General features: G+C 42.8%; 5 protein-coding genes across 5 annotated transcripts; 3 read left to right on the forward strand and 2 right to left on the reverse strand.

Annotated features, from left to right (window-relative positions):
- Positions 1-1,456: 1,456 nt before the first annotated feature.
- LOC311121922 (collagen alpha-1(VI) chain-like) lies at positions 1,457-13,579 on the reverse strand (the record flags this gene model as incomplete). The annotated part of the gene is made up of 13 exons (XM_084196353.1): positions 1,457-1,525; positions 1,724-1,792; positions 1,894-1,962; positions 7,321-7,374; positions 7,573-7,617; positions 8,225-8,269; positions 8,360-8,386; positions 8,572-8,616; positions 8,705-8,758; positions 9,493-9,552; positions 9,683-9,703; positions 12,057-12,631; positions 13,429-13,579. Coding segments are annotated over 13 exons (1,284 nt in total), but the record flags the coding sequence as incomplete, so codon positions are not given.
- A 3,971-nt stretch (positions 13,580-17,550) lies between these two features.
- On the forward strand, positions 17,551-23,847 carry atp5f1b (ATP synthase F1 subunit beta). Its single transcript, XM_084196357.1, has 9 exons — positions 17,551-17,718; positions 18,569-18,742; positions 18,952-19,126; positions 19,317-19,438; positions 19,530-19,714; positions 20,766-21,047; positions 21,180-21,392; positions 22,988-23,189; positions 23,593-23,847. The coding sequence occupies exons 1-9, from the start codon at positions 17,616-17,618 to the stop codon at positions 23,688-23,690; spliced, it is 1,554 nt and encodes a 517-aa protein (XP_084052483.1). The 5' UTR covers positions 17,551-17,615; the 3' UTR covers positions 23,691-23,847.
- Positions 23,848-27,166: 3,319 nt separating this feature from the next.
- On the reverse strand, positions 27,167-30,564 carry LOC311121923 (retinol dehydrogenase 7-like). Its single transcript, XM_084196354.1, has 5 exons — positions 30,364-30,564; positions 28,675-28,989; positions 28,209-28,467; positions 27,847-28,010; positions 27,167-27,610 (listed from the first exon to the last, which is right to left on the reverse strand). The coding sequence occupies exons 1-5, from the start codon at positions 30,407-30,409 to the stop codon at positions 27,387-27,389; spliced, it is 1,008 nt and encodes a 335-aa protein (XP_084052480.1). The 5' UTR covers positions 30,410-30,564; the 3' UTR covers positions 27,167-27,386.
- A 1,841-nt stretch (positions 30,565-32,405) lies between these two features.
- Positions 32,406-44,784, forward strand: abcb11b (ATP-binding cassette, sub-family B (MDR/TAP), member 11b). The gene is made up of 29 exons (XM_084196355.1): positions 32,406-32,742; positions 32,844-32,926; positions 33,038-33,056; positions 33,235-33,264; positions 33,343-33,394; positions 33,862-34,124; positions 34,632-34,719; positions 34,816-34,949; positions 35,395-35,566; positions 35,888-36,012; positions 36,510-36,684; positions 36,861-36,974; positions 37,096-37,206; positions 37,328-37,453; positions 37,631-37,834; positions 38,055-38,225; positions 38,461-38,662; positions 38,838-38,904; positions 39,096-39,183; positions 39,381-39,554; positions 39,648-39,752; positions 40,012-40,173; positions 40,366-40,569; positions 40,998-41,239; positions 41,381-41,537; positions 41,611-41,808; positions 41,950-42,156; positions 43,722-43,868; positions 44,138-44,784. Exons 2-29 carry the CDS (start codon positions 32,854-32,856, stop codon positions 44,336-44,338), a joined length of 4,011 nt encoding a protein of 1,336 aa, XP_084052481.1. The 5' UTR covers positions 32,406-32,742; positions 32,844-32,853; the 3' UTR covers positions 44,339-44,784.
- A 3,997-nt stretch (positions 44,785-48,781) lies between these two features.
- LOC311121925 (cystein proteinase inhibitor protein salarin-like) lies at positions 48,782-58,640 on the forward strand. Its single transcript, XM_084196356.1, has 15 exons — positions 48,782-48,854; positions 48,982-49,106; positions 49,765-49,907; positions 50,120-50,155; positions 50,242-50,299; positions 50,942-51,084; positions 51,226-51,334; positions 51,449-51,591; positions 53,626-53,734; positions 53,875-54,017; positions 54,141-54,167; positions 54,274-54,334; positions 54,426-54,568; positions 54,723-54,758; positions 58,566-58,640. The coding sequence occupies exons 2-15, from the start codon at positions 48,983-48,985 to the stop codon at positions 58,569-58,571; spliced, it is 1,281 nt and encodes a 426-aa protein (XP_084052482.1). The 5' UTR covers positions 48,782-48,854; position 48,982; the 3' UTR covers positions 58,572-58,640.
- The last annotated feature ends 11,873 nt before the right edge of the window (positions 58,641-70,513 follow it).

Here is a 70,513-nt window from a genome sequence, read left to right on the forward strand (position 1 = left end):
ATTAGAAATGCCTAAGGACAAACCAGCAACAGAACATAATATAATAATAATAATATGCCATTTAGCAGACGCTTTTATCCAAAGCGACTTACAGTCATGTGCGCATACATTTTTACGTATGGGTGGTCCCGGGGATCGAACCCACTACCTGGCGTTACAAGCGCCATGCTCTACCAATTGAGCTACAGAGGACCATAACTGCAACGGAGCTTAGATATAATTGACGCATGAATCCCCCATAATCCTAAATTCTTCACCCCAGCAGGTGTTGATGACAAGGGTAGTAGTAAAAAGCTTTTCAGCTCTCCTGGATCTGGAGCTTGTCAGAACTTGTGACTAGCAATGGAGCACTGCTGCTCATAACCAGATCTGTGTGTCTAGGGGTCCATCTCAATGCAGGAAAGTAAAAGCCTTGAGGCCATCTCTAACAGTAGAAGCTTCTAGATGACTGATGAAAACTCACACCATCAATCTCTCCAGGGTAAACTGCCAGATAAATATCTCTAATGATATGATCTTTGAGGAGACTGAGGTTTCAATTAAATAATGCAATAAAGGATGTATTTCTTCAGTCAGTAGACTAGAATATTATGAGTCGAAGTTGCAACTTTGCCAAACAGAGATTACATTTGGCATGGTGTTACTTAAGTGCATTCGCAAAACGTAATAATGCGTTGTTTACCCAGACCGTTCAGGAAAGATCAAAACAATGGTTGATCATGTTACCTCACCTGCCACTAGAAGCAAAATGTTTTCCTTGTCGCTAAGTAGGCAAGCTCTATATAAAACTGTCAATTCCGTAACACAGCTCTCTCTGTATAGGAATGGCGTGTTTGCATTGTCACAATTACGACCATTCTCTCACAAGTCACAACAAGAGCGTAGGCTACAATTTAACATTCTATCTTTATGAAGGCAAGACACGCACGGAAATGCAAATAGCATGGCCGTATCCTGGTAACACTTGATTTCAGAGGATGTGTTAGAGCAGGGAGAAAGAGAGAGGTCTGGTTTGGGCAGATGTAGCCCATGTGTGCCTGAGCAACCGAGTGAAAAGCAGATGGACTCATTCTTTCTTTCTGGTCTCAGCTGAGTGACTCACTCCTTTCATGTTCTACAGGGGTTCTGGATAGCTTCTGGGGGTTTCCCAGCCCAGGGCCCAAGGGCTGTATTGGTTCACATGATGTCCATTTGAACTCTGAACTTCGCCTTCCTGCATGCTGGAAGTTACTCCGTTGTAGAATAAGAATAAGAAATCACTGATTGATCGTTCCATTGCGTGTGACACTGTGATACCAAATAGAGGTGTAATTCAGATGGACTTTTATGGCGCTGTGTTTTCTCCTGTAAGCATCATCCATGTGATGTTCCTGGTTTTGTAGCCACAGATCTGGAGCCCAGACCGAGACTTTAAATACAATTCATGAATTACACATCTGCAGACCCTCAGTCATACCTTTGGTCCGTCAAAGCCTTCTCCTATAGGACCCTTCTCTCCTTGGACGCCCTGTGGCCCTTGAGGCCCCTGTGAAACACAAACAAAGAAATCAACCAATGGTGAACAGACTTGAATAGGCACAGACTCCATAGACAGCTACATGAAAACACATTTCACTGAGTCATTTATGAGTATTCATACAGATTTTACCCATATTCAATGGTGCAATTGGCATCGTAAACATCCTAAACGGAGTATGCGTACATTGTGGCCGTGCTAACTCACCGGTAGTCCAGGTTCCCCTAAGCCAGGTGGTCCCGGAGGCCCCAGTCGCCCCTGGAACCCCACATCACCCTGCAGAGAGAGTGGAACACCCGCAAGGTGAGATACAACAGGTGGTTGGGGGGAAATGTAATTACCTAATTTTCCAAAACAATGGGATGATGGAGGGATACCTTGGGTCCAGGAAGCCCGATCCCAGTTTCTCCTTGGATTCCAGGTGGCCCAGAAAGTCCCCTCTCACCCTATAAAACACACACAAGCACACACACGTAACCATGCAGGAACAGACACACACACACTTCAGTATCCAGGAAAATCATATCAAAAAGTGTTTGGCGCAACAGCACTTCATACATCTGTGTCTCTCCCTCCTTCTCCTCCACTATGTGCCAATAAGAGCAGAACTGTTTTAATGAGGTGACATCATTTCCTTTGAATTCCTCATATCTCTAACCTCACACCACCTCCATCCCTAACCCAGTCATTACCTCACCACCACGCACACCACATACACCAATACACACACACCACACAAAATCACGCACACCACCACACACACTGACCTCACACCTTTACTTTTCCCCCCTCACACATCTTCCATCAATCAAATTCCACCGGCTAGCACTAGGTGTTCTGAAACTCCTTGAAAATTCCCTCATAGTCAAATCACTATTGTTAAAAGCCATTATTCAAATAGAGTGCCCTCTGTAATTATTGGGACAGTGAATCATTTCTTCCTCTTTTAGGTCTATCCTCCAAAAGTTTGGATCTGAAATCAAACAATGACTATGAGGTTAAAGTGCAGACTGTCAGCTTTAGTTTGAGGGTATTATCATCCATATCAGGTGAACCGTTTAGAAACAACAGTACTTTTTGTACATAGTCCCCCCATGAGAAAGTTACATATGATCAAATATCATACCTCCCAAAAATGCTAACCTTCCCTATTATTGTAATGGTGAGAGGTTAGCATGTCTTGGGGTTATGATATTTGTGCCTCTGTAACTTTGTCACTCATCATTATTCATGATTCATTCAGGATGATCCGTAATCATGGTAGCATCCACATGAATGTAGAAGTGTTTAGAAACATATTCTATTCTTATTTACAATAAAAGTGACTCCAAAATTACACAATACATTATTTACCATTCATTTCTATTGGGCACAAAATAATCTGAAACACAACCAAAACAAAGAGCAAATGCATCCAACAAAATTTGTAGAGTTATAAGCTTGATGTAGTCATTACGTGCTATGAATATGGGACCAAATACTAAACTTTTTAGTCCCAATACTTTTGGTCTCCTAAAATGGGGGGACTATGTGCAAAAAGTGCTGTAGTTTCTAAACGGTTCACCCGATATGAGTGAAAATACCCTCAATTTAAAGCTGACTGTCTGCACTTTAACCTCATCGTCACCGTTCGATTTCAAATCCAAACTATTGAAGTATAGATCCACAAGAAGAAAAAATGCTTCACTGTCCCAATAATTATGGATGGTTTCGTAATAGCTGTAAATCAACGGGCTGTTCTACGATAATGAAGATAGTGCTAGAAGGGGAGAGTGATATCTCAGTGCGTAGGCTAGTGTACATACCACACATTTTTTCTCTGCCCTTTCTAACATGTCGGGGGAAGCTAAATGTCAGACATTAGTCTGGCATTCATTTGATCTTGGATGACAGTCAAACAAGCAACATGAACATTCTTTCAAAACAATTAAGCCTCAGAACACTTGACTGGGAGTATGGCCCATGTCAGACTTAGCAGTAGAGTTGCTGGGAGAAATTTGAAAAACAAACTGACAAGATAATAACATGATTATAATCCCTCGAAGGGTCTGTGGCGTTCGTGCAATGACGGATGATACTTAGCAAATAATGTAACCATTCAAAACATTAATACCAGGCACACTTGGTCAATCGTCTGGCGTCTGCTTTTGGGCCCCACTTGAATCTGTCTGTCTGTAGCTCTGGTCCAGGGCGTGACGTGCATCTTGCTGAAGGCTCAGCATCAGCAAGCCGCACGGAACACCCTGGACCAGAGCTAGTCAGTCTACTCAGTGAGACTGATACCAGTGTAGTAGTCCTTGAGACCGGTCTTGGTCTCGAGTCTGGTCTCGAGACCACATATTGAGTGTCTCGGTCTTGTCTCGGTGTTGGATACATTTGTACTCCATCTTGACTCAGAGTAAAAAAACTTATATTTAACAGCTTCCATTCAGTCAGCCATAAAACCCCTTCGCCAGACCAAATACACTGCTCAAAAAAATTAAGGGAACACTTAAACAACACAATGTAACTCCAAGTCAATGTCACTCCATCCACCAACGCCACGTTGCACCACAGACTGTCCAGGAGTTGGCGGATGCTTTAGTCCAGGTCTGGGAGGAGATCCCATGGAGACCATCCACCACCTCATCAGGAGCATGCCCAGGCGTTGTAGGGAGGTCATACAGGCACGTGGAGGCCACACACACTACTGAGCCTCATTTTGACTTGTTTTAAGGACATTACATCAAAGTTGGATCAGCCTGTAGTGTGGTTTTCCACTTTAATTTTGAGTGTGACTCCAAATCCAGACCTCCATGGGTTGATAAATTTGATTTCCATTGATAATTTTTGTGTGATTTTGTTGTCAGCACATTCAACTATGTAAAGAAAAGAGTATTTAATAACATTATTTCATTCATTCAGATCTAGGATGTGTTATTTTAGTGTTCCCTTTATTTTTTTTAGCAGTGTATATACAGTCCTTTCTTGAAACATTAATATCTTAATAGTCTATTTGCGCAGTGGCAAACCTATTGGACCTAGGGCAGTGTGTGACATGCTCGTGATTCTGAAAAGACAACAACCATAATTCCAGCGTACTCATATAGCAGAGTGCACTTTTTGTAAAACACAACGGGCCAGTGGTGTAGTGGAGGCTATAGGCAGGTACTGTATAATCTGAACCCACGTTCTTTTCGGTGGGCACTGCGTATACTCACTTCTTAATCTAAATCCCCATTGATGCGTATCAAAGTAGTGTAGTAGAGGTATACGACTTATCAATTATGTAGTACAATAGAGAAATCCTACACAAAGTAGTCTACACAATCGCAAAGCATGTGAAATATACTCACATACGCGCCGCACACATAGCCTAGTTTCAGCGGAATATCATCTACATGCAGCAAGAGTGTGCAGCTCTCAACTGGTTGGCAAATGGAGCAGCTCACAGAAGAATGATATCGGTAGCCGGTAGGGTAGGAAAGACGTTTCAATTTATGGTATCTTGCAGTAAATTGTAACTAAGGCAACGTTGGGTATGCAAACCAGGTATTGAAAAAGTTTGGTCCGAAGTGTTGGTTAGTAGGCTATTTGTGATGCGCAATTGGCATCATGTGCTGTTTGCATCAGGGGCATAGGCATGAGTACAGGTCCACCCACTGAGGAGCCAGGCCCTTCCAGGCCCAGTGCCATGTATTCATGGATGCCAAGGGAAGCCAGGCTTCCTCAAATATTTGACCAATATATATTTTTTTAATGATAAAATCATGTATCTTTCGTCTCTCTCTGTGTTTTCATAATTTTCCGTCAATTCACAAGTGGCTGAATCTCACCGGAGAAATCATACGAGGGAGGGAAACAGCGCCCCTCTGTCTCAGTATGTGTAGCCCATGAATCTAATTCTGTCTGGACCAAAAGAGTATAACATTTTGCCGCTGTACCATTTCAATGATAGATGCCAGCAAGCGTTTGGCCTCCCTTGATAAAAAAATTAGCTGAGCTCAACTGTGGGTTGTCCAGGTGCAGCAAAACGCCCCCCAAAGGAGGCCATTTTGGATTTGGCTTCAGACCAATCAAATCAATTCCTTTGCAAAACGTCATTTTCAGAAAAACTGTTTCTGGTTTGCTTGTGTTGATGTCCTGCAGAAGCTAGATTGCTATATCGGCCCTTTCGTAAGCCATGGATGGAGATGGGGATTTGGACTTATGGTTTTGACTTAATTCTCTGCACAGGCCAATTCTGATCTAACCATAAATTAATATGTTGTGCCACTGGCCTGAGACGATTTAAGTTCAATATGTAGACTAGATTTAGCCTAGTAGGCTCACGTTAACTAGCTAGCTAACTTAGCTGGTTCATTGTTGTCCATGCAAGGAGGTCAGGCTAGCAAGCATTTTAGCTAGGTAGCATATGACAACAAAAGCTAAAAGTGTACTGTATGACAGAGCCATAGACTGTTTTGCTAACATGGAAGAGAGGAAGATGGCATTGGCGTTCAACTAGTCTACAAGTTGTGTGAGTCAAAAAACATTTTTACTTGCACACACACACACACACACACACACACACACACACACACAGAGAAATCAGAACCATGGACCGCCACATGATATTATCTTTCTATGAAATTGCGGTTCCGTTTTTAATATGAGTGCTGGACCAAGCAGCAAGAAACAGAAAATCTACCACTTTCACAGTGAGTGGGAGGAAGATAATTTTTTCCCCACAACAAATTCAAAATGTGTGTGTCTGATCTGCCATTCAAACATAGCTCTTGCTAAGAAGGGAAATGTCGAGAGGCATTTCAAAACTGTTCACAATAAATATGAAAGTGACTTTCCAGCTAAAAGTGAACTACGTAATAGAAAACTGTTGGAACCTTATCGTGGAGGAAAAATATCCAAACATGAGAAAAGTTGCCATGTCTTACCTACCTTTGCGAGTCAGCATTTTCAGACATGAAGATCATCAAGTCAAAATACCGGTCCACTCTATCAGATCTGAACACCTGGACACCTGCTTGAGGCTAGCAATCAGTAGCTACAACCCAGACTATGCAAAGCTTGCTGACAGCATACAGTGCAAATCATCCAATCAATAAGGTGAAATGTTACTTAATATTGGCGCGTTAGGAAGAGGGTGGAAAAAGTAGAACCTATGTAACTAAATTCTGGGCACCCCTGGTCTAAAGAATCAATATGTTGTTCTGATATATGAACATAGAAATACTCTTTATTATGGTGGCGATTTGACAAAATTACAATCATGGCGTGGAATTGGACTTGCATTTTTCTGGTCTCGGTCTTGACTCGGTCTTGGACTGCTTGTTGCCCTCCCGGTCTCGGTCTTGACATGGTCTCGCCCCCCCTCCGGTCTTGGTCTTGACTTGGACTCGATTTGCTCCGGTCTTGAATCGGACTCGCTTTAGGTGGTCTCGAACACAACACTGACTGATACTATAAAATCAATGACGTGACTGCTCTTTTCCTCAACCATGAACCCAAGAAACCAAAGACCTGATCCAAACCAGATTCCATACACCCAGACAGAATTGATGTAGTCCAGCCAATAAACTGCAATCTAGTTATCCGTATAGATTTGAGATAGAAGGTCACCTTTGATCAATGGGTTGAAACTAATCAATGGGTTCTAGCACTGACTCAGTGAATAGACACGCAAGACAGACTAGTCAGTCAGTCAGTCATAAAGTAGTTGCTTTCTCTTCCATCCTAAGGGCAGATGTGGTTCCTCTAATTAATGGGTTTCTGTGAGTGACACTCTGTTAATTGAAAGTTATTGGATTTTATGAAATAAAACTCACTTTTTTCCCTGTGAGACCCTCAGGCCCGGCATCGCCATGTGGACCAGGTAACCCCTGTGAGAAGACAGAATAAAGTACAAATGTACAGGTATACAAACACAATTGAGTTTGAAACTTAGAGGACAGCTTGAAGGACATTTTTTACTTAGATAGTAAACTGGGGTCTGTCAGTGACTAATCATTAAAACTACCTAGCTTGTGACAGTCTTAACAAAGATGGCCGACATAGAGGATTCTATAACAGAGGCTTACCTGTAGCCCTCTGTTTCCCCTGGTGCCAACTGGCCCCTCAGGCCCCTGGAGAAGGAGGGGGTCAGTCCGTTGATGTCAAAACATGACAAACAAACATATGAGGTACAGTCAACACATAGTAGTATGGGTTTCATACTGTCTGCATTCATCAGTGCAACATCATAGCCCAGACAAACAAAAACTAGCCAGCAACACAAAAGGTTGGCTAAAGTATAAACAGACTGGTATGTACTGACACTGAGGTTAAACACATAAAATACCATTAACAAAAATACACTGCAGCTCGCATTCATAAAGCTAAAGAAGACACTTTGACCCAACGGCTTCTTGCCACTGTAACACTTTGTGACGTTTTGCTTTGAGGTTTTGTCTATTGATCCCTTAGGTCAGGGGTGTCAAACTCATTTTGCTAATTATTTAATAGAATAGTATTTTTACTCAAACCACCCGTGGGCGGATTGGACCCCCTCGCTGGCCGGATCCGGCACGCAGGCCGTATGTTTGACACCCCTGCCTTAGGTCCTCGGGTGGGGTGGGATCAGGATGGGGGTTGTAACTTAATTTTGTTTGTATGTATTCATGTTTGCTGACAATTATTATTACAAAATAAAAAATCATTTGAGGACAAAAACAAAACAAAAATACACTGTACCCTGTCTCCTTTGATTCCAGGCATGCCACATTCTCCTCTCTCCCCCTACATGGAAAATGAGGTAGGTACATTGTGTTATATTTACTAAATACTCGGACACCCAGAGGGATGTTGATCTGGAGATTCATACTCTACCTGCTCTCCTTTGTAGCCCGGCTTGCCCTGAGTATAAACAACACAATCTTGATTAGCGAGGAGACAGTGATCAAAACATTGTCACAGACCACAAAACAGAATCCTTGTCTTTATACTTAGCAATACTGTGTTGTTGAAGTCTGTGTCAATAGCTGTGTACATTCATCTAATAATATAACAGCAGGTGTTTAGGGTATGTACTCTGTTCTGACCTCTTCTCCATCTCGACCAGGAAGTCCACTGAGCCCGCTCTCACCCTGTAAGAAAGAGAGAATTAAGGTTTTGAAAACAGAATGACAGACTGACTGGAAGAAGACACACACAGGCAAAGCAAAACACAAATACCTTTGATCCTTTAACACCTGGGTTCCCATCATCTCCAGAATTACCCTTCTTGCCCTGTGGAGGGAAGGGAAATCACATCAGCATGGTATGGAGAGAAAAATCTCCTTTGTGGTGTGTGGTGTGTGTGTATTCCTCAACAGCATCTGGTCAGTATGTGGCAGCTGCTTCTGGTTTGAGAAACTGCTCTTTTGGGCCATTAAAGGATAATGGTGGTGATTACTATGTACAGGCCCTTATACTAAGGAAGTACATCAAAGTACATCCAGTGGGGTTTCCTGGTTTTGACCTCCTAGATTGTGATACTCTACAATGTCTGGTCACCAAGGGAACAGTCTACCGTAGTAATTGTCAGTTAGGTGAAAGACTACAATTACCTATTTACTTGTGTGGATATCGTGACTGGCTTTGACTCCAAAAAACTCAAGCATCCTTATTAGATAACCCGGAAACCATTTTTATGTAACCTCAGATTTTCCCAAGCCAATATCTGTACCAGCTTGCTGATCATAAAGTGAAGTAGGAATGTTAAGAATTTGCTACACTATCACTGCTTCAGGGAAGCATAAAATGAATTGCCTCTAACCACACAAATCACTAAAGCCTACCAAAGCCCCCCAGTTATCTCCAGTGTAAGCATCAAGGCAGCCTTTGTGTGTTGGCGCTGTACTGTCCATCAATTTGGAAGCAATCATCCATTAAAGGATGTTCAGTTCAAAGGGGTCTGTGATCTCGATGTATTGATGTCGAGGGGAGCTTGAGGGTGATGTTGGTCACATTCAGACACTTACCGAAAGGCCAATGGGTCCCCTCTCTCCCTTCTCACACGCACACTTCAGGGCCAGAGGACACTTCAACCACAGGGACACAACATAGGAGGTCAGACAGGAGTTCAGACTCCTAAAGAGGAGAGTTCATTGAATAATGTGTGAAAAGGCTGCAGTGTATCAAGATTAGTAGGCATAGATAACTGGGACTTACCCCCTCATCAGCCAACTCCGTCTGTGAATTGAGAAAAACAAATCATTGGTCAAAATGTAGTCTGCTTCATATTTATTCTACACATATCTCATGGCGAGACAGTGATTGTTGTTAGGACATTCCACTCGGCACAGAAGTCAGATCAATGTCTAGTTTTGATTTAAATTTGGTTGAGTTGTCAACTAACGTGAATTCAACATGAAATCAACAATAAATGTCACCATGTCATTTGATTTAGGTTAAAAGTTGGGTGAAAAAAAGACAATTCCCTTACGTTGATGAATTTGTGCAAATCCAGTCAGTTTTCCATGTTAATTCAACATCATCACATATAATTATTTTGTTAAAATGATGTGGAAACAACGTTGATTCAACCAGTTTTTGCCCAGTGGGTCCTTTCCCTCATTTTGGCGACGGATTGCTAATGTTTGCTTATGTTTATTCATGTCGCTAGCGATTTCAATCACATTCCTACTGTCAGACATCTCTCACACTGTTTTTACAGAAGATTAAGCATGAGTAACCTAGCTTGAACGTTTAACAACATTTATTAGAGTTTAAAGTTACATTGTATCACCGACGTGTAGGCTACACCGTCGTGGATTGTTTGTGGACTGTTTAATGTTGATTGACCTGTTTAGGTGAATTTTCTATTATCCCAGTGATATGGGGTTGGGCATTTAACCTGTTTAATTTGCTAATTTCAGGAGAGTTTAGGCTGGAGTGACAAGTTATCCCAGGGCTCTCTAAACTCAGCTGTGTGACTAGTTTGTGAATAGTTCTTGTCAGTCCATCTCAACCTCTGCCTCCAGCTCACTGTACAAGTCTACTACAACCTCCAGCACCTGATCCTGTCAGCTGGAGGCCTAGTCCTAAAAAAAAACTTGTACAAAAATTATCCTTTTGCCCAAAACCTGTTTTTCTCAACACGTTAATGCTTTTTTTTAACTGGACATGAAAGCCAGCCCACATTCTATATGGAGGGGAAATGGTCGGAATTCCACAGAAACAAACACAAACCACATGCAATGGTCAATATAACTTCTCAGAGCATCCAAAGTATATTTCCGCTTGCAGAGAAGCGTCTGAAGCCGCCACAGAAGGTCTGTTTATTCTTACTGTGAGAGGATTGGAATTGAACCCACCAGAGAAGCATACAAGAGATAAAAGACAAGCTAACAGGACAGACAGCCTTATGACATACAGATGCTGCCTGAAACAGGATGAAAGCCTCTGTGTTGACTGGGTCCTATTGGGTACCTGAATGCAACTCGAACCAGTCCATATGGTTCTAGCAGTAGAGCGCGTAGCTAATGCAAGTGCTGCTGGTTAATGTGGATTTGATGACCTGATTTTCTTGATCATGTTTTGATGTCTAACACCTGCGTCAACAATTGGTTTAGTAGTCGAGTGGTGTGCGTGAGACTCATTGAGCTATTCAGCCATGCATGCATGATCTTGCTGAGCTCCCTTCTTACTGCACACAGCAGTTTTCCACAAAGAGTTTTAACGTAGAACATATGTTATAGTTAAACAGGTCCTGAACTCACATTGTGTCTCTAGGCCCACTGTACTGTTTCATGCCCGAATTAGTCTTCTTGGAAAGACATCAAAGGGTTAATTTCCCTTCCTACTTATACCTGAGGTTTCAGTTAAAAATAATGTGGTTAAAGTAGATCGAACCACCAGAATGGTTCCCAACAAAATGCCTTAGAAACACCAGCCAAGGGATACAGTCAAAAATAGTAATTTCTGCATTTCCAATGTCAAGTGAAGACTAAACAAGGTGCTAGAGCGATAACAGTGTGATTATAAAGGTACTGTGTCTGTGATGACAGAGGGGACCAAATCACCAGGAACTATGACAACAACTTAGTTGAAACCACACAGGATGCCCCCAAAAAGTATCAAATATTCTTAGCCCTAGACTGTTATGAGATGCTTAAACACTAAATATACGAGTCCTCTCCAACCGGCAAAGAAAAAGCATGCAAGTCTTGACATGAGTAAGCCTGCATAATATTGTGTAACCCAGATATATTTGTATCCATTTCTTCTGAACACATTTTCAAGGCCCAGCTTGTTGTATACATGGTAATATCCAAAGAGTGATTAGCAAACTATGGCCCGTGGCCGCCCTGTTTTGACAAAGCCTGATTTGTCATTCTGATGGTGAATGCCAATTCCCAAGAGGGAGGAGTCCACACAGATTTTAAATGCCCTACCAGTTATACATCCATAAGACAGATGCAGCAAACTACAGAGAGACTTTTTCTCTAGACACCTGAAAAATGTGGACTCAAGATTTCGGAATTTAAATCTCAACAAACTACAACCTGAACCATATGATAAAACGTGATAACGTTGCACTTACGATCTCTTTGATGACCTTGTCCACGATGCTCCTGTCCTGAAGGTTATGGAGGTAGCGACTTGCTGGGGAGCTGGCCAGCTGGCGGAGCTGTGCCACGTTAGGGGCGTCATTGGCCGCGGGCGTGATGCCCACCATGAAGAACTTCACGCCCTGGTTATTGGCATCGGCCACGGCAGAGAAGATGTCTGGGTTCTTGGGGTGGGCGATGCCGTCCGTCAGCAGTATGGCCACCCTGATGCTCCCCTGCCCTGACTCCTCCATGTAGATCTTGGTCAGGTTGGTGATGGCGTAGGTGGTGTAGGTGCCGTGGCCGATGTAGACGATGGGCGCAATGCGAGCCTTGAAGTTGGCCACCCCGCTCCAATCCTTGAAGGTCTGCTCGATGATCACATGGCTGCTGAACTGCAGGAGGGCGGCTCGTGAGCTGAGAGCCCGGCCCGTCTGGAGCTTGACCCCCTGCAGGCGTTCAACCACATCTATGGCGAACTTCTTCTCCTGGGCGTGGTTGTCCTTGGCGCTCTCCGAGCTGTCCACCAGGAAGGCTAGCTCCAGGCCACAGTCCTTGTACAAAAGTGCTAAGAACATGACATTTTTTTAACCAATTGTTCATTTATCATGTACCGTGCACATTACACAAGAGCTAGCTAGCTACTGCTAATTTGTCGGTCTTTGGTTGGCAGAGGGCAGAGCTGGGGTCAATCCTATTTCAAAGCAGGAGATCCGACGTGGGTCAAACTGGGTACTTTCTCAATTCCAGCGCTAACACCAAAGAAGGGTAATTCATTCGTTCATTCATCATGTACTCAGAGAGAAGATTGAATCCAGGAATGGTCTGATATGATTTATTGATCAAGATGGAAGTGAAGGTTGGAGGGGCGCCATGACTTGAATTGTGAACTGATGTTCCTGATTCCTGTCTGATATCTAAAAGGCTCTAGGAGACACGACTCACACGAGGCATCCTAACCTACTATCTTTTTCAAGGAGCGAGGGCACAGATCCAATATAAACCGGAAATAAATCATATTTATGTTCAAAGAAACGTGTCCGAGAGAATGTGCCCGGGGATACCCAGCTCTTGAGGGAATAAAACGTTCAAGGAACAGAACAGTTGCCATGGAGATGGATGGGTTTCTAAACCTGGCTGTGAGAGATTTAAAAGAAAATGTGGATCCCATCTTCTGCCAATGACTCTTTAAAATGAGATGATTGGACGTTTTTCTTGTAGCCACACATTTTTTTCAGTGATGGAAGCTTTACCTATGTATTTTCTGAAGTGAAGATATCATATCAATTCTAGCCAACACTACGTCTCAGAAAAGCTTTTCTGTGTCTCTCCTTTCAAACAAATAAATACTTTTTTGACTCTTACATTGGCCATTCTTGGGTATGACGTTGGTTGTCAGTCGTTTGTTCTTGGCTGTCCTGCCCACGGTTCTCTTGTCATATGGGCCATAGTCATCCTGAGCCCAGAGACTGTGGAGTCTACAGAGCAGCAAGAACCAGTACAGAGAGGGGGACATCACCACCTGTTCTCCTCCTCTGAGAGAGAGAGAGAGAGAGAGAGAGAGAGAGAGAGAGAGAGAGAGAGAGAGAGAGAACAGCAGATTCAGCTTGTGTTTAGGTAGAAACATGTCTCACATGAAAATCTGCACACCAGCACAGAGGTGCAAAAGTCCACCATTGACTGAGACCCATAACCTGTATCATTGTAACTTGATTCTGCACATACTCACGATACAGTGCTGCAGGCTCAGGTCTCCAATATACTCAGCACAGTGTTCAGGACAGGGAAAGGTGAACATGAGAGAAAGAGAGAATGAGAGGGAGCAATAAAGGCTGAAGAAAAAGTAAGACAGTTTCAGATGTTGTTCAGGTTAAGTTCCACTTAGACTCCTGCTCTTGTCCTGCTCCTGTGGTGGTGATGGTGTCCAGTCTGCAGGATCGGAGCTGGTCAGCTCAGGGAGGATGTCTGCAGTACGGCAGCAGTGAGGGGAGAGTCTGCGGAGGGCTGTGCTCTGGCTCACACTGGGTTCCCTGAGGTCTCTTTAGCTGCAGCCATCCTCACACAGACACGGTGAGTACTGCAGTAAAGGCAGAACCAGCCCCCTTTCACTCACAGCCACTCCATGTTTGGAGAGGGGTGGGGCAGGGAGCTCTCGAGGGGCAAGTCAAAGCTGGGGGTGAAATGTTATTTTTATAATAGTTTTCGTTTTTTTTTTATCAATGGGGGTTGGGATGGCACCTCTGGGCTGTAATAACACAAATACATGTTATTAAGACTATAGTTGGAGTCAGTTCATGGGCCTTTGTCCGTTCTTGTTTGTTGCCTTGTAGCTTTTACTATTATCCACCGGTGCTCCGGGGTATATTCCCATTTCTGCCCCATATTGACCTGATGTCTCATTCTGGGAATAATGGCTTCCGGAAGCCTCACTCACAGAACAAATCAGAGCTTTTTGGAAGGAGACTGGTAGAGATTTCCTTCTAGGGCTCTAGGCAGCACACCTTGCTAGCACAGTTTGCCATGATTCACATTCGTATGAAGGCACTAGCCTTTGGCTGCCGCTGCAGGGGGTGAGGCAAAACTATACAATGTTTAGAAGAAGAAATAGCTGTAGCTGCTCCTCCAGAGAATTGAACACTTCAACAATCAGTTTCAGTTCACAAAACCCGTTCACCTTGTCTTTATGGATTAGCATTTTTATATAGGAAAATATATATTTTTACACTTTTGATTCACTCCACTGTCAGATAAAACATTTAATATATCAGGAATATAGAGCTAATACAAAGGTACTGAAAATCCAAACCCATTTCCCTGGCCGCCAGACTTCTGGCCGCCAGAAAGAGAATCATGCAGCTCTGCTCCAGCTGTGCACTTGGTGGTGACAGCGCATTCTTTCCAAACCTGGAGGCAAAAAGCATCAGAGGTGAGCTGCCACTCAATAATGCTGTCATGAGAAATAGGCCTGCTCAAATCTGGTTCAGATACCTCCCCCTTTCATGGTGAGGCAAATAAAACATGGCGAGGATCTCGCTGACACTTCTTAGATGGTGCTGATCAGCCCAAAGGAATCTCTGCTCAGTTCAATTCAACCATCAAGCGACTATAATGTTTCACAGTTTGGTTCATTTCAAGTTGAATTCATGCTTGATGACAAGATGGTGATCTGACGTCTTTTCCCAGCGGGATATACAAATCGTGTGGTACATGTACACCTGCACAGTAAATTGAAAAGGAGTTTGACAAGGACATAAATTCACCTTTTCCTGATAGCTGATGATATGATTTTGACATAAAGTCAAGCAACCAGGTGGTTAAAATCATCAATCTATAGCATCTCTGTACATTCTCAACCCACACTTAATCCAATTCACAATGTGCTTGCAACCTGTACAGAGTTGGAGTTCTCTTTGATTTCCTAGCATGTTAGAACTTAATGTAGGGATATCCCAAGGACCCCAGATAGCACTAACCTATCCAGAACGTGTCTGTGAAAGGTCAAAGGTCACCTGTAGATCGTCTCTCATCAAAGTGGTCATGTCACGGACTGTACGCAGTACAAGCTGCTTTCATTATGATGAATGGCAGACGTGTCGGCTGATACCGCCTCGAACATTGGTGAAGAAGAGCATGAAACAGCCGGTGAAGGATTTCCAGAGAGGTGTGGCAAACACATGAAAACATAAATTGTGTTTGACAGGGAAAGTTGGATGTTGTAGCATCCAATGTAGAGCAGTGTCTGCCTTTTGATCCTATACGTACTTACGAAACTACGCTTCAAAAGTACCAGTGCTAAGTTATTTCAGTAAAACTTTCAGGTATACTGAAAATTATTTATAAAGGGTTACAAATGGTTAATTATCAGTTTATAGATACCAGATATATCAAATACCAGATAGAAAACCCAAGGCCACTGAAAATAATTGACAGACTGACCAGGTGAATCCAGGTGAAAGCTATGATCTCTTATTGATGTCACTTGTTAAATCCACTTCAATCAGTGTAGATGAAGGGGAGGAGACAGGTTAAAGAAGGCTTTTTAAGCCTTGAGACAATTGAGACATGGATTGTGTATGTATGCCACTCAGAGGGTGAAAGGGCAAGACAAACGGTTTAAGTGCCTTTGAACAGGGTATGATAGTAGGTGCCAGGTGCACTGGGTTATGTCAAGAACTACAACTCTGCTGGGTTTTTCACGCTCAACAGTTTCCCGTGTGTATCAAGAATGGTCCATCATCCAAAAGACACCCAGACAATTTGGCACAACTGTGGGAAAGCCTGAGGAGACAGGGGCATGGAAATAATTGGCACAGTACTTCAGTAACGTTCATCCATTTTCATAGTTAAGGACAAAATAATGTTTATTTTGGAAGTTGGTGTGACAGGTTGGCCGATACCTTGTCATCTAAAAGGCTTATAAGAGGAACTGAGAAATAAATAGTTTTAAAAGTACTTATTTAAAAAACTGCAGACTTACAATGTAAATGCACATGGCTGGTGGCTAAAACCAATGGCTCTTCCATACAGTCAGGAAACACACCATTCAAGAAAACACAGGCCCCGATTAAACATTGCAGGCTAATGTGATGATTAGGCACTCCCACAAATGAGACAATACAGTACAATGAGCAATGCACTACAACAGGACATGTTTTGAGATGATAGAAAGTGTAGGTTATGGATTAAATGAATTATGAATCGATACAGAAAATAAACAACATTGCATCACAATAATCTACAGTTTAAAAATGGCAATGAATGCTTTGAATCTATATATTTAAAAATAGTAATTTAGTCCATAGTGAAGGTTCTCCTTCACAGTTGGCATGTAGCCTTCTTCACTTTCCATAACAGAGGATATTCCAGCTATTCCATACTGGAATTGTAACACTGAGTGGTAGCATTCACGATCACACTTGAGGATGGAGAGGAAGCACCAACACTTCTAGTGCAGCCCCACACTCTAGTGGAAAGACAGTGTATGTGCTGAAATTCAGCTTGTGCACACAGTACATACTGCTCTAAACACAGTCTGGGGTGTGGAGCTATGTATGTGTGTTTGTTGCTGTGTTTTGGGGAGATGGGTATTCACTTACTGCATTATGCAGACTCACATACTACACATGCACACACATACCTATAGGGACTGAATATGCGTGACTCCAGACTGATTGTTATGGGTTAAACATAATTTACACCAGATACTTCCAGAATCCTCATGGTGTTCTCCCATGCAGTGTCTCAATTCTGTAGTGACCTTGAGTTTGTATCTGTTGTTGTCTAGGTTGTTAGAACACTGTACATGATTATTCTTGCTGCATTGACATGATAAATCATTTGTAAAGTTTGGAAGACAATTACTATGTATTGTATAGTAAGCTAGTAGCCTATGACGGTCATATCAATGCAATACTAGTCAGCTGGACGGATGTCAGGAAGTGCGCCTGCTCAGTTTGTCCCTGACATTGCGCGCACGCTCAGTTCTGCTCACAGGTTATTCATTATAAAGGCACAAGTCGTTTCGTCTCTTTCCACCTTCAGCCATTTTGACAATGTTAGGAGCTGTGGGACGCTGCTGCACCGGGGCTCTCCAGGCACTTAAGCCTGGGGTCCAGCCCCTGAAGGCCCTCGTTGGATCTCCATCTGTCCTTGGACGTAAGATTTGCAAGCATTTTTTATTTTGCAAGGGGAGCTAATGCATTGGAAAAGCGCAGTTCGGAGCGGCCCTGGTATTAGGCTAACGTTAGTTAACTTCAGCCCAAAGCAACACGCTGGCTTCCTTCACTGTAGTAGGCCTCACTTTTTAAATCTATAATTTCGTCTACTGATTTAATATTGAACGTGAAACTTATGTCATGCATTCAATTTAATTGTTATACTCATATGTGACCCAAGTACATATAGCTGTGTGACATGATTTTTGTGCAAATAGAAATGACCTTTGTATGTCATGACATGAGGTTTGGAGGCTCGCGCTAGCGAGTGCATACTGTGGCTAGCTAGCCAGCTAACTGTCATTGGAGCTAACTAGTCAAATAGCTTAGAACGAGTTTACATTCATTTCTAAATGTTTTGCCAATTAGGTAGTAATTTGTAATACGTTGGCTAAAGTAGCTAGCGTGCTATCCATCTGACAACTAGTTAACGTTAGTTAACTGATTAGGCCAAGTTACAAAAATACAAACGTCACCTTGGCTTTCAATTTGGTTGGCTTGACTTTTGTTGTTCTTCGAAGGGAGTCGTTTTCTATGAATTTGGTAACTAACTAGCTGATTACTTTAATGGCTGAGCTGTAGCTAATTCTCCTACACAACATGGCCGAAAATACTTGACATTGAGTTCGCTTCAGTGTTTGCTCTTGAGCACATAGCTAGATACACAGGTGCGGTTTGTAGGCTAGTTTGACAATGGTCAGCCGACATCACTGCGTGTTATTGATAGTTAATTCACAACAAGGTCATATGGTTTTGGGACAATGCATGCTTACACTGGTTTACTTTTACAGGCAGAGACTACTCTGCACCTGCTGCTGCTGCCGCCTTCGCCCATGGCAGGATCGTAGCGGTCATCGGTGCCGTCGTCGACGTCCAGTTCGATGAGGGCCTCCCACCCATCCTCAATGCCCTGGAAGTAGCTGGGCGCGAGTCCAGGCTAGTCCTGGAGGTAGCACAGCATCTTGGTAAGTCACTTGGCCTGCGTTTAGAGGCAGCCTAATTCATATCTTTTCCCTCTTATTGGTCTTTTGACCAATCAGATTGGCCCTGTGTAAAGATAAGAATTTGGCTACCTGTGTAAACTCAGGCATTGCACCAATATTGTATAATCAATAACGTCCATCTCAGATTTGATTGGAATTGCATCCCAATAAGCTGTTATGTGGACTTTCAGGTGAGAACACTGTGCGTACCATTGCCATGGATGGTACAGAAGGTCTTGTCCGTGGACAGAAGGTTGTGGATACTGGCGATCCCATCAGAATCCCAGTGGGTCCAGAGACCCTGGGCAGAATCATGAATGTCATTGGAGAGCCCATTGACGAGAGGGGACCAATCTCCACCAAGCAGTAAGCACTTTGTCTATCAGCCAATTCATAAGAGTTTTAGAAATGGCAATCACAACATTTACATAAATATTCAAAAAAATTTAATACATGACTCCAAGAATAGTCTCAAGACTGTCTGAATGATAAGCAATTGGAAATTGCTTGTTCAAAGTAAAGTGTTGGCTCTAATTGTTTTAAATTGTGTTTTTAGTACCGCAGCCATCCACGCTGAGGCCCCAGAGTTCACTGACATGAGTGTGGAGCAAGAGATCCTGGTAACTGGCATCAAGGTGGTAGATTTGCTGGCTCCCTACGCCAAGGGAGGAAAAATCGGTACGCGGGACAACCGACATCCTCATTCTTTCACTTTTTGCAATTAATGAGCTAATGAACGTTTAACGTTAAATTGTGTCATTTTCTATAGGTCTGTTCGGTGGTGCTGGTGTGGGCAAGACTGTGCTGATCATGGAGCTGATTAACAACGTGGCCAAGGCCCATGGTGGTTACTCTGTGTTCGCCGGAGTGGGAGAGCGTACCCGCGAGGGAAACGACTTGTACCACGAGATGATTGAGTCGGGTGTCATCAACCTGAAGGATGACACCTCCAAGGTGAACAACTGGCTACATTTGACAGTCATAAGCGGGTGCTTCCATTTTACCCCTAAGGTTGAAGCCTGTGTGGAAATCGAATTTCATAATGAGACATCCCTGTAATCTGTCAGTTTAAGCTAGAGATGTTTTTTGTTTGTTGCTTTGGATGCGTCTGTCGCCTATGTAATACTTCTGCGTTTGCAGTGAAAGGTGACAGAGCTAGAGCGGTGTCTGTCAGACCATGAGACGTCCCAAAAATCGGTCTCTAGTGTCCGACCGGTTTGGCCTACAAACTATTATGACCCCTCTATAGAAAGATGACTCTCACAAACACGATGGTGTTCTCAGTTTTGCTCTTGGGACTCGTCTGAAATCGGTACAGCCGATCTGCTAACTTCTGTCTGTAGTGTCCGAACAGTTTGGGCTACACACTAGTATGACCCCTCTGTGTAAAGGTGAGACTCACGAACACGTACATATTTTGCTCTAGGATGCCCACAGGCCTCACGACTCATCTGAAAGTCCTCCGATACCAGTCAAATAAATTAATGGAAGTGTGGAGATTGTTTAGTGACAAATATAAGGGGTTGAATAAAATAAAAATAACTGTTTCCTGACCTTCTCTCAGATATAGGACCGACACTTCAGAACAAATTTCCTTTAGGTAATGTCAAAATTAAAGGCGCAATATGCAGAAATCGCTCGGACATTTCCTGGTTGCATAAATACGAGTAATCTGCCTAATTTCAGTTTGACAAAACAAGCATAGAGAAACATTGTACCTAAGACACAGAAACGAAACTTAAAAACGGGAAGGATAGAATTGGAGCACATAGAACAGATCGACCACTTAGACTTGCTTTCAATGAAAATGTCTGCTCTATAACTCACATTTCTGTGAATTTGGTCAGGTTGCCCAAAAAGTTACATATTGCAGCTTTAAGTAGCATAACACATGTCTGGAAAGTTGACCTCCTTACCGACTTCACATCAGCCTCTCCCCTTTAGTTTCTATTATGGTTTGACCTAGATGTGTACTCTAACAGTGCCCTCTCCTCCAAACCCCTAGGTGGCGCTTGTTTACGGACAAATGAACGAGCCCCCAGGCGCCCGTGCCCGTGTGGCTCTGACTGGTCTGACCGTGGCAGAGTACTTCCGTGACCAGGAGGGTCAGGATGTGCTGCTCTTCATCGACAACATCTTCCGCTTCACCCAGGCTGGCTCCGAGGTATCTGCCCTGCTGGGTCGTATCCCCTCCGCTGTGGGTTACCAGCCCACCCTGGCCACTGACATGGGTACCATGCAGGAGAGAATTACCACCACCAAGAAGGGTTCCATCACCTCTGTGCAGGTAAGCTGGCATTCAAGCAGCATAGGCCTGTTGGAGGACCATGCTAACATGGCAATTCGTAGCACTCAATAGTCTGACATGGCTTCAAGACTGAAATGCAACCTGTGAAAATAACAAACTGTCCTTTCTAAGGCCATCTATGTGCCCGCTGACGATTTGACTGATCCTGCCCCTGCCACCACCTTCGCTCACTTGGACGCCACCACTGTGCTGTCCCGCGCCATCGCTGAGTTGGGTATCTATCCCGCTGTGGATCCCCTGGATTCCACCTCCCGTATCATGGACCCCAACATTGTTGGCGCTGAGCACTATGACGTTGCTCGTGGCGTGCAGAAGATCCTCCAGGTTAGTGTCTTGAAGCCCCCCTAGTGTATCACTCACCCCAACCTTATAGTAATGAATGACTGAGCTTGTTTTTATTTAACCTTTATTTAACTAGGCTAGGCCTACTATATTTATTTCTCAACTTTCCTAATATTAAGCACATTGCTTATCTTTACAGCAGGTGTATAGCCTACCTGGCTGGCATGAAAATGAACCACGGGAAAAGCGTCCTCCATTTTGCTATTTAAGTGCATAGATAACATGTATTTTTTCTCCCTGCCCCTGTTTTGAGACGGGTGCATGATAATGGTCCATTCTAATTCAAAACAAATTTCACACTTATTTAGTATATGACAAGACTAAATCAAGAATAGTATGATGGGTGACAATATTAGCCTATCACTTGTGAAATATATATGATCAATTGTGAATGATGCCCAGTTTAAGGCTAGAAATGCTGCATGCCTTTGCGACTTTTTCAAATCAGTCTGACATCAGCCTAGCCCATAGGCCTATATGTTTTGATAAAGTTTGTATCACAACTAAAGTGGCCAAATAACTTCTTTAGAATGAATCACATTAATCCGCTTTATAGCAGGTGTAGCGCCTAACTGGCATACATTTTCAAGTTTGGGGAGATCATTTTCGCCATAAAAGCATTACTTGCATAATCACATTGGCGGTCACTTTAGAATGGTGTTTTCCTGCTAATGGAACATTCCCGCTTATAGCCTACTGCCAAGTGCTCATTGCTGCCTAATTCCTCAATGTTAAGCTAAACGTACTGATCTGTTGCGTCAGCCTCATTAAGTCAAAGGTTTTTTAATGCTAGTGGTTGTGTTAATTTGGGATCTATCGCATCCCACAACTGTCCCAGGCTATTTACATTTTATTCATTTAGCAGATGCTCTTATTTAGAGCGACTTACATGAGCGATTAGGGTTAAGTGCCTTGCTCAAGGGCACATCGACAGATTTTTCACCTAGTCGGCTCGGGGATTAGAACCAGCGACCTTTCGGTTACTGGCACAACGCTCTTAACCACTAAGCTACCTGCCGACTATGTTTGTAATATTTATTTCTCGTATAGAATAGGTCAACTTTTGTACTATGGGGGATAGATTGACTAGTGCTTTTGCTGTTTGTTAGGGCTACTCATCTTGTTGGCTGACAAAGTAAATGTGAACAGTTCTTCCAATATCTTCAATATGCGCCTCGGAATTGGATAAGGATGCCCGCAGTTGGGTCCCCGACGTGTCTGTCTGGGACTTACCCAATAACGTGACTGAGCCATGTGAGTGATAGGTTCTTCGAAGCTGGGAGAAGGGAATTATAATTATATTCAGCCCAATGGCCACTGGCTGCAAAAGGCATTTTTTGTTTTAGGGGGCATTACGGCCACACAAAGGGGATGCAGCTGGGAAATGATGTTCCAAAGTTCTGCATCAGTGGCTTGTAGGCTATGTGTGGGAGCCAGGAGATGCTAAATGTGTTTATGTTCATTAACGGTCCATTACCGTGAGACCGGCAGTTATGTTTGACAATCACAGTCTGAGAATGTCATGACTGCCACAGGCCTAACCCTAACATTATGCCTTCAACTCTCCCCTCTCCCAGGACTACAAGTCCCTGCAGGATATCATTGCCATCCTGGGTATGGATGAGTTGTCTGAGGAGGACAAGCTGATTGTCTCTCGTGCTCGCAAGATCCAGCGTTTCTTGTCCCAACCCTTCCAGGTGGCTGAGGTCTTCACCGGTCATGCTGGCAAGCTTGTGCCCCTCAAGGAGACTATCAATGGCTTCCAGAGCATTCTTAATGGTATGTTGTACTTGTAATTAGGTTTAAATGTAGACTCTGCAATATGACGTAGATGCACAAAGTAAACAGCTTTAGTGGGTCAATTTCTGCAACTACTAAGTGTTGAAGCAGGTGGTTGAACGTCGCTATTTTGGTGCCGTGGCTCCCATGTTCTGTGAATCGAATCTATATATATATATATATATATATATATATATATATATATATATATATATATATATATATACATGCATACATACATACATGGAGTCTTGCATCTCGCTCATCGCAATATCTGCAGTGCTGCTCATGGCAACGTCATTTCGCTCAGTCTACCTTTAAACTGATGAATATCCTTGGTGTTGTCGGGGTGTGAAATTCTGATTTGTCTTGAGCTAAGTGTATGGTCATTCTTTCCCTCAAGGTGAGTACGATGCCCTGCCCGAACAGGCTTTCTACATGGTCGGACCCATTGAGGAGGTGGTTGCGAAGGCTGCACAGATGGCTAAGGATCTGGCATAAGTTAACTGAGGGGAGGGAGAGAAGCAAAGGATTGGAGAGTCCTGTAGTAGGAGCACTTGGTTTGTAAGAATGTCACATGCAACAATTATCTGTATTGTCATCCTGAAAAGTTATATTTAATGTTTCCAATGGAATAAAGATCTGTCTTGACAATTTGGTTTGGTGTCTACTGTATATTTTGTAGCATTTTTCAATGTAATGTTGCAATGCTATTCCTGTCTGGGTGCTGTCAGACTGGTTGTAAAATGTCATCCTACAGCACTGATCCACTAGATGGCGTTCAAAGGCTTTGTACAATGCATTGGCTTGAGGAGTGACTAAATAAAACGCCTGTTAAAGTTGAGGAAAGTTTGTCATTCCTTGCGCAATGTGCAGTGATATATTTGTAAGATGCTTTTTAGACCAGAATGTGATGCATTTTATTAGACCTACAGTAATTATAGAATGCTTGACTTCTAGCTTGTTGGCTTACTGCTGAGACATGAATCAGACCTGTTCATGTTATATTAAAGGTGCAAAATGCAGAAATCACTCTGCGATTTGCTAGAAGTTTGCTTAATTTCATTTGTGATAAGCCGTGTAGAGAATCATTGTACCATCAAAACCGCTGTGAAATACCTCTTTCAATAACCAAAAAGTATTGTTTGATGCTGGTGTACGAAAGACTCAAATGAAACATGAGAATGGAACAGATCTACCGCTTCTTAGACTTGCTTTCAATGAGTGACAGATCCATAACTAATTTCTGAATTTGGTTGGATCGCCCCAAAAAGTTACACATTGCAGCTTTAATATTGCTATGAAGATGTTTTGAAAGGACCAACAAATAAGCTAGACAGCGTTAATAAATGCAATCCAGATTCCTACCACAGCTGTAAAGGCCAACTGACATTAGTTCTCTGATACTAGATGAATAACCTTCCTTTGCTGCAGATGGATATAAAAATTGGTCTGGGTGGAAGATCAAAGTTTGCACTCGATAGCCCTGCTGAGCAGAGAAATGATAATGTGAACATGCTAATGTGTATGGATTTAAGGTAGAAATCTGACATGGGCTGCAAGATCGAAATAAAAGGGTGTACATCTTTCATAGACGTTCTTATCTCCTACCAATATTTACAATTGCTATAGAATTGGATATTTATGTCCTGAACGTAGAGGTATTTGAATCATAGCTGCCAATCTCAGTGAAGTTGAGAATCTGTGTCACGATCGTTCATCGACGAGACGGACCAAGGCGCAGCTTGATATGCATACATGTTTATTTAAACTTAATAAACAACGGCAAAACAATAAACGAAACGAAAAGTCCAAGGTAGACACAAACAACATACCTTTAACGGAACAAGATCCCACTAGTGCCAATAGGCTGCCTAAGTATGGTCCCCAATCAGAGACAACGAGCGACAGCTGCCTCTGATTGGGAACCACACCGGCCAACATAGATCTAGACAACCTAGATCACAAACATAGAAAATCACACCCTGGCTCAACAAATAAGAGTCCCCAGAGTCAGGGCGTGACAGTACCCCCCCCAAAGGTGCGGACTCCGACCGCACAACCTTTACTTAACAGGGTAGGGGCCGGGTGGGCATTCCGCCTCGGAGGCGGATCCGGCTCCGGGCGTGACAACCACCTATTCTCCGCCTCCCTGTTGCGCCCCTGGTCTGGTCTGGACCTTGGCGCGCTGCTTCCCCTCTCCTTCCTCCCACTGTACTCCAGGCCCTGTCTGGACCCTGGTGTGGGAGACCCCGAACCTGGAGAGGGGCTGACGTCTGGGTCTGGACTGGAGCCGCTGACCGGATCTGGACTGGACCCCGGTGGAGCGGACTGCTCTGGCTTCGGAGTGGAGCAGCTGACCGGAGCTGGATCAGGCACCGGTGGAACGGGCACGGGCCGTGCCGGACTGGACACACTCACCACTGGCTTGGTGCGAGGGGCAGGAACAGGCCGGGCCGGGCTGGCGACGCGCACCACTGGCTTGGTGCGAGGGGCAGGAACAGGCCGGGCCGGGCTGGCGACGCGCACCACTAGCTTGGTGCGAGGAGCGGGACTGGGTTCCTTTATTAACCCCCGCTCCCTCTGCTGCCTAACCAGCTCCTCTCACCGTGCCTCTACACTTTCCTTCTCCCTTTTAGCCTCCTGTAGCTCCTCCCTCTGACTGAATAACTCCTACTCCCTCTGAACCAATAGCCCCCGTAACATGGTGGCCTCCTCTCCTAACCTGCAGATTCGCCCTTCCACGGCCTCCTGCTGCCTCGTCATCCACCCCGTGTGCCCCCCCCCCCAATTTTTATTTTATTGGGGTTGCCTCTCGGGTCTCCGTCGTCTGCACTCCTCTTCCCGTGAGGACTCCTCCGGGAGCCCCCACGAGTTAGGGAACAGAAACTTGTCGTCGTCGTCATTCTCTGACTCCTCAGTATAATACTGTTCCCACTCCTCTTCCCATGGTCGTGGGGACCCAATCTTGAAACCAACCGGGTGCAGTGGTCGGGACTCTTCTCTCTTGCTCCCCGACCACCCCTTTAGCCCCCCAAAAATGTTTTCTTGGGGCTGCTTCTCGGGCTTCCTCCTCGGCCGGCTTCCGTGTTGCCGCTGCTCCTCTCCTGCCTGGGCTTCCTTCTTCGCCCAGGGTCCTTTTCCCGAAAATATCTCCTCCCATGACCACCACTTGCCCACCTGTGACATGGCTACTCTCTCCGCCTGGGCACGCTGCTTGGTCCTCGTTTGGTGGGATCTTCTGTCACGTTCGTTCATAGACGGGTCAGACCAAGACGCAGCGTGATATGCATACATGTTTATTTGAACCGAATAAACAACGACAAAACAACAAACTAAACGAAACGTGACGTCCAAGGTACACAAACAACATCCCTCACACAGAACAAGATCCCACAACTACACAGTGCCAATAGGCTGCCTAAGTATGGTCCCCAATCAGAGACAACAAGCGACAGCTGCCTCTGATTGGGAACCACACCAGCCAACATAGAAATACACATACTAGAACCCACATAGAAAATACAACATAGAAAATCACACCCTGACTCAACAAATAAGAGTCCCCAGAGTCAGGGCATGACAATCTGAATGATTCAAAGCTTGTGAACTTCCTTTTTGGTCACGTATTGCGGGTTAACCTTCATCCCAATATCATCACAGAAAGACTGTCAAACCTAATCCCCATTTCTCTTGTAACGTTTTCAAAGACCAACCCAACACTGCCCATGTCATACTGGCCAGAGATGGAAGAGGAAGCAAGACATCCTACCCCCTCATTTTCTTTTTCAATGAATTAAGTAGACCAGACCCAGCTGTGATTGCATTGGTGTCTATGGTAGAGCCACTCCCTTAAGTAAACTGGAACTGAATTTTTTCCCCAATGGTAAACGGCCTGAGTGAACTATCTTCATTTATCAACCATTGTACTGGCATAGAGAATGCACTGAATAAAAGGGGAAAGAAGTGGTACCAAATAACAATTATGGCTTTTATTTTTTTTGTTACAGGTCAGAGGTTAAACCTTACATGGATATGTAAAATTAAAATGTGTCTGTAGCAAAGCTTACATCATACTGTATCTCAGCCTGCAGACACTAGGGTACAAAAGTGTTATATTCATTAAAGACAAGCAGTAGCACAGCACAAACAAGTATTTGTTCTGACAGCATAAACGCTGACAATCTTACATCAGCCTTAGTTGACAGCCTTGGCTGGTAGGATGGCTTCCTTGAGCAGTAGCCAGTCGGCCAACCCGGTTGGCATGTAGGACAGAGGGATCCAGAAGAACTTGGCGTCCCACCCTGGCGAGTAGCGGGTGCGAGGACGGACGGCAGAGACAGCGTGCTCCATACAGCTCACCACCTTCATCAGGTCGGCGTCGGACATCTTGACAAGCTTCTCCTTCATCATCACGTCCACTAGAAGGGACAGGGAAGGTTAGCAACCATGTTACTACACGTTTGTCTTTAGCTATTCAAGATGGCCACTTTCACTAGAGAATAATGCTTTTTGAATAGATTCAATCCTTTGAAAGACTGGATGTCACAGAGGGTAGACAGAATACAAAAATAGCCAAATCTTGCATTGGCTAAATAAAACATTTGTGCAAATTAATACATTCGAGAATGTAGGAAACTAAAACTTTTATATTTACCCTTGTCCAAATAATCAGGTCCATAGTCATCTCTGACTTCTTGTGGCATCTTCTCCCACAGCTGCTTGATGCTTTTCCCCAGGACTGTCGAGTCGGTAACGGTGGTCTTGAAAAAGCCTGGCTCAATGCAGAGGACCTTGACTCCAAAAGGTACCATGTTTCTCCTGAAAAACATGGTAACAAAACTTCTGTTTACAAATGTACTTCTGATATGTTACAGATTTGTATAGTTTCATTCGCTGAAGTCAAACAGTCAAAGTTGTATTGCTTATGGTTCACAATGGCTAGATTATTGAATGTATGTAAAAACACTGATTTAAAATATGGCATGGATATGATAGTAAAAAGGGTTCTTGTTTCACCTAAGACTGTCATTGAAGGCCTCCACTCCATACTTAGACACGGTGTAAGGTCCTCCGACAGGACTAATCCTGCCGAACACACTGGCTACGTTGACCACACGACCCCTGGCCTTCTTGATGAGGGGCAGCACACTCAGGGTGACTGCGATGACCCCGTTCAGGTTCACATCCAGCATGGACTTGTAGTCATCAATGGTCAGCCAATCACAGGGGGCCGAGGGGATGGCCACACCCGCGTTGTTCACCACAGCCCACAGGCCTAGAAGGTGACAGGTCATTACGTAGCTTTATGAACATCCATTATTTCACAGGTGTTTGGTAAGAAGAGGACATAGTAAGGACAATGATACTGGCACATGAATGTCAAAATGTAACTGAACTGGTAATATTGCATAATTTGACTGGTATGACTGGACACAAATGATGATAGGACTGTTTGCTTTTCAATATCAACACTGACACTCACCCCTAGCCCCGACTTTGTCTTTAATCAAAGCAGCTGCTTTGTCGACGCTCTCGTTCTTTTTGACATCCAGGTGGAGGGTGGTGAGTCTGTCTGAACAGGCCTTCCTCAGATCTTCCTCTCCCTTCTCTGTGAAGCAGGATGCGATCACACAGAAACCCAGCTTGTCCAGATGTCTGGCCAGTAGGTTGCCGAACCCAGAGTCACACCCCGTGATGTAGACATATTTGTCTCCTTTGTCTGGGACTCTGGGGATCTCCCGGAACCAGCGGTACAGGTAGTAAAACACCACCAGCCCAAGGACGTACAGGAACATGTCTGGGACAGGATAAGACAGACAACCTTCTAATAAGTCATCTCATGGACTGTCAGTCCTGGCAAACATTGAGCCTCTGCCTGTGATTAAGTGTGGTCACATCTACCCAGCCCCATCCCCCATTCCTCAGTATACCAAACAAAGTGCCAGGGTCATCACGGGAAGGTACAGAAATGTGCATGTTACACAATATGCGGTTAGACATAAGTCAAGTGGGAAGATAGGAACTGCCTTTTACAGTTCATCACTAATATGCATCTTATAACAATAGCTTATAGTAATGACATTATAGTAGCTATACAGTCCATAAGATCATCAGGAAAATACTTTGAAGATCAACCACATTCAGGGAGAGTTCATTGAAGCGCTTGGAATGACAGAGACAGGATTGAACAGAGCAAGGATCAACAGTTATCAATGCCGGTTTCAAAGTGCACTATAGGCTATCTTGTGCAATTGCTCTTTGTAAATAATCAACTGCAAAATGAGCCAATGGCATGCCAAAGTCATTTAAACCACAACTAACAAAACCACATTCAGGGAGAGGTCATTGAAGCGCTTGGAATGACAGAGACAGGACTAAACAGAGCAAGGGTCCTCTGTAGCTCAGCTGGTAGAGCACGGCGAGGTAGTGGGTTCGATCCCCTGGACCACCCACCAACATTTTTTATGCACGCATGACTGTAAGTCGCTTTGGATAAAAGCGTCTGCTAAATGGCATATTATTATATTATAAGGATCAACAGTTATCAATGCCGGTTTCAAAGTGCACTATAGGCTATCTTGTGCAATTGCTCTTTGTAAATAATCAACTGCAAAATGAGCCAATGGCATGCCAAAAGTCATTTAAACCACAACTAACAAATACTATTGAAAATGTGGTTCAAATAAAGTGTAAGGAATCTGTACAACACTCCTGCATTTCCAAAGAAGTGAGATTTAGACTAACAACGAACAAGCTGTCTATTGAATGTAATGTGAATCCAATGTTATATGCAAGCTCTCGATTTTTCAACTAACACAATATGGGCAGTCAGGGCGCATGACAAAAGTGAAAGCCCATTGAAACAATATCAAAATACTTTTTTACTATTGAAGAAAGAAACACTGCAAGTAGCATCATATAGTGAAGAGTTGGCCTAAAGAATGTCCAACTATTGTCATAAATGCCATGTTATTGATAAAACAAGCTTATTCGTGAGAGGTGTCAAAATAAGAGCTGTCAAACTCGCCATTTCAATAACATGAATGCGCACTGCCCATTACATAATAATAAACTTTTGATCGATCAATTATGATAGATTGTGATAGATAGCCTATCCTCAACTTTTACATGTTCAAAAAGATTACAATCTGCTGGAATATTAAAGTCATACCTGTTGGAGATGTTCCTTGCCAGTCCAACAAAGTAACAGTTTTCATAAACTACGCAAGACCACAAATTCTGCCCAAGGACGTCACATGTCTAGCACTGACCAATCGGAGCCATTTTGTTATTTAGAACAAATTCTTATTTACAATGACGGCCTACCCCGGCCAAACCCGGAAGACGCTGGGCCAATTGTGCGCCGCCCTATGGGACTCCCAATCACCGCCGGATTGTGATACAGCCTGGAATCGAACCGGGTTCTGTAGTGACGCCTCTAGCGCTGAAATACGCCACTCGGGAGCCGTTAGAACTAACTAGGTCAAAAATGATTTGATTACACCTCGTTTGATAGAAACTTTAAACTACTTAACGTTCTCTTGACTTTAATGTGGAAGGAATATTAAAGTATTCCTTAATCCATATTTCATCAATGTCTAATAGATGATACAAATTCAAAATTAGGCCTACATATTAAATTGCATATTAAATCCAGATATAATTAATAAACAGATGATTTTGACAAAAAATGTGCTTTACATTTTAAATTATGATTGTCATGGATTACCATTTCAAATAGTTGAACTCAATACTAATTCAAGGTCATGCCTTGTATAGTGAATACAATGATCACTAGATGGCGGCAAATACTTGAACATTTACATTTTAGTCATTTAGCAGACGCTCTTATCCAGAGCGACTTACAGTTAGTGAGTACATACATTATTATTATTTTATTTATTTTTTCATACTGGCCCCCCGTGGGAATCGAACCCTCAACCCTGGCGTTGCAAACGCCATGCTCTACCAACTGAGCTACATCCCTGCCGGCCATTCCCTCCCCTACCCTGGACAACGCTGGGCCAATTGTGCGCCACCCCATGGGTCTCCCGGTCGCGGCCGGCTACAACAGAGCCTGTTTACAATAGAGCAGGAACAATGCTTGCAGTCTGGTCAGCAAAGTGAATTATCATAATGTTGCTGTAATGGGCACCACTACTTACTTTGGGAGTTAATCATTACAAACGGTTTGCTTATTTTGGCTCCCTCTTCACAAGCATGTTTCCAGAACCTTTTCCTCACCTGTCAGTAGCCTTCACAAGCACTGTGTCACAGCCCCAGGGGCACATAGGCCTATTCACCTGCTTCCCCAATGGTGAGAGCAAAACGTACCATTTACAGTTATAATTCACAAACAAAAAGGAAAATTGCTTTGAGTTAAAGTACTACTCATGGAATAAGGTTGTGGGCTCAAATTGAAAGTGTTGTTGCTGGTTAGTAATGGCTTCACAACCCCCTGAAAGCAAGTAAAAGCAACAGTACCAAGGTAAAACATCCCAGCTAGGAGGAAACCTGTGTTATGACAAGACTGCTAAAATGCAAATGCAACGTAAATGTATCACCATAATTCCAGACAGATCATATTGGCTTGTTTAGGACTGAAGAGGACAGCAGCCCTGAGGGTGATGACCGAGAGGGTGTTTGACTTAGCTTCAACTCTTGGAAAGTATCCTGTCTTCACACACTGTTTGTGTTCATATGCAGAAGGATCAATACAGTGTAATATCTTTAAAAGTCATCAATATGATATGATGAATGTGTAACACTGAGGCCAATCATCGATGGATGTTTAATAGATTTTGCCATGGTCTTTGATCACTTTTAAAAAATGCTAGAACAGCTCTTTAACAAAAGTAGGCCTACCTCATAGATTATGATGGTGGTTGGGGCTTTGTATCATTACTTGTTATGTATTCTTGAAAATGATTATCTGACGTTCTCATAACATCCATTTAGCCCTCATTTAAGGTTGAATGTAAGAAAAACACACATCACCGCGTGTGCAATTGCAAGTTTAAAACCCTGATATGCAAGTGATTTTACCTGATTCCTTTTAAATGCAGTGAGATATGTAGTAAAGGGTCTGGATTGGTTGTTGTACCATGCTCTCTCCTACTCTTTGCATAGCTGGGTCATCGGACCCTAGGGCAGTACGAGCTGACAGGACACTTACCTCCAAACATGATCGTATGACCCCAAGTTCCAGCCTGGACCTGGCTTGTGTGTCAAATAAGCACGTGCTGTACAGGGTCTCAGCCTCTTCCAGCCCACAGTTACCCTATCAGTCTACTCTCTACCCACTATCAGTGACCACCTGGCATCTCTACATACAGACAGTGGTGGCCCCAGGCTGTCATGTGGACTCGGCAGCACGTCTTAGTACGGACTGGAGCCCATTGGAGTACTTTACATTTGGATCGACTTTAATGTAAAGAAGCACCTTTGAACTTAAATTGAATATTCAGGTGACTCTGCCCTTTTTGGACAGAATCCAACCAAAGAGGAGAATCATTGTTTTTTACTGGATCTGGAAAATCTGAAAAAGTTGGTAAGTATCTCAGTGATAATACAATACATTTCAATTGGGATGTATTTTGGCTTTGGAATTGATTTTGATTATATATTTTTCCTCTTATAAATGTATTGTAGACAGTCCAGGATGCCTACTGGATCAGTGAAATTACACAGCATCAAAAAGCTGGGAGAAGAAAACAATGGTTTTGATGATGAAGGTACACCTGCATAAATATGATGACGTTCAATTCATGATTCTGATGTCATTTTCCTGACATAAACAATGCTTTAGAAAAATATGATATACCTTTATCATCTCTTTATTACAGAACCTAATGATGCATACATGTAAGTGCATCTTCCTCATATAAAAAACAAAACACTTGTCATTCTGTGTGATTTATGTTCTTGTTGGTAAAACTGATAAATTAAACAAAAGTTTATGGAATTTCTTATCATGTTTCTCAGAATTGTGACACATAAAAACAAGGTCACATTTAATAGTTTATTTGTTTCTCTGCTGCAGGACGATGGGGAACCCGAAACAGGACACAAAGTAAGTCCCGTTTCTCCTCCTACATTCTTCCCCCTCATGTCCTTAAGGCTTTGACTAATGTCTCTGTGATTGTCCCAGGCCTCCGAACAAGAAGAATGAAGCTGCTATCAGGATTGGCTTCTTTCAGCTGGTAAAGTCCTTTGTTTGTGTTTTTTTCCCCCATAAAGATAAAACAAAACAGTATCTAACTCTATGGTTCCTTCAGTGAAGTCACTGTGCGGTTGTTTAGTGTGAAGGTCACATGAAGACATTTTTATTTGATCTCAGTTTGTATTTGTGTGGGAGAGCTGGTTCATAACTCTTGTACATAAGAACTTTAAACCACAACTGGATTGGAAATCTTCAGAAACGGGTACAAGAATGGTAGGTACAGTATGAGAATGGGGCATCATGGGCCAGCCTCATCACACACAGGCAGGTTCCCATGGGTGCCTATGTTTTGGCAATGATTATATGAAAATCTACATAGTTACAGTGGTTAAAGCATGCATATTTTGTCCAGGTATTACATTCTGAGATGGTAGGTCAGATTGACAGAACACCTGTTATGATGACTGACCCATTGGGTTTAGTGTGTGTGTGTGTGTGTATTTACAGTTCCGTTTCGCCACTTGCCGGGAGACCCTGATGATGGTGGGGGGTAGTGTGTGTGCCTTCCTCCACGGTTCCGCCCAGCCTCTCATGCTCCTGGTGTTCGGGATGCTCACCGACACCTTCATCGAGTACGATATCGAGTTACAGGAGCTCCTGGACCCCAGGAAGGAATGTATCAACAACACCATACAGTGGAAGAACCAGTCAGTATGGACAGACTGGCTGGACAGCAATAAGACTGATAAGATGAAGAATTTAACATGTGGGTAAGTCCTATTCGTTGCTGCACACGAGTAGGACGTTGCTATACATGTCATTTCTATATCAAGGATTAAGGATAGAAATATGTATTTTATTTGACAAGTATAGTAGCCTACTGTCATTGGCAGGTTACACAGGGAAAATGTTCTCCTTATGTATTTTAGGGTAAGGTTAGGGTCTTCTTGTTGTCTCAAGCTGTTGTCTTTTGTAATTATTGTACAGATGTAGAATCTTAATTTGATCACCCTGTTGCAGGAGAACTTTCCTGCAATGCAGGATATTTAAAACCTGTAGTGTAATTGAGGTTTAAAAAGTATTCTGAAGTTTGTAATTTCCACTTTGAAATTTCAGACTTGATTTTCCCTTACGAAAAATGTATCAACCCCTACAAAAATGTCCATTAATTATAATCCACATAATAATTCACATTCCCTGTAGCTGCAGGATTATTTTCCTGCTGTAGCAAACTGGCTCAAATTAAGATCCTACATCTGTATGACACTCATTTTCAGGCTTCTGGACATTGAGTATGAGATGACCAATTTTGCCTACTATTACGTTGCCATTGGATGCGCAGTTTTCTTGCTAGGATACCTTCAAGTAAGTATATAGTTTGCATCAACATACTGAGTTCAAGCAGTTTGATGGCAGAGTGCTAGATCTTGGTTGCCCTATTTTTATTTTCGTATGTGTTAGATCTCATTGTGGGTGACGTCTGCAGCGCGACAGATCCAGGTCATCAGGAAGATGTACTTCAGGAAGGTGATGAGGATGGAGATCGGCTGGTTCGACTGCAACTCGACTGGAGAGTTAAACACACGCATGTCAGAGTAAGAGAAAACACAAGCCAAATTCCCTTTTTAGGTTTTAATAGAAAAAGTTCTGGGAATGCTTTGCATTTCTTATCATGCTTAAGAGCAATACAGATGTAGGATCTTAATTTGATCACTCTTTTGTTGCTGAGTATTTTACAGGAAATGTAAACTTGTAGTGTATTTGAGTTTTAAAAGGGAAATTCTGCAGTATAAAGGTACTCGGATCCAATAATCTCGTTCCCTGGTGGGCGTTGAAATTTCAGACCTACAAAAATGTCCATTAATTATCGTCCACATAATAATTCACATTTCCAGTTGCTGCAGGATTATTTTCCTGCTGTAGCAAACTGGCTCAAATTAAGAATCTACATCTGTAGTTGTTCTTGAACTTGTGATCTGACCTGGAAATACGTTAATGATTCTCATGATTCTATCTGTGGTGTGCCCCGCTATTTCACAGCGACATCAACAAGATCAATGACGCCATTGCGGATCAAGTGAGCATCTTTATCCAGCGATTCACCACCTTTGTGTGCGGTTTTGCGATGGGCTTTGTGAAGGGATGGAAGTTAACGCTCGTCATCATCGCAGCCAGCCCTCTCATTGGAGTAGGGGCCGCCCTCATGGCTCTGGTAGGACGGTCAACGTCAATCAATGTGGTCACTTCCTATCCCAATATTCTGAAATGGTCCCTTCCCTCCTCTCCGTTTTAATTGTGATCACTCTGTTAGGAAGGGATAGATTAAAGCAATTTACTAGTGGTGACTTCGTAAAGGAGACAATGAAAGTTAAAGGCGACAAGGAAGGCTCATTTATGAGTATTAGGACTAGGCCTATGATTTACATTGTTCATTTACTATGTGTCGATTCTCATTGAGCTCCATTGAGGTGGCAGTTAGTAAGTGTACTGTACTGACTGCACCTTTCTCCTTACCTCCTCTGCTCTCGTCTAGTTTGTGGCCAAGCTGACGGGTCAGGAGCTGCTGGCCTATGCCAAGGCTGGAGCCGTGGCCGACGAGGTGCTCACCTCCATCAGAACGGTGGCCGCTTTTGGAGGAGAGCTGAAGGAAGTGGAGAGGTAACATAATAACATGACTGAAACTGCCCCAACATTGTCTTCTTTAGTTACGTGCTGAATTTGTATGTGTCAATACTCGACAGCAAAATTTCACATTCTTTACCTTGATCAGCCTCACTATATAGTGTTTAATTCCATTAATTGTTTTCTCCTTAAGGGGCAACTATTATCACCACCTTACATATTATATGCAGTGCTGGGCCTCTATCCCAGTTTAAAGTGACGCTCCAGAACCTTTGTATAATTTCATCCAGTAGTTTTAACAGTAGTGCTCACGAGCCAAAACGGGTCCCTGTTTTTTGTGTACTACGTCATCCAATTGTGTACTACATCATCCATTTAGTATGATATGTTACGTCCTGCCAAAAAAATCACAATACTTTGTTGGAATTCGAATGATATGTTACGAATCCAATTCGTATGATATGTTATCAATTTGTTATGCTTAAGATCCCGGATTGCATCTTTAACCCTCTATCCCTTTCTCTCGCTCCCAGGTATGACAAGAACCTGATCTCAGCTCAGCGTTGGGGCATCAGGAAGGGCCTGATCATGGGCTTCTTCACAGGCTACATGTGGTTTATCATCTTCCTGTGTTACGCCCTGGCCTTCTGGTACGGATCCAGCCTAGTGGTGGACACACAGGAGTACAGCCCCGGAACACTGCTACAGGTACTATTCTGTAACCATAACACCATGAAGGTATACTTTATAAAGGGTCCATATGTAGTTCAGTTATAGACTATTAATCACATTTATTTGGTTTATGAATTAATAATAAACAGTTAGAACTTAAAAACGAATGATCACCTCATCTGTCCTGTGCACTGTCTTGTCTGTCATTGCAGGTTTTCTTTGGTGTGCTGATAGCAGCCCTGAACTTAGGGCAGGCATCTCCATGTCTGGAGGCCTTTGCTGCAGGAAGAGGAGCTGCTACCATCATCTTTGAGACCATCGACAGGGTAGGAATCTCAGCACTGTTGGAGAATTTCATTGGCATTCAATTGACTGTGTGTGAACGCTCACTTTAAACAGCCATGATGGTTAACACTGCCATTTGTCTGGCTGTGTCACTGTGTCTAGGAGCCGGACATCGACTGCCTCTCAGAAGCAGGCTACAAACTGGACAAGGTCAAAGGGGACATTGAGTTCCATAACGTCACCTTTCACTACCCATCCAGACCTGAAGTCGTGGTACTGTGGCTTAGTATTTCCTATAACGATGGCATGCATCTGATTATTGTATCGCAGGGCGATTGTGGAATATTTCCTTAAAGATGCAGTCTGTCATTTGCTGGTCTTTGTGCCATGTCAGATCCTGGACCAGCTGAGTGTTGCGGTGAAGTCTGGCGAGACGACCGCCTTTGTGGGGCCCAGTGGAGCTGGGAAGAGTACCGCCGTGCAGCTCATCCAACGCTTCTACGACCCCAAGGAGGGCATGGTATGTTAACTTCCCTTACATATATTTAACATGATGTAACACATTTGTAAAATACTACTACTATCAATACAAATGTGCACCTACACTAAAGTGTATCACTGAGAGAGTCTTTAGAGGAAATAGTGTAGAGACATTTGAAATGTCCCTCTCTTTCTCCCTGTTTATGCCTTGTCTCAGGTGACCTTGGACGGCCATGACATCAGAGGCCTGAATATCCAATGGCTGCGTTCATTGATGGGCATCGTGGAGCAGGAACCCGTGCTGTTCGCCACAACCATCGCCGAGAACATCCGCTACGGTCGCCCCGGAGTCACCCTGGAGGACATCATCCACGCCACCAAGGAGGCTAATGCCTACAACTTTATCATGGACCTACCACAGGTGAGGTTGACAGCATTTAGCATGCTATACATTGAGGGCTAACATTACAACGATAGTCTGATCTGGAACCCAGACTACTTATTTGTGACTTTTGTCTCCAGTGTTTTTTGAAAGGCTTAAAAACGTTCAACATTGCTGACTCAACATGACATATTTTTACTATGTACTGTCACATGGCCTATCAGTTCAATGACATAAAGACTTGTGATTGATGCAACAGAAATTTGACACGCTGGTGGGAGAGGGCGGAGGTCAGATGAGCGGCGGTCAGAAGCAGCGTATCGCCATCGCCCGGGCCCTGGTCAGGAACCCCCGGATCCTACTGCTGGACATGGCCACCTCCGCTCTGGACAATGAGAGTGAGGCTGTGGTGCAGGAGGCTCTGGACAAAGTGAGTGGCTGCATCTCAAATGTCACCCTATTCCCTATATAAAGAAGTTATTTTGACCAGGAAGTGTCTTTGCTGGGATCAATTAATTATAGTTAGGATAACTCTTATGATAGATTGTTTGTATATCAACATGATCAGACCTAAGTACGTGACAAATAGTAGAAGAATAACCATGTAAATAACCGTATTTACAGTAGCCAGGTAGGATTATGGTCTCATGTTTATCTCCTATAAGGTCCGCAATGGCCGCACCACCATCTCCATAGCCCATCGCTTGTCCACCATTAAGAACGCGGACGTGATCGTGGGCTACGAGCATGGGCGGGCGGTGGAGAGGGGCAAGCATGATGAGCTGCTGGAGAGGAAGGGTGTTTACTTCACTCTGGTCACCCTACAGAGCCAAGGAGACAAGGCTCTCAACCAGAAGGCCAGACAGAGTAGGTCTCTATGATCAATGCATCCCCATCCTTTGCCAAAATTCTAAAGTTGACTTGCGCACACTTTCGTCAACATAAAAAAAGTATTAAGAGAGAAATAATTTGCAGGAACACTTTTAACCAAACATTTCTTATAACATTTTGTATAATAACCTCCTTCCTTTTGCTGTGTCAGTGGCAGGCAACGACGAGGCTGAGAAGAAGAGTCTGTCCAGGGCCGGGAGTTACAGGGCCAGTCTCAGGTACTGTAGAACTACATCTCTCATGATGCACTTCACATCCTTTTCACAAGGCCTCACTCACATCTGGTTACATTGAATCTGACACACATCTGGGTGAAGCACGGCAGACATTTTGTGCCAGAATGCTGACTGAGGGTGTCATTTTGCATCTCGGTAGTGCATTGACTTGGTGCTTGTGTGTTGTTGTGCAGAGCCTCTATCAGGAAGAGGACTCGCTCACAGCTGTCCAACCTCATTCCACAAGCAGAATCCTTCATATCTCAGGCAGACGCGGGCAAGGTCAGTGTGTGTGTGTGTGTGTGTGTGTGCGTGTGTGTGTGTGTGTGTGTTTGAGTGAAGGAGGTTGGTATGGGAGTCATCAACAGGGTTAAACGGGGGTACTTGCCACTTACCCTTTCCCAGTAATCTACAGTTTACACGTGCATTTGTTATGCATGTATCCATGTATATTTGTGTCCATGTCTTTATGTGTCCAGAGTGCCTTTGTGGAGGAGGAGGAGGTGGAGGAGCTTGTTGAGCCTGCTCCAGTGACCAGGATCCTGAAGTACAACGCCCCTGAGTGGCCCTACATGCTGTTTGGAACCATCGGAGCAGCTGTCAACGGAGGAGTCAACCCAGTGTACTCCCTGCTCTTCAGTCAGATTCTGGCGGTATGGTGGAGGGGTGTAGTATTGACCAAGACAGTCTTCATTGAATATCGGTTAATTAGCTTAATCAGTGTATGTGTGTGTGTGTTCTTGCAGACATTCTCCATACCAGACCCAGAGGCTCAGAGGAGGGAGATCAATGGTATCTGCATGTTCTTTGTGCTGGTCGGAGTGACTTCCTTCATCACCCAGATGCTCCAAGTACATGTCCCTCCCTCCCTCCCTCCCTCCCTCCCTCCCTCCCTCCCTCCCTCCCTCCCTCCCTCCCTCCCTCCTTTCCTTTATGTTCACCTGTCTTTTTTTACTTGATCTAAAATACATATTTAATCTTCACATCAACCGGATCCTTTCTCCTGCTTGTCTAAACTCTGTAAAAAGAGAAGCCTATTTCTCAGTGTTTTTGTCATTCATATTCCATGTTTCCCTTAACCTGATCTGATGGTGTCGGTGTCTCCACCAGGGCTATGCCTTCTCGAAGTCTGGGGAGCTGCTGACACGGCGCTTGAGGAGGATGGGTTTCCACGCCATGTTGGGTCAGGAGGTGGGCTGGTTCGATGACCACAGGAACAGCCCCGGGGCTCTGACCACACGGCTGGCCACTGACGCCTCCCAGGTCCAAGGGGTCAGTATGGACCTCATATGGTCCTCATACCCTAGGGCAGTTACCAGACCCCAGACCAAATAGTATTAGTGTCTTTCAAATACTTGATTTAATGGAGTGCTATGGAACCAATGCAGTAGACCCAAAAGCAAACCTCACCCATCTGGCATTCTGGGTAAATAACCTATAACCTATTCCCTCGTCCTCTCCTAGGCCACGGGCTCTCAGATCGGCATGATCGTCAACTCTCTGACCAACATTGGCGTGGCCGTCATCATCTCCTTCTACTTCAGCTGGAAGCTCAGCCTGGTCATCATGTGCTTCCTGCCCTTCCTGGCTCTGTCCGGAGGCTTCCAGGCTAAGATGCTCACTGGCTTCGCCAAGCAGGACAAACAGGCCATGGAGGATGCAGGACGGGTAGGCTACAGTACTCCACTGACTCACTGGCCAGGGCTGTTTATAACATAGGCTGGAGTCACACAGTGCTACTGTGACTGGAAGTGAATTGTCATTGACGCAAGGTTGTACACTAACTTCTCACATTAGTTATCAATACTTTATCAAAATCTTTCTCGAAAGCTTCTGTTAGGGTCATTCAAGCAAAGTCACTACCTCAGAACTTCCCTTGTGTCATATTCTAAGATATTTCAGCCTGTAACTATTGTATTGTCTGCGTTATAGACATCCTGAAACCTTGTCACAGTAAACCCACTGGAGAGATATCTTACAGTGTGGTAGAGATAATGCGTATAGTTCCTGTACTGTATACAGTTCCTACTTCCTGTTCTAGACTTACAAGGTGGTAGTGGTGGGTGGTTGTGATATCTCTGTGGTATCTTTTGTAGATCTCAGGAGAGGCCCTGAACAACATCCGCACCATCGCGGGGCTGGGGAAGGAACAGAGCTTTGTGGAGATGTACGAGGCTCATTTGGAGGCTCCGTACCAGGCCGCCAAGCAGAAGGCCAACGTGTACGGCGCCTGCTACGGCTTCGCCCAGTGTGTCGTTTTCATGGCCAACAGCGCCTCCTACAGGTTTGGAGGGTACCTGGTGCGCCAGGAGGGCCTCCACTTCAGCCTGGTCTTCAGGTGAGAGAAACTGTATGCCTGCCTGTCCGTCTGCCTGTCTGCCTGCATACCTGTCAACAACATAAACAGACCATGAAATCACATTGTCCATGTATTCCATTACCTTGACTAAACCCCATTGTCTCTCTGTGATTGGTTCAGAGTGATCTCAGCCATAGTGACCAGTGGCACAGCGCTGGGCCGAGCCTCTTCCTACACCCCAGACTACGCCAAGGCCAAGATCTCAGCTGCCCGCTTCTTCCAGCTCCTCGACCGCGTGCCAAAGATCAGCGTCTACAGCAACGAGGGGGACAAATGGGTAAACGTCACACACAAACACACGCACGCACTCACTCTCTCTCTCGCTCACGCCCCCTCTCTCTCTCGTCCAGCCTGATTTCAGAGGGAACTTAGAGTTCATTGACTGTAAGTTCACATACCCGACCCGGCCAGACATCCAGGTGCTGAACGGCCTCAACGTGTCGGTGAAGCCCGGCCAGACGCTGGCCTTCGTGGGCAGCAGCGGCTGTGGGAAGAGCACCAGCGTCCAGTTACTGGAGAGGTTCTATGACCCCGACCAGGGCAAAGTGGTGAGTCCTCAGTTTCTCTCAGCAGCACGTCATATCCCCATTTGTGTCTCTAGAGGTATAGAGACTATAAGATGATGGGGTATCCTGGGAGCTGGATTAGTTCACAGGATAGTTGACTGGATTTTCCACGTTGCATTGCAGATTATTGATGGCCATGACTCGACTCAGGTCAACGTCTCGTACCTGCGCTCCAAGATCGGCATTGTATCCCAGGAGCCCATTCTGTTTGACTGCAGCATCGGAGACAACATCAAGTACGGAGACAACCTGCGCGAAGTCAGCATGAATGACATCATCTCCGCATCCAAGAAAGCCCAACTCCATGACTTTGTCATGACGCTACCTGAGGTAATGCTGCTGTCAGTGTACTAACTTAAAACAACACTGTCAGTGTACAAACTTAAAACAAGACTTAAAACAACCCTGTCAGTCTACTAACGTAAAACAACACTGTCAGTGTACTAACTTAAAACAACACTGTCAGTCTACTAACTTAAAACAACACTGTCAGTGTACTAACTTAAAACAAGACTTAAAACAACACTGTCAGTGTACTAACTTTAAAACAGCACTGTCAGTCTACTAACTTAAAACAACACTGTCAGTGTACTAACTTAAAACAACACTGTCAGTGTACTAACTTAAAACAACACTGTCAGTCTACTAACTTAAAACAACACTGTCAGTCTACTAACTTAAAACAACACTGTCAGTGTACTAACTTAAAACAACACTGTCAGTCTACTAACTTAAAACAACACTGTCAGTCTACTAACTTAAAACAACACTGTCAGTCTACTAACGTAAAACAACACTGTCAGTCTACTAACTTAAAACAACACTGTCAGTGTACTAACTTAAAACAACACTGTCAGTGTACTAACTTAAAACAACACTGTCAGTCTACTAACTTAAAACAACACTGCCAGTGTACTAACTTAAACAACACTGTCAGTGTACTAACTTAAAACAACACTGTCAGTGTACTAACTTAAAACAACACTGTCAGTCTACTAACTTAAAACAACACTGTCAGTGTACTAACTTAAAACAACACTGTCAGTGTACTAACTTAAAACAACACTGTCAGTCTACTAACTTAAAACAACACTGTCAGTGTACTAACTTAAAACAACACTGTCAGTCTACTAACTTAAAACAAGACTGAAAACAACACTGTCAGTGTACTAACTTAAAACAACACTGTCAGTGTACTAACTTAAAACAACACTGTCAGTCTACTAACTTAAAACAACACTGTCAGTGTACTAACTTAAAACAACACTGTCAGTGTACTAACTTAAAACAAGACTGAAAACAACACTGTCAGTGTACTAACTTAAAACAACACTGTCAGTGTACTAACTTAAAACAACACTGTCAGTGTACTAACTTAAAACAACACTGTCAGTGTACTAACTTAAAACAAGACTGAAAACAACACTGTCAGTGTACTAACTTAAAACAACACTGTCAGTGTACTAACTTAAAACAACACTGTCAGTGTACTAACTTAAAACAACACTGTCAGTGTACTAACTTAAAACAACACTGTCAGTCTACTAACTTAAAACAACACTGTCAGTGTACTAACTTAAAACAACACTGTCAGTGTACTAACTTAAAACAATACTGTCAGTGTACTAACTTAAAACGACACAAAATTGCCACTGAAGTTTGTAGCACCATTATGAAGGAAACGCTAAAAATTTAGATATGTCATTTAAATCAGTTGCGGCCAGTTACTTTAACATCGTTGTTTCTATCAAAGATACCTGCACACTAAGATCCAAATACAAATGTCAAGTTTTTGTGCCAAACATCTACTCACAAGAACTCTGTCAGACTATACCCTGCATCTATAGTCCTTTGTTTGACACAGTAGTCTTTAAAGTTTAAATTTCTCCCTTTAGAAATACGACACCAACGTGGGTTCCCAGGGCTCCCAGCTCTCTCGAGGACAGAAGCAGCGCATCGCAATCGCCAGGGCGATTATCCGTGATCCTAAGATCCTGCTATTGGACGAGGCCACTTCTGCCCTGGACACGGAGAGCGAGAAGGTAATGTCTCCATGACAACCGCCTGTCATCACCACGAGCAGAAGAAGACGTCCTGAACATGACAATGATAGATTTAATTTATACAGATCTGTCCATTTCAAATAGAATTAGTGCGAGGCAAGGCAAGCATGCAATTTGCCTGAGCCGTAGGTCCATTGTATGAGGCAGAGGCATTAATCAAGTAATCATGGTGAGTCATGGGTGATTGTGAAATCCGCTCAAAGGTTTGTGTGTGTGTGCGTGTGCGCGCGCATGTGTGTGTGTTACAGACGGTGCAAGAGGCGCTGGATAAAGCGAGGGAGGGCCGAACCTGCATCGTCATCGCTCACCGTCTCTCCACCATCCAGAACTCTGACATAATCGCTGTTATGTCCAGGGGCTTCGTCATCGAACAGGGACCACATGACAAGCTCATGGCCCTCAAAGGGGCCTATTACAAACTTGTCACCACCGGTGCACCAATCAGCTAACTCATCAGGGTTATAGGAGCCAAACCAGGAAATGCCTGTCCAGGTCATGTAGTATTTATTCTGCAGAAGCGTCACACACTCTTTGGTTTTAATTGGTGGAGATATCATGCTGTGTATTCATTTGTTGTTGTTACATTTAAACAGAACTATGACTGGTATGCATTCATTACATGTATATACTGGGGCGTACTAAAGGAACGATTAGTTAAATTACTTTGTTGAGTACATGTATTCAAGGTGGGCTTTCAGGTGTTCAGTAATTATGTCCTATTAATTGTCTTACGTTGACACAGGTCAGTGTTAAGTCTGAGACATACTGTAGGTCTGAGTGGCTATCTTTGATCTTTTACTTGTTTATTTTTTTTTAGTAATTAACTGTATTGCATAAGATTAAATTGAATGCTAATATCTACATTGAGGGTATAAAGTCACTGTTTACGATTGTCTACCGTTTGGACTGTGTTTTCCATTATACATTTATGACTTTAAATGTTTTGGATTTGAAATTGAACCTTTTTTGTAATGTATTCCTCAGATGTTTATTCTTTCAAACAAATATGGTGCATTTAAATTGCCTGCAGATGATAATCCATTCTAGAATAGTTGATTTTCCTTCGTTAAAGGTTACCATAACAGACTCATTGAAGAGCCTGTGGCAGACTAGTACTACAGTATTCCCTTCACCGGGTCTTGTTGATGCTTCCAGGACTGACACTGTGACACCCTGACCTGAGACCAGGACGAGATTTGCTGCATCCATCCATCAGCGGTAATGTGTGATCACACAACTCTGACCTTATTGGATGCATCCCAGATTCTCAGCACCCAGACAGGGGTGAATTAGTATGCCGGTGAAGCAATATAATCTCCCGGCTCTCTGCTCACAATCCGTCTGCTTAGAGGACACTATTTGACTTTGTGCCATGTAGAGTCAATACAATATTGATTGATACCGGTGCGCCTTAGACAGGTGCTGGAATCAAGTGTGGTGGTGAGTGTCGGGGTTTCTGTTGACGTAGTGGGTGAGAAGTGGGGCTAACGTGCTCTAATAAGGATTGTCCAGCGCGAAAGGGCTGCGTTTGAGCCGCGTGTGTGTTTTCAATCTCAAGTCATCAACCTCCACGATGTTATCCACTCCTAAAGATGAGTCATCATCCCAGACCTTATTGTTGACCTGGCTCAGATTTGAAGTCCTATACTGTCTCTGTCCTACTAGTCCAATATTGTCTCTCCTACTAGTCCTATATTATCTCTCCTACTAGTCCTATACTGTCCTATATGATCTCTCCTACTAGTCCTATATTATCTCTCCTACTAGTCCTATATTGTCTCTCCTACTAGTCCTATATTATCTCTCCTACTAGTCCTATACTGTCTCTGTCCTACTAGTCCTATACTGTCTCTGTCCTACTAGTCCTATATTATCTCTCCTACTAGTCCTATACTGTCTCTGTCCTACTAGTCCTATACTGTCTCTCCTACTAGTCCTATTCTGTCTCTGTCCTACTAGTCCTATACTGTCTCTGTCCTACTAGTCCTATACTGTCTCTCCTACTAGTCCTATTCTGTCTCTGTCCTACTAGTCCTATACTGTCTCTCCTACTAGTCCTATTCTGTCTCTGTCCTACTAGTCCTATACTGTCTCTGTCCTACTAGTCCTATACTGTCTCTGTCCTACTAGTCCTATACTGTCTCTGTCCTACTAGTCCTATTCTGTCTCTGTCCTACTAGTCCTATACTGTCTCTGTCCTACTAGTCCTATACTGTCTCTGTCCTACTTGTCCTATACTGTCTCTGTCCTACTTGTCCTATTCTGTCTCTGTCCTACTAGTCCTATACTGTCTCTGTCCTACTTGTCCTATTCTGTCTCTGTCCTACTAGTCCTATTCTGTCTCTGTCCTACTAGTCCTATATTGTCTCTCCTATTCTGCCTCTCCATCTGCCTCAGCCTCCACCCCGGTGAAAAGTCAAGCCTCAGAAGATTTAACACACTTACCATGTCATTACTAACTACTGGGTGGCAGGTAGTCTAGCGGTTAAAGCGCTGGGCCAATAACCAGACCTAGTTTGAATCAAGGTGAAAAATCTGTTGACGTGCCCCTTGAGCAAGGCACTCAACCCTAATTGCTCCAGGGTCGCCGTTGATAATGGCAGACCCTGTCTCAGGGAGAGTGGGATATGCAAAAAAACGCATTTCCAATTCACACATGCATGTTTGTACATGAGTGAAATAGGAGAAATATAAGCACACACCACATTATTATTATTACCTACTGGGGGTTTGAACAGTAAAATGGTTTGTATTGAACAGCGACAGTGAATGCAATTTAGAGACCACAGTATTTCAAATGCTCCATCAACCATCGGTGACACAAAGGGCCTCAATGTGAAAGAGCAGAGGGACTCTGAGAATGAGGAACGGGGGTCCAACTAATTCAAAGACCATAGGTAGGCCTGCTCCCAAATGGCTCTGTCAGAGATTGAAGTTGCATTGGGATTTAATTAGATTAAGACCATGTCCATGGTTGGAATTGGTTGGAGATCGAAATTTGATTCACTTGGGAGAGCATTACAAAAAACTTTCGTGGTAAACTCAGTGGCATTAGTTGACCACTTGGTGGCACTGTATCCTATTCTCGTCATAAGTATTATAGTGCACTGAAGTGGTAATGCAGTAGCAGAGCATAGATAATGATTAGAAGCACAGTAGAACATGTGCCGTATGCAGGATGGAGTACTGAACTGAGTTAAGATCCCCTGCTGAGTTCTACCTGTCGTGTCTTCATGTAACTGAACCTACAACATGATAGTAGCCTATTTTACCAAGTAATAAATGGGTCGTTCCACCAATAGAGTGCCTTTTGGGTAGTGTAATTTGTTAAAGAAAAGAAAACTACTTGTGTCAGCTAATGTCAACATTCTGTTATAAAGAGTATATGTTCAACTTCATTAAAAAAACATATTTTCCCATTTCAAGAGGTTAAATTCTGAAAAATGACTATAGTGAAACAAATCACCTGCTTTGACAGTATGATTTGACTATTCGACGTTCAATCTTTCTTTTGAAACAAATATTTAAAAAGGAATAGTTTCACCAATGTAAAGGAGAGTTCACTTCACATAACAGGGTTGACCTTAAAATGAGAGACAAACGTAATTCACGTTAAATAAATTATAATCTTCAGAAATTACTTTGTCAAAGCAAGAAAGTAACTAGGGCTTTACAATTTTTTTTAATAAATAATAATAATAATTGGGCTTTACAATGAGGTGAAAACCTGGGGAAATATTTGGGTTAAGTGGATTAAAACTTCCCTAAATCAGATGTATTGAATTTTTCATGTGGTCTATATTAAAGGGCACTTCATTTAATATAACAGGCTTTTAAAATTCAATATTGGTGCACAATTTCTACTTAAAATATCAAAATGCAATATTCGTGGAACGACCCAAATGCTGTGGACTATGCAATGAGCATGGAGTGGCTAGTTGTTTGTATAACATGATGTACACTGCAATATATATGACATCTGTTAAAATAACTGTTTATACCTTGTGCTAATGTGTCCTTTGTCCGGATCTTGTCTACATTCTGGTCGTGCCCACATTTCCAGAAATGTGAATACACATGGTATTAAAACGTATCTCTTATCCGTCCACTGTGTCTGCATTGTGACCAGATTTTCTGGTCCCTTCCTTTATGCAAATTATTTCACAGATATTCTTTCAAAATAATATGTATTTATTTTTTGTAAGACACATATTGATGTAATCAGTCAATGGTGCCACCTGTCAATTAATTTAGATGGGAGAATAATGATGGTTTAAATGGTTTCACTGTCCAGATCCGTTTACACTTGTAAGATATCCAGTCACAATGCGTGTCTGACTACCTATGGCGGTGGCCAGGAAGATCTGATCACGATATGATCATAATGTGTCTTTTAATTGTCTCCAAATGTGGGCACAATCAGAATGTGGACAAGACCAGGACAAAGGACGCAAGTTAGAACCAGGTATAAACAGAGCTTTAGATGGCCCTCACGATCCAGATTTATCCAGATTTATCAGTTCACCTTATAGTATAACCCTATAAATAGTATGCCAAATTCATGATATTAATAATAAATATGTACATTTCACGTCACTATCCTGGTTGCGGTCCAAGTTACTTATAGTATTATAAGTCGCATATTTTTTAATCACTCCAACTGAGTTATTGAAGTGGTGGCTGTGCATTTGCTTGACACTTAGTTGAAAGGAGGCACTGTAAAGTGATGAGGAATTAACCTAACCGGTGACTCCGGATCAAGATGAGGTTAGGTTAGGAAACGTAGTGTTCATCTGACTTCTCAGAAAGGCTGTTTTGTAAGTGATTGTGAAAGACTGTGCGTGATGTGATTTTGAACGTTGGACAGAGTTCATCCGTTTTGTTTGTCTACTGTCTCACTGGTGGCTATAAAGGGGCAGTGTGCAGTGGTACAACGCACTGTGAGTCTACAATCACAGGGAGAAGGTACAGTAAAACATTGCTGTTGAGTGTGTGTGTGTGTGTGTGTGTGGTTTGGGGGGGAAGTAAGGGGACGTGGATAAGCCTTTGAGTGTATCGATATCATGTTTTCTACCGTTGCTCTCATCTCTAGAATGAAGTCCCTCCTGCTCCTTCTACTGGTGGCTGTTACTGTCTCATCTGTGGTGTCTAAACCCCTTCCGGAAGACTCTGAAGCAGAGGTGCACAAGGAGTTTGAGACATGGAAAGTTAAATATGGTAAAACTGATTCAGTACTAATATTTCACCAATGGATATTTACACTGAGTGTACAAAACATTAAGAATGCCTTCTCTTTCCATGACATAGACTGACCAGGTGAGTCCAGGTAAAAGCTATGATCCCTTATTGAACCATTCATTGTTAAATCCACTTCAATCAGTGTAGATGAAGGGGAGGAGACAGGTTAAAGAAGGATTTTTAGGCCTTGAGACAATTGAGACATGGATTCTGTATGTGTGCCATTCAGAGGGTGAATGGGCAAGACAAAAGATTGAAGTGCCTTTGAACGGGGTATGGTAGTAGGTGCCAGGCGCACCGGTTTGTGTCAAGAACTGCAACACTGCTGGATTTTTCACGCTCAACAGTTTCCCATATGTATCAAGAATGTTCCACCACCCAAAGGACATCCAGCCAACTTGACAACTGTTGGAAGCATTGAAGTCAACATGGGCCAGCATCCCCGTGGAATGCTTTCGACACCTTATAGAGTCCATGCCCCAACGAATTGAGGCTGTTCTGAGGGCAAAAGGGGGGGTGCAACTCAATATTAGGAAGGTGTTCCTAATGTTTGGTATACTTTGTGTATAACTGTATTGACAATGAATGAGTTGTCAACATTTTAACACAGAAAGCTAAATTTAGAGTACATTTGCAGGGAAGAGCTATCCGTCTACAGAGGAGGAAGCCAAACGTAAGGAGATGTGGTTAGCAACGAGGAAGAGGGTGATGGAACACAACATGAGAGCAGGAAATGGATTAGAGAGCTACACCATGGCGGTCAATCACTTTGCTGACTTGGTATGGTTCAATATTTACTGGTAAATTATTAACTTTAAATGTAGTTAGTTTAGAAACTCTAGCTCAGCCAGTGGCTTTACAATAACATTCAAAATCAGGTTTAGGCATATATTTTTAGTTTTAAATTATTTATATCTATTGTAGTTTGTTACTAATATGATATTTTCTTAGCAGCCCCTGTTGAGTCTCTGTGTCTTTGCTTCCTCTCACAGACTACTGAGGAGGTTCCTAAAGGACTTTTGCCCATGGTAAGGTGCCACAGTCAATACAATGCATTGCCCTATATGGTTAATAATAATAATTGTATGATGAAGAACTCTGTCTTGTGTCTCAGCCTCGACCTGAGGAAGAAGAGGTGGACAAAGAGTTTGAGATGTGGAAAACTCACCATGGTAAAACTGGTTCAATACTAACTGAATTCACAGGAGGTTGGTGGCACCTTAATTGGGGAGGACAGGCTCGTCGGTAATGACTGGAGCGGATTATGTGAAATGGTAATAAATACATCAACACATGGTTTCCATGGTTTCCAGGTGTTTGATGCCATTCCATTTATTATGAGCCGTCCTCCCCTCAGCAGCCTCCTGTGACTGAATGAGGCTTTATTTTAAGGCAGTGGCCGTGTCTGAATACCCATAATAGCGTACTACATACTTAAACTGCATACTCATTTCGGCGTTTGATCTAGTAGAATTCACTCGTCTTTTCTGACTCACGTATTTGACAACAGCTGATAAACAGATAAATTGACGCGCTGTACCAAAATGAACGAATGGCGGGAGTCGACGCAATTGGGCATTAGGTGACATATTCAGAGTACTATTTTTCTAAATGTCACATACTATAAAACAGTCTTTTTTCGCATACTATTTAGTACGCTAGTATGGTTATTTGGACACAACCACTCTTTCCACTGGTAGTAGCATGGTGACCCCTAAATAATTAAAGGAAATAAGCTTTTAAAATGAAGTGTGGTGTTATCCAAGTATTGGTGAATGCAGGTGCTAATATTTACTAAATGGACATGTTTGTAGGTAAGACGTATAACTCCACCAAGGAGGAAGCTAAGCGTAAGGAGATCTGGCTAGCTACTAGGAGAAGAGTGATGGAACACAACAAGAGAGCAGAGAATGGCTCAGAGAGCTTCACCACAGGGATGAATTACTTCTCTGACATGGTAAGGTGGTGCCATTATTTATTGTCAAATAATTATCAAATTAATCAGAATTAATTAAAGTCTGTTGAATATTCTGCTACAAACAGCTTGTCTAATATTTTATAGTCTCATTTTTGAGTCTCTGTCTTTTTTACACCCCAGACTTTTGAGGAGGTTCCTAGAGGAGGCCTTATGGTTGTGTCTAAGCCTCGAGATGGAGAGGAGGAAGCAGAGGTGGATAAAGAGTTTGAAACGTGGAAGGTTCAACACGGTAAAACTGGTTCAGTACTCACTGAAAGAAACAAAACTAGTCACCAGTGGTAGTTGACTAAAACAGTATGAACAATACAGACGTTATGTCTCAATGTTATCTGAACATTTGCAGGGAAGAGCTATGGTTCCACCGAGGAGGAAGCCAAGCGTAAGGAGATCTGGCTAGCTACTAGGACAAGAGTGATGGAACACAACAAGAAAGCAGAGAATGACACAAAGAGCTTCACCATGGGGATGAATTACTTCTCTGACATGGTATGATGTAGCCTGGTCAGTGGGCGCTATGGATCTCCACTATTGTCTGAGCTTGATGTGCCCAACGACTGGTCCGTACATAAAACATTCAAAGGCTTCGATTTCCTCCTTATCTCGATTTAAATGCGAGAAGGCAAAACATTTTGGGGAAAATATGAGTACTTTCTTTATGAAACACCATTTTCCACCACCATGCTAGTGGCTAATGTTACGTCCTGATGTTGCACCCCGCGTTCATCCAGGGGTAAACAACGGACTGTTGCAACCTGATTGGGTGAACACGATACGCAACATCCGGGACTAGCATTCCTAGGCATTAACCACTAGCATGGTGGTGGAAAATGGTGTTTCATAAAGAAAGTACGTATATTTCCCCCCAGGAGGAAATCGAAGCATTTACAGCCTGAATTGAGCATGTTTTATGTACGAACCGGTCGCCGGGAGACACGAGTATATTACCGTCTGGGCACATCCAGTCCAGACGATAGTGGAGATCCATCGTGCCCACTAGCATTATGGATCTCCAGCTAATATTTACTGTCAACTTATTCTCAAATTAGACAGAAAAAAGGCAGTTCAGTTCAGCTAAAGTGAACAGTTTGCTGTCTTATTTTGGACAGAATCGCGTTATTGGAAACATGCTGTTCTGAGGGCAGACCTGGTTGTGGCTAGATACACTACATGGTCAAAAGTATGTGGACACCCCGTCAAATGAGTGGATTCGACTATTTTAGCTACACCTGTTGCTGACAGGTGTATATAATCGAGCACACAGCCATGCAATCTCCATAGACAAACATTGGCAGTAGAATGGCTGAAGAGCTCTGTGACTTTCAACATGGCACCGTAATAGGATGCTACCTTTCCAACAAGTCATTTCGTAACATTTCTACCCTGCTAGAGCTGCCCCGGTCAACTGTAAGTGCTGTTATTGTAAAGTGAAAACAACAACGGCTCAGCCCGGAAGTGATAGGCCACACAAGCTCACAGAATGGGACTGCCGAGTGCTGAAGCACCGAGCGTGTAAAAATCGTCTGTCCTCGATTGCAACACACACTACCAAGTTCCAAACTGCCTCTGGAAGCAACGTCAGTCAGAACTATTCATCGGGAGCTTCATGAAATGGGTTTCCATGGCCGAGCAGCTGCACACAAGCCTAAGATCACCATGTGCAATGCCAAGCGTCGATTGGAGTGGTGTAAAGCTCACCGCCATTGGACTCTGGAGCAGTGGAAACGTGTTCTCTGGAGTGATGAATCACACTTCACCATCTAGCAGTCCGATGGACTAATCTGGGTTTGGTGGATGCCACGAGAATGCTACCTGCCCCAATGCATAGTGCCAACTGTAAAGTTTGGTGGAGGAGGAATAATGGTCTGGGGCTGTTTTTCATGGTTTGGGCTAGGCCCCTTAGTGAAGGGAAATCTTAACACTACAGCATACAATGACATTCTAGACGATTCTGTGCTTCCAACTTTGTGGCAACAATTTGGGGAAGACCTTTTCCTGTTTCAGCATGACAATGCCCCCGTGTGGAAGAACTTGACTGGCTTGCACACAGCCCTGACCTTAACCCCATTGAACACCTTTGGGATTAATTGGAACGCCGACTGCGAGCCAGGCCTAATCGCCCAACATCAGTGCCCGACCACACTGATGCTCTCGTGGCTAAATGGAAGCAAGTCCCACAGGCAATGTTCCAACATCTATTGGAAAGCCTTCCCAGAAGAGTGAAGGATGTTATAGCAGCTAAGTGGGGTACAACTCCATATTAATGCCATGATTTTGGAATGAGATGTTCGACGAGCAGGTGTCCACATACTTTTGGTGTATGTTCGAGTCGCGTCAGGGACAATTTTAACGTTTTAGCTAACCCTAACCCTTTTCCTAACCTTAATCTAATTATCCTAACCTGCTACTTTAATTATCCTAACCTGTTGTGAAAGTTTTCCTAAACTGTTATGGAAAGTCGTTTCCGCTTTAATGTAACTTCTGCTTATTTTTGAGTCTGTCTTTTTTTGTGTTTTTTTTCAGGCTACTGAGGAGGTTCCTAAAGGTCTTTTTTCCATGGTTTTGTTTTCTCCAGCTGGAGAGGATGAATCCGAGCTGGACAAAGAGTTTGAGGCGTGGAAAATTAAACATGGTAAAAGTGGTTCAACACTGAAAAAGACCAAAATGATATTTTCTCAGATGACATACAGAGCCATTTAAAGAGTCACCAGTGGGGGTTAAACCAGTACTACCAATGTAGACGCTGTCTGAATGTTACCTGAAAATTTGCAGGGAAGAGCTACGAGTCCCCCGAAGAGGAAGCCAAGCGTAGGGAGATCTGGTTAGCTACTAGGACGAGAGTGATGGAACACAACAAACGGGCAGAGACTGGCTTGGAGAGCTACACCATGGGGATGAATCATCTTTCTGACAGGGTATGATCACTGTCAGGAAGAGGCCTACTATACAAAAACGTTTAACTTGGGGGTTGCTTTTTGGATACTAATGATATGTTTCTTATACTTACTTGATACTATGCATGTTGCTTCCTTTCACAGACTACTGAGGAGGTTACAGGACGCAGGGTAGGGTGACGCACTTATTGCTATGCACTGCACTTATAAGGTTCATGAACATATGAATCAATCATTTGTGGTGGTAATTGTATGATCAAGAACTCTTATTCCTCAGCCTCAAGATGGGGAGGAAGCCGAGGTGCACAAGGAGTTTGAAACATGGAAAGTTCAATATGGTAAAACTGATTCAACACTAACTGAAATAGATATTTCCTGTATACATTAAGTCAAACTCATTAAACAAGTTGACTTTTTTCATGCTTGCAGGAAAGACCTATCCGTCCACCGAGGAGGAAGCTAAGCGCAAGGAGATTTGGCTAGCTACTAGGAAGATTGTGATGGAACACAACAAGAGAGCAGAGAATGGCCTGGAGAGCTACACCTTGGCAGTCAATCACTTTGCTGACTTGGTATGGTGTTATTATTAATTGTGAAATTCAGATTAGTCTGAAAGAAATCAGGGTTGTTATTTCTAGTTATATATTACTATGTTGATATACGTTATAAGTTGATATAAGATTTGTCAAACAAGTCTAAAGTTGTTTGTCGTCTTTTTACTTCCAGACTAATGACGAAGTTCCTAGAGGACTTCTTCCCATGGTAAGGTACCAGCGTTTCAAGATTTAATGTGTTCAATGCTACAATGTAATTTAACTGAAAATACAGCACCAGTCAAAAGTTTGGACACACCTACTCATTCAAGGGGTTTTCTTTATTTGTACTATTTTCTACATTGTAGAATAATAGTGAAGACATTAAAACAATGAAATAACACATATGGAATCATGTAGTAACCAAAAAAGTGTTAAACAAATCAAAATATATTTTATATTTGAGATTCTTCAAAGTAGCCACCCTTTGCCTTGATGCCGGCTTTGCACACTCTTGGCATTCTCTCAACCAGCTTCATCTGGAATATTTTTCCAATTGTGGAGGACAGGTCATCTGATGCAGCACTCCATCTGTAAGGGTTGGTGTGAGGTGTGTAGGATAGACAGTAGACAGTAGGCAAGGATGGTGAAACAAGGATCTTTACTGGTGGTCCAAAAGCCAGGTTACAAAACAACGGACTATACACGAAAACAAATGAGGAGCACATAGGTCTCCAAAAAACAGTCTGACAACAAACAATACGAAATACTAACTCTGACTGGAAAAACACAATGACACAGGGAGAACACTTCTCGAGTACCTGTAACTCCGTCACGTGATCCGACACTGATACGTCCTGCTTGACATCAAGGAACTAGCAGAGAAAACTGAGCAAGGGAACACAGGGAAGTGAGGGCATAAATACACAGGTGAATCAGATAGCCACAGGTGACACCAATAGGCAGATAATTAGTCCCGACTGTGCTTGAGGAGGTGCCTATGGTTGTCGGAGGATGACACGTAGTGGGTCGCTCCGGAACTGCGACCCACTCCTGTAACATCCATCACTCTCCTTCTTGGTCAAATAGCCCTTACACAGCCTGGAGGTGTGTTGGGTCATTGTCCTGTTGAAAAACAAATGATGGTCCCACTAAACGCAAACCTGATGGGATGGCGTATCGTTGCAGAATGGCGGGCGAAGATGAACTACGACGTCCGCAGACTTTGTTAGAGACAGGTTTGCACTTTCCACATACCTTGAGAAGTAGTCCACCACTAACAAGTAGGTGGTGCTTTTCAGAGTGAACAAGTCAGCTCCTAATCTTTGCCAGGGTCTCTCAGGAAGTTGTGATGGTGTGAGTGGTTCTGTGTGGTTTGTGCGCTCGTTGATGCATGTCCTGCAGTTAAGCACAAGTTTGTTCAGTTGCTGGCTGAGTCCAGGCCACCACACAGCCTGTTGTGCCCGTTCTCTGTACTTGACCACACCTTGATGACCCTCGTGCAGCTTAGAGAGGACATCATTTCGTAAGGCTGATGGAATGACAAGTTTTGTTCCTTTCAACAGAAGACCGTCGTGCACTGTGAGAAAAGCGCATTCTGCCCAGTACAGTTTCAGTGGTCCTTTGCATCCGCTGAACTCAGACCATCCTTCCTGACACATTGTCATGACTTTTGAGCACACACTGTCGGCTTTGAGCAATCGTGTAGGAGTATCTCATAAGTCTCATCCTGAAGCGTTGGATTCGTGGGGGAAGGGTGTCCAAGGGTTGGTTCCCCAGAAGGCTCAGGAGTGGTTTGTGATCAGTTTCAAGCTGAAAGTGTTGACCAATGAGAAAGTCTCTGAATCTGTCACATGCCCATGTCAGCCCGAAAGCTTCTTTTTCCACTTGAGCGTATCTCTGCTCTGTTGGTGTGAGAGACCGGGAAGCGTAGGCAACGGGTCTCCATTCCTCGCTCTTCTTCTGCAGCAGCACTCCTCCTAGTCCGTAGGAAGACGCATCGGCTGACACCTTAATCTCTTTGTTTGGGTCGTACAGGGCTAGCACGGGTGTGGATGTCAGCTCCTCCTTCAGCTCTTTGAAGGCTCTGACTTGGTCAGCCCCCCAGTACCAATGGTTTTTCTTTGAGAGTAGGTCTCTGAGAGGTTTGTCCTTTTCTGCTAACTGAGGGATGAACTTTTCCAGTTGGTTCACCATTCCTAGAAAACTCTGTAGCTCGCTGACGTTGGATGGCTCCGCCATTTCCTTGACAGCCTCCATCTTTGTCGGGTCAGGCTGTACTTCTTTGTCCAAGATAATGTGGCCCATGAACTTCACTTCCTCCTTCGACAGGTCACATTTGTCCATGTTCAGAGTTAAGCCGGCTTTTTCTATCTTCTGCAATGCGGCATGAAGTCTTGCATCATGCTCCTCCTGAGTTTGTCTCCAGACCAACACATCATCCATGTGACAGACCACACCTTCCAGGCCTTCAGTGACCTCTGTCACCATTCTGTTCTGGATGTGTTCAGGTGCTGAAGCGATGCCAAAAGGCAGACGGTTTAAGTAGTAACGTCTGAAAGGTGTGATGAAGGTTGTTAGCTTAACTGACTCCTCGGCTAGCGGGATCTGCCAGAAGGGATCTGCCCATGTCCGCGTTGAGCTTGCTGAAGATCTTTGCCCTGGCTAGTGAGCCAAGGGTCTGTTCGACAGTGGGAAGTATGTATTTTTCTCTACACACTGACTCATTGAGACTGGTGAAATCGACACATATCCGCACGTCCCCGTTCTTCTTTGGGACAACCACCATGCCGGCGCACCAGTCCATGGGGTCCTCCACTCTGGTGACAACCTTGAACCCTTGCATGTGCTCTAGCTCTTTCTTGACTTTTGGCAGTAATGTCAGAGGAATCCGTCGTGGAGTATGAAGTGAGTATGGTTGTTGTACTGTGCCAAGACCGCTGCACAGCTTTGGATAGCTTTCTTTCAGTGTCTGTAAATCAATGCTGTCGAGTCGAGCAACTAGCTCAAGCTTTGTGATAGCTGGTCTGCCTAGTAAAGATCTGTGTAGATCTCTGATGACATACACGTCCTCCAGTGTTTCCTTTTCTCCTTTTCGTAGAACCACACTTGCGATGCCGATCACGTCCAGCGGTGCTCTTCCTGGTCCTAGCAGAGGTTTAGTTGTTTTTTGCAGAGCTGGCTTGCTGGTTCCTGCAAAAATGTGATTGAACACATTGTCTGGGATAACAGTCACATTGGCACCAGTGTTTATTTTGAATTTCACATTTCTCTCCATCACATGAATGTCAATCATCCATGGGTCACCTCTTGCTGTTATTGTTCCTAGGAAAATGCTACCATCCTCTTCTTGAACCTCGTTTACGGTTCTTGACTTGGTATTTAACCAAATAGGGCTATCTTCTGTATACCGCCCCTACCTTGTCACAACACAACTGATTGGCTCAAACACATTAAGAAGGAAATAAATTCCACAATTTAACTTTTAACAAGGCACACCTGTTAATTGAAATGCATTCCAGGTGACTACCTCATGAAGCTTGTTGAGAGAATGCCAAGAGTGTGCAAAGCTGTCATCAAGGCAAAGGGTGGCTACTTTGAAGAATCTCAAATATCAAATATATTTTGGTTTGTTTAACACGTTTTTGGTTACTACATGATTCCATATGTGTTTTTTCATAGTTTTGATGTCTTCACTATTATTCTACAATGTAGAAAATTGTAAAAATAAAGAAAAACCTTGGAATGAGTAGGTGTGTCCAAACCTTTGACTGGTAGTGTACAGTGATGAAAAGGTTGTGTTAACCTGTTTCTCTTTCCCATTCATCCTCCTGCCCCTGACCACTCATCTCATCACAGGGTATGCTTCCATTCACATTAGTCACTAACACTGCACTCACTACACTCTTTTTCACAAACCTTGACTACAATGACCATAGTCTTAAAAAAATATTAAGGAACCCTTCACATTTACTAATGTTACACTCCTAATTCACAAAACAATCAGATATTGATTGACTGTTTATTTCCTCCAACAGGATGAAAAAGACTGGACCCCATGAGGAATTAACTATTCCGTAATTTACAATAAATATAAACACTACACTTTAAATTCTTGTGTCCATTTTTTCCTTTATTTTATACCAGCCAATATGGCAGGGTTCCCCAACTGGCGTTCCGCGTGCCGAATTTGGCCCGTGGGTGGTTTTATTTGGCCCCCAAAGTAAAAAAAAAAAAATATATATATATATATATATATATATATATATATATATACAGTGCCTTCGGAAAGTAATCAGACCCCTTTACTTTTTCCACATTTTGTTACGTTGCAGCCTTATACTAAAAAGGATTAAATAAAAACAAATCCTCAGCAATCTTCACACAATACCCCATAATGACAAAGTGAAAACAGGTTTTTAGAATTTTAGCAAATGTATTAAAAAAACTACTGAAAAACCTTATTTACATAAGTATTCAGACCGTTTGCTATGAGACTCGAAATTGAGCTCAGGTGCATCCTGTTTCCATTAATCATCCTTGAGATGTTTCTACAACTTGTGGACATGATTTGGAAAGGCACACAGGTCTATAAAAGGTCCCACAGTTGACAGTGCATGTTAGAGCAAAAACCAAGCCATGAGGTCGAAGGAATTGTCTGCAGGGCTCCGAGACAGGATTGTGTCGAGGCACAGATCTGGGGAAGGGAACCAAAACATTTCTGCAGCATTGAAGGTCCCCAAGAACACAGTGCACTCCAACATTCTTAAATGGAAGAAGTTTGGAACCACCAAGACTCTTCCTAGAGCTGGCCGCCCGGCCAAACTGAGCAATCGGGTGAGAAGGTCCTGGGTCAGGGAGGTGACCAAGAACTGGATGATCACTTTGACAGAGCTCTAGAGTTCCTCTGTGGAGATGGGAGAACCTTCCAGAAGGACAACCATCTCTGCAGCACTCCACCAATCAGGCCTTTATGGCAGAGTGGCCAGACGGAAGCCACTCCTCAGTAAAAGGCACGACAGCCCGCATGGAGTTTGCCAAAAGGCACTTAAAACAAGATTCTCTGGTCTGATGAAACCAAGATTGAACTCTTTGGCCTGAATGCCAAGCGTCACATCTGGAGGAAACCTGGCACCATCCCTACGGTGAAGAATGGTGGTGGCAGCATCATGCTCTGGGGATGTTTTTTCAGTGGCAGGGACTGGGAGACTAGTCAGGATCGAGGCAATGATGAACGTAGTAAAGTACAGAGAGATCCTTGATGAAAACCTGCTCCAGAGTGCTCAGGACCTCAGACTGGGGCGAAAGTTTTACCTATTTGCTTATGGTCTTACCTACGCCTAGCGAACAGTTTTTTAAATTATATGAGAAAAAAAGATTCCATTTTATTTGGAATGGCAAGCCAGACAAAATGAAACGGGCCTATTTATACAATGAATATGAATTCGGAGGACAGAAATTATTAAATATTAAAGCATTAGACCTATACCTAAAAGCTTCAGTCATACAAAAGTTATACTTAAATCCGAAATGGTTCTCTAGCAAATTAGTAAGATTGTCTCACCCAATGTTCAAGAATGGCCTTTTTCCCTTTATTCAGATTACAACCTCTAACTTTCAGTTATTTGAAAAGGAAATAATCCCCCAAATATCACTATTTCTAAAACAATCCATAGAAAGTTGGTTGCAATTTCAATTTAATCCTCCAGAAACGACAAAACAAATTTTGCAACAAATATTGTTGTTAAACTCTAATATACTAATTGATAAAAAAACATTTTGTTCTGACAAAATGTTTCAATAAGGTATAATCTTTGTAAATGATATAATCGGTAAGACTGGTGGAGTTATGTCGCACACGCAGATAAATAAAAACTTATGTAAATGTCTGCTCGACCCAATATTACAACCAAATAATTGCAGCATTACCGCAAAAATGGAAGAGGAAAGTGGAAGGGGGAGAAAGTAAGGAACTTGTCTGTCGGCCTTGCATTAAAGAACTTAATTGGTTAAAGAAAATTGTGATAAATAAAAAAGTATACCAGTTTCATTTAAGGACCAAAGGATTGACAGCCGTCCCATATAGATTGCAAAATAGTTGGGAAGAGATTTTTGACGTACCGATTCCATGCCATAGTGTTTATGAACTGATACGCAAAACGACACCAGATTCAAAACTTAGAATTTTTCAATTTAAATTATTATATACAATTCTTGCTACCAATATAATGTTATTTATATGGGGGATACAATCTTCCCAGCTCTGCAGGTTTTGCAGCGAAGAGACAGAGTCATTAGATCATTTGTTTTGGTACTGTCCATTTGTAGCTTGTTTTTGGACACAGGTCCAGGAATAAAGGATTGCAATATTTACCTGGAGCTAACCCTGCAGATAGCACTACTAGGTGATCTGAAAAGTCATAGTCAATCGATCAATAATATAATAATACTTTTAGCAAAAATGTATATTTTCAATTTACAATCTGTAGAAACAATGAGAATAGAAAGGTTCAGAACTTTTGAAAAAACATCACAGTACAGTTGAAAAATATATGGCAAATAGAAATCCAATATGGATGGTGTTAAGAGATAGATGGGAGGTGTTGAATGGAGCTGAAGGATGGGACTAATAACAACTAACAACAACTAATAACAACAAGATGACTAATGTAAAGCATACTGTGTCCATAATAACTATATAGGTTATAGGTTGAGAGCTTTTGTGAAAGAGCACAGTTAGAAAAATATGGCATATAGAAGCAAACCAGATGGACATCATGAAAATGATCGGAGGAAGTTCAGGAGTAAAAACAAACAAAATATAATTATTGTAAAATTTGACTGTGTCCATAAAATGTATATAGTATGTATAAGCTGGAAGTAGAGGCCTAAGCATTGTTGTTCACTAGTTTACTCCAATTAGGGAAGGGGTGGTGGGATTGGAAAGTAATGAAGGGAAATATAATTTAAAAAAGGATATGTATGTGTGTATGTATATGTTTTTGTATGTATATATATATATGTGTGTATGTGTATGTGTATATATATGTATATATATCTATATATATTTGCGAGAAAAAAACAACATATGGGGGATTGGAAGTGATGCAGACAATTACATTGATGGAAGTTACAATCTATCTGCAATATTAAAGCTGATCTACCCCCTAAAAAAAAAAAAATCCATATTATGGCAAGAACAGCTCAAATAAGCAAAGAGAAACGACAGTCCATCATTACTTTAAGACATGATGGTCTGTCAATCCAGAAAATGTCAATGTTTTGTGCAGTCGCAAAAAACATCAAGCACAATGATTAAACTGGCTCACATGAGGACCGCCACAGGAAAGGAAGACCCAGAGTTACGTCTGCTGCAGAGGATAAGTTCATTAAAGTTAACTGCACCTCAGATTGCAGCGCAAATAAATGCTTCACAGACTTCTAGTAACAGACACATCTCAACATCCACTGTTCAGAGGTGACTGTGTGAATCAGGCATTCATGGTCAAATTGCTGCAAAAAAACACTACTAAAGGACACCAATAAGAAGAAGAGACTTGCTTGGGCCAAGAAACACGAGCAATGGACAATAGACCGGTGGAAATCTGGCCTTTGGTCTGGTGAGTCCAAATGTGAGATTTTTGGTTCCAACTGCAGTGTCTTTGTGAGATGCAGAGTAGGTGAACGGATGATCTCTGCATGTGTGGTTCCCACCGTGAGGCATGTAGGAGGAGGTGTGATGGTGTGGGGGTGCTTTGCTGGTGACACTCTCTGTGATTTATTTAGAATTCAAGGCACACTTAACCAGCATGGCTACCACATCATTCTGCAACGATACGCCATTCCATCTGATTAGTGGGACTATCATTTGTTTTTCAACAGGACAATGACCCAACACACCTCCAGGCTGTGTAAGGGCTATTTGACCAAAAAGGAGAGTGATGGAGTGCTGCATCAGATGACCTGGCCTCCACAATCACCCGATCTCAACCCAATTGAGATGGTTTGGGATGAGTTGGACCACAGAGTGAAGGAAAAGCAGGCAACAAGTGCTCAGCATATGTGGGATCTTCAAGATTGTTGGAAAAGCATTCCAGGTGAAGCTGGTTGAGAGAATGCCAAGAGTGTGCAAAGCTGCCATCAAGGCAAAGGATGGCTACTTTGAAGAATCTTAAATATAAAATATATTTTGATTTGTTTAACACTTTTTTGGTTACTACATGATTCCATGTGTTATTTCATAGTTTTGATATCTTCACTATTATTCTACAATGTAGAAAATAGTAAAAATAAAGAAAACCCCTTGAATGAGTAGGTGTGTCCAAACTTTTGACTGGTACTGTACATATATATATATATATATATATACAATTATATATTATATATTATATTATATTATATTATAAATTATATATATATATACACTAACGTTCAAAAGTTTGGGGTCACTTAGAAATGTCCTTGTTTTCGAAAGAAAATCAATTTTTTTGTCCATTAAAATAGCATTAAATTGATTAGAAATACAGTGTAGATATTGTTAATAATGTAAATGGCTATTGTAGCTGGAAACGGCTGATTTTTAATGGAATATCTACATAGGTGTACAGATGCCCATTATCAGCAACCATCAGTCCTGTGTTCCAATGGCACGTTGTGTTTGCTAATCCAAGTTTAAGATTTTAAAAGGCTAATTGATCATTAGAATACCCTTTTGCAATTATGTTAGCACAGCTGAAAACTGTTGTGCTGATTAAAGAAGCAATAAAATTGGCCTTTTTGAGACTAGTTGAGTATCTGGAGCATCAGCAATTGTGGGTTCGATTACAGGCTCAAAATGGCCAGAAACAAATAACTTTCTTCTGAAACGCGTCAGTCTATTCTTGTTCTGAGAAATGAAGGCTATTCCATGCGAGAAATTGCCAAGAAACTGAAGATCTCGTACAATTCTGTGTACTACTCCCTTTATAGAACAGCGCAAACTGGCTCTAACCAGAATAGAAAGAGGAGTTGGAGACCCCTGTACACAACTGAGCAAGAGGACAAATACATTAGAGTGTCTATTTTGAGAAACAGATGCCTCACAGGTCTTCAACTGGCAGCTTCATTAAATAGTACCCGCAAAACAGTTGAAGTCGGAAGTTTACATACACTTAGGTTGGAGTCATTAAAACTCGTTTTTCAACCACTCCAGAAAATTTATTGTTAACAAACTATAGTTTTGGCAAGTCAGTTAGGACATCTACTTTGTGCATGACACAAGTAATTTTTCCAACAATTGTTTACAGACAGATTATTTCACTTATAATTCACTGTATCACAATTCCAGTGGGTCAGCAGTTTACATACACTAAGTTGACTGTGCCTTTAAACAGCTTGGAAAATTCCAGAAAATGATGTCATGGCTTTAGAAGCTTCTGATAGGCTAATTTACATCAATGGAGTCAATTGGAGGTGTACCTGTGGATGTATTTCAAGGCCTACCTTCAAACGCGGTGCCTCTTTGCTTGACATCATGGGAAAATCAAAAGAAATCAGCCAACACCTCAGAAAAAGAATTGTAGACCTGCTTCATCCTTGGGAGCAATTTCCAAACGTCTGAAGGTACCACATTCATCTGTACAAACTATAGTACGCAAGTATAAACACCATGGGACCACGCAGCCGTTATACCGCACAGGAAGGAGATGAGTTCTGTCTCTTAGAGATGAACATACTTTGGTGCGAAAAGTGCAAATCAATCCCAGAACAACAGTAAAGGACCTTGTGAAGATGCTGGAGGAAACAGGTACAAAAGTATCAATATCCACAGTAAAACGAGTCCTATATCGACATAACCTGAAAGGCCGCTCAGCAAGGAAGAAGCCACTGCTCCAAAACCGACATAAAAAAGCCAGACTACGGTTTGCAACTGCACATGGGGACAAAGATCGTACTTGTTGGAGAAATTTCCTCTGGTCTGATGAAACAAAAATAGAACTGTCTGGCCATAATGACCATCGTTATGTTTGGAGGAAAAAGGGGGTTGCTTGCAAGCCGAAGAACACCATCCCAACCGTGAAGCACGGTGATGGCAGCATCATGCTGTGGGGGTGCTTTGCTGCAGGAGGGACTGGTGCACTTCACAAAATAGATGGCATCATGAGGAAGGCAAATTATGTGGATATATTGAAGCAACATCTCAAGACATCAGTCAGGAAGTTAAAGCTTGGTCGCAAATGGGTCTTCCAAATGGACAACGACCCCAAGCATACTTCCAAAGTTGTGGCAAAATGGCTTAAGGACAACAAAGTCAAGGTATTGGAGTGGCCATCACGAAGGCCTGACCTCAATCCTATAGAACATTTGTGGGCAGAATTGAAAAAGCGTGTGCGAGCAAGGAGGCCTACAAACCTGACTCAGTTACACCATCTCTGTCAGGAGGAATGGGCCAAAAATGTGTGGGAAGCTTGTGGAAGGCTTCCCGAAACGTTTGACCCAAGTTAAACAATTTAAAGGCAATTCTACCAAATACTAATTGAGTGTATGTAAACTTCTGACCCACTGGGAATGTGATGAAAGAAATAAAAGCTGAAATAAATCATTCTCTCTACTATTATTCTGACATTTCACATTCTTAAAATAAAGTGGTGATCTTAATTGACCTAATACAGGGAATTTTTACTAGGATTAAATGTCAGGAATTGTGAAGAACTGAGTTTAAATGTATTTGGCTAAGGTGTATGTAAACTTCCGACTTCAACGGTTTCACATCAAATCACATGCAGACATATCTTATATTTGTAAGACATCCTATTGACATGTAATCCCTAAAGCTAATGCAATATGCCCCAATCATGGAGATCCTTACTGCTTTGAACATTCAGTTGTCCAATAGTTAGAGGATAAAAACTTGATATCCACCGCTCACTAAAGACATGTCATCTTAGCACGTAAGTATAGGGCGGCAGGTAGTTTAGTGGGTAAGAGTGTTGTGCCTGTAACCGAAAGGTCGCTGGTTCTAAGCCACGAGCCGACTTAGTGAGAAATCAGTTGATGTGCCCTTAAGCAAGGCATTTAACCCTAATTGCTCCTGTAAGTCGCTCTGGATAAGAGCATCTACTAAAATGTAAATGTTAGCACACAATCAACTCTGACTCATTCTGAATCAACTCGGACTCATACTGCTCAGTGGACATTCATTCTTTCTGTTCTCTACGCCACAAGCCTGTCTGCATCTAAAAATCCTTTTACTAGGATTAAATGTCAGGAATTGTGAAAAACTGAGTTTAAATGTTTTTGGCTAAGGTGTATGTAAACTTCCGACTTCAACTGTATATATATATATATATATATATATATATATATATATGTGTGTATGTACTTTTTTTGGGGACATGAAAGACTGTACAAAAACCAGGAAATCAACTCCAAGTGATTTTATTTTTGGAAATCAGTTCCTAAGTATTCCCTATAGAGAGACACGTGGTCGTATACAAATGTAATCATTTATAATTATTATATTTTAGTCAAATATTATATCTGTTTGGGCTTCTTGCGGTCAATTTGCAATTTCCAAATTATTTGTAATCATGCTCCGGCCCCCCAACCATCTGTAAAGAAAAAATAGGACCATGGCTGAATCTAGTTGATGATCACTGCAATATGGAATGTGTGTGGGACCATACGTTGACTTGACCAATAGAAGGCAGAGTTTTCTCAGTCTGTTCAGAGCCATTGCATTATCAAATGTCACTCACACACAACCCAGTTTTCTTGTCCCCAAAACTGCACCAATAAACAAGAGTAGTGGATGCAACATTGCCATGTTTTTGTGTAGGTTATGGTAGGCTTCTGCTCAATTTGATTAGAAGACAGAGTGGCAACAGCCAAGAGAAGAGTGCCATTTAGGATCCAATGGGCTGTCGTAAAAAATTCTGAAAATTGATGTGTATGTGTTGACAGTGTGTGTGTGAGTGTGATGTTTACAGGCAGTAATTATATCGCAGGGCTTTTATGCATGTGTAATGACTGTGACACACACTGTCTCCATTCTTTGTCAATGTACCCTGAAAATGCAATGTTGTCTCTAGCATGCATTCGAGCTATAAAGAATGAAAAATATAGACTTTAGGATGGAGAGCTGCACATCCATTCTCAGTGGCTTCTATGGTCTTCCAATTAAGAGTGTCATTCTCAGAGTGAAGCCTACTAAAGTATATTACGATTACCTCTACATGCACATTACATTTTAGTCACTAAGCAGATACTCTTATCACACAGAGCGACAATACAAGCATTCAAATAAGCAGGCTGAAACAACCACACAACACAAGCATCCACCAATCACAGCATACGGTGCAATGAAATAAAGTACTACAGCAACACATAGCAACACATGTGTATATATATATCTATATGTATATGTATGTGTATGTATATATATATATATATATATATATATATATATATATATATATATATATATATATATATATATATATATATATATATATATATATTATATAGAGTGGGGAAAAAAAGTATTTAGTCAGCCACGAATTGTGCAAGTTCTCCCACTTAAAAAGATGAGAGAGGCCTGTAATTTTCATCATAGGTACACGTCAACTATGACGGACAAATTGAGAAAAAGAAATCCAGAAAGTCACATTGTAGGATTTTTAATGAATTTATTTGCAAATTATGGTGGAAAATAAGTATTTGGTCACCTACAAACAAGCAAGATTTCTGGCTCTCACAGACCTGTAACTTCTTCTTTAAGAGGCTCCTCTGTCCTCCACTCGTTACCTGTATTAATGGCACCTGTTTGAACTTGTTATCAGTATAAAAGACACCTGTCCACAACCTCAAACAGTCACACTCCAAACTCCACTATGGCCAAGACCAAAGAGCTGTCAAAGGACACCAGAAACAAAATTGTAGACCTGCACCAGGCTGGGAAGACTGACTCTGCAATAGGTAAGCAGCTTGGTTTGAAGAAATCAACTGTGGGAGCAATTATTAGGAAATGGAAGACATACAAGACCACTGATAATCTCCCTCGATCTGGGGCTCCACGCAAGATCTCACCCCGTGGGGTCAAAATGATCACAAGAACGGTGAGCAAAAATCCCAGAACCACACGGGGGGACTTAGTGAATGACCTGCAGAGAGCTGGGACCAAAGTAACAAAGCCTACCATCAGTAACACACTACGCCGCCAGGGACTCAAATCCTGCAGTGGCAGACGTGTCCCCCTGCTTAAGCCAGTACATGTCCAGGCCCGTCTGAAGTTTGCTAGAGTGCATTTGGATGATCCAGAAGATGATTGGGAGAATGTCATATGGTCAGATGAAACCAAAATATAACTTTTTGGTAAAAACTCAACTCGTCGTGTTTGGAGGACAAAGAATGCTGAGTTGCATCCAAAGAACACCATACCTACTGTGAAGCATGGGGGTGGAAACATCATGCTTTGGGCTGTTTTTCTGCAAAGGGACCAGGACGACTGATCCGTGTAAAGGAAAGAATGAATGGGGCCATGTATCGTGAGATTTTGAGTGAAAACCTCCTTCCATCAGCAAGGGCATTGAAGAGGAAACGTGGCTGGGTCTTTCAGCATGAAAATGATCCCAAACACACCGCCCGGGCAACGAAGGAGTGGCTTCGTAAGAAGCATTTCAAGGTCCTGGAGTGGCCTAGCCAGTCTCCAGATCTCAACCCCATAGAAAATCTTTGGAGGGAGTTGAAAGTCTGTGTTGCCCAGCGACAGCCCCAAAACATCACTGCTCTAGAGGAGATTTGCATGGAGGAATGGGCCAAAATACCAGCAACAGTGTGTGAAAACCTTGTGAAGACTTACAGAAAACGTTTGACCTGTGTCATTGCCAACAAAGGGTATATAACAAAGTATTGAGAAACTTTTGTTATTGACCAAATACTTATTTTCCACCATAATTTGCAAATAAATTCATAAAAAATCCTACTATGTGATTTTCTGGATTTCTTTTCCTCATTTTGTCTGTCATAGTTGACGTGTACCTATGATGAAAATTACAGGCCTCTCTCATCTTTTTAAGTGGGAGAACATGCACAATTGGTGGCTGACTAAATACTTTATTTCCCCACTGTATATATATATATAAAGAACATGGGGGATTGGAAGTGATGCAGACAATTACATTGATGGAAGTTACAATCTATCTGCAATATTAAGCTGATCTACCACCCCCCCCCCAAAAAAGAAAGCAAAACAACAACAACAAACAAACAAAACAAAAAAACACATAGTAACACAAAGGAGGAGCAATAAGATAAAGCAGAACACATGATAGGTCCAATGATTCCATTATCAGTTACAGAAGGGGCTCTTTCCTCCTTTGCTCTGAGCTATCATTACAGTCCCCTCAGGTGTGACAGCCAGGCGTTGGGAACAGTGATCTGCCATGATTGGGTAAGTGTTTTGGAGTCAATACAACTCCAGGAGGGAGCCTTTCAGCTGACACTGATATAATTCAGCCCTGCGTGTGTTTGTGTGTGGTGTCAGCATGCAGGTGTGTGTGTGTGTGTGTCCGCCCCTGCGTGTGTTTATTTGTGTGTGTGTGTGTGTGTGCATGTTTGTGTGTGTCTCACCTTGCAGTGCCAGTCGAGGTACTGATTATTACTGCCATAAAGAACCTCAGTGTTATTCTCCCGTCGGCCATTATCTTATCCCAGATTATCTCCCCATCAGCCCACAGAAGCCATATCCCCCACAATCCCCCTGTGACAAGAGCCCACTGCCAACCACATTAATTACATTTTCCCATTATCTTCCCCAGTAGAGAAGCCGGGACGGGTAGCTTTCCCCAAATTAAATGGATTGGAAAGGAAAGGTTAGATGACTAACACCCAAAGTTATGTAATCACTGACCTTGTGTTTGTCCAAACTGGTCTTTCTGATATTGAACTTTTACTTTAGCTCTTCTAACATAAATCAAATCTAATCAAATCTAATTTTATTTGTCACAAGTGCCGAATACAACAGGTGTAGACTTTACTGCGAAATGCGTACTTACGAGACCTTTCCCAACAATGCAGTGTTAAAAATAGTTTTAAAATGTGCTAATAAAAATATAAAATAGTAACACAATAAACAACAATAATGAGGATATATAGAAGGAGTACCGGTACCGAGTCAATGTGCAGGGGTAGTTTTGGTCATATTTACATGTTGGTAGGGGTAAAAGTGATAGATAATAAACAGAGTAGCAGCAGTGTATGTGGAGAGTGTTAAAGTGTGTGTTTTGTGTGTGTGAGCGTATGTAGTGTGCGTATGTGTGTGCTGGAGTGTCAGTGTAAGCATGTGTGAGTGTGTGGGTAGAGTCCAGTGAGTGTGCATTGAATCAGTGTAAGAGAGTCAGTGCAAAAAAGGGTGAATACAATAGTCCAGGTAGCCATTTCATTAACTGTTCAGCAGTCTTATGGCTTGGGGGTAGAAGCTGTTCAGGAGCCTTTTGGTCCCAGACATGTTGCTCCGGTACCGTTTGCTGTGTGGTAGCAGAGAGAACAGTCTATGGCTTGGGTGGCTGGGGTCTTTCACAATTTTCCGGCCCTTCCTCTGACACCGCCTGGTACTGGGCCGTCCACATCACCCTCTGTAGCGCCTTGCAATCGAGTGCGGTGCAGTTGCCATACCAAGCGGTGATGCAGCCAGTCAATATGCTCTCAATGGTGCAGCTGTAGAACGTTTTGAGGATGTGAGGGGCCATGCCAAATCCTTTCATCCTCCTGAGGAGGAAGGGGTGTGAGAGGACCATGTTAAGTCCTTGTTGATGTTGACACAGAGGAACTTGAAGCTCTAGACCAAAGATCAATCACTGTCAGCGTGACACTCCAAAGACTTCCACTCATCTCACCCCTCTCTCTCTCTCTCTCTCTGAAATACCCTTGTAGCTTTTGGGTTTTGGACAGGAGACAGATGAACAGATGGTATCAGCTAGTTCTATTTCTCTGTTTCTCTCATGCTTC

The sequence above is a fragment of the Coregonus lavaretus genome (assembly GCF_964263955.1).
Source record: "Coregonus lavaretus genome assembly, contig: HAP1_SCAFFOLD_2970, whole genome shotgun sequence".
NCBI classification, from domain to species: Eukaryota; Metazoa; Chordata; class Actinopteri; order Salmoniformes; family Salmonidae; genus Coregonus; species Coregonus lavaretus.

Coding starts and splice junctions, on each gene's coding strand:
- LOC311121923 (XM_084196354.1), bottom strand. CDS start 30,409: ATGAAAACTGTTACTTTGTTGGACTGGCAAGGAACATCTCCAACAG. Junction 28,990..30,363: donor GCAAGGAACATCTCCAACAG/GTATGACTTTAA, acceptor ATCCTGTCCCAG/ACATGTTCCTGTACGTCCTT. Junction 28,011..28,208: donor GCCTTCAATGACAGTCTTAG/GTGAAACAAGAA, acceptor CATGTTTTTCAG/GAGAAACATGGTACCTTTTG.
- LOC311121925 (XM_084196356.1), top strand. CDS start 48,983: ATGAAGTCCCTCCTGCTCCTTCTACTGGTGGCTGTTACTGTCTCATCT. Junction 49,908..50,119: donor TCAATCACTTTGCTGACTTG/GTATGGTTCAAT, acceptor TTCCTCTCACAG/ACTACTGAGGAGGTTCCTAA. Junction 51,085..51,225: donor TGAATTACTTCTCTGACATG/GTAAGGTGGTGC, acceptor TTTACACCCCAG/ACTTTTGAGGAGGTTCCTAG.
- atp5f1b (XM_084196357.1), top strand. CDS start 17,616: ATGTTAGGAGCTGTGGGACGCTGCTGCACCGGGGCTCTCCAGGCACTT. Junction 21,048..21,179: donor GTTCCATCACCTCTGTGCAG/GTAAGCTGGCAT, acceptor GTCCTTTCTAAG/GCCATCTATGTGCCCGCTGA. Junction 21,393..22,987: donor GCGTGCAGAAGATCCTCCAG/GTTAGTGTCTTG, acceptor CCCCTCTCCCAG/GACTACAAGTCCCTGCAGGA.
- abcb11b (XM_084196355.1), top strand. CDS start 32,854: ATGCCTACTGGATCAGTGAAATTACACAGCATCAAAAAGCTGGGAGAA. Junction 34,950..35,394: donor TTAAACACACGCATGTCAGA/GTAAGAGAAAAC, acceptor GCTATTTCACAG/CGACATCAACAAGATCAATG. Junction 41,240..41,380: donor CACTTCAGCCTGGTCTTCAG/GTGAGAGAAACT, acceptor TGATTGGTTCAG/AGTGATCTCAGCCATAGTGA.